Source organism: Lottia gigantea (assembly GCF_000327385.1).
Source record: "Lottia gigantea unplaced genomic scaffold LOTGIsca_78, whole genome shotgun sequence".
NCBI classification, from domain to species: domain Eukaryota; kingdom Metazoa; phylum Mollusca; class Gastropoda; family Lottiidae; genus Lottia; species Lottia gigantea.
Genome location: NW_008710601.1, coordinates 859,350 through 924,260, shown reverse-complemented (window position 1 = coordinate 924,260; position 64,911 = coordinate 859,350). Strand labels below are relative to the sequence as shown.

Below are 64,911 nucleotides of genomic sequence, written 5' to 3'. Positions count from 1 at the left end.
GTGTTAATAGCTTGACATTGTGAAGATGCCTCTAGCCAAGAGACACTTTTAAGTACAATACCAACTGTATGCAACATAAAAGTTTGTTATTAAGGATTCAGATCTAAAAACATGTTTATTCAATTGAAATATATTTCAACTTATGCTACATCAGTTAGAAATTGCACTCTATAATGAAGTAGATTAAGTCAATATGTGCACAAAAAGTAAAAGGTGATCGACTTCACTTTTGCATCAAGTGTATTTAAGGTCATTAGGTTACCAGGGCAACTCTTAAATTAATAAGATACTTTGCTGGTTTACATCAAACATCTTGTATTGCCACATCAAACTCTTCTTTTCTTTTTACCTCTTAAAATGTTTTCCTGGTTTATGTCCATTAAAAAAAGTGGTATCTGGATTAGTCTAATGTTATTATCTATTCATTTATGGTAGCAAAAGGTTAATTGTTAGAAAACAACAACTGGCATAAAAAGACATAACCAACACTAAACATGTGTTAATATTTCATAGGGGTTAACATGGGGTCAAAAACAAATTCACAAAAAATTCATTATCCCTGTGAACTTTTGACAGCAAACTTGTCTAGATTGTTATTTTAGAGTATTTATGTTATTAAAAGAATGAATTTGTTAATCTGCTTGTTGCAAAAATCTAACAGGCTTAGTCTGATTACCTGGTAATGCTTTAAAGTGGTTTAAAACCTTCGTGGTTTTTTAAGTTCTTTGTCATATATAAAGGGTTAAGTTGTGATAACTATCTACAAATTGAAAATGTACAACATTTTCAGAAGTCATAATTTTATCATGTCTTAAAACATTGGTATAGCCTAACAGTCAAGTGATGGTTGGGCTCTTGTCCTGTGATAACCTAATTCTTTCTCTTTTTGTCTGATAATTAGATTCTTGTCTTGTGATAATTAGATTCTTGGCATGTGATGATTAGATTCTTGTCTTGTGATCATCTGTATCTTGTCCCGTGATAATCTGATTCTTTCTCTTCTTGTCTTGTGATTATCTGTATCTTGTCCCGTGATAATCTGATTCTTTCTCTTCTTGTCTTGTGATAATCACATTCCTGTCGTGTGATAATCATAATCACATTCTTGTCGTGTGATAATCATAATCACATTCTTGTCATGTGATAATCATAATCACATTCTTATCATGTGATAATCATAATCACATGCCTGTCATGTGATAATCATAATCACATTCTTGTCGTGTGATAATCATAATCACATTCTTGTCGTGTGATACTTGTCATGTGATAATCATAATCACATTCCTGTCGTGTGATAATCATAATCACATTCTTGTCGTGTGATACTTGTCATGTGTTAATCGTAATCACATTCTTGTCGTGTAATAATCATAATCACATTCTTATCATGTGATAATCATAATCACATTCCTGTCGTGTGATAATCATAATCACATTCCTGTCGTGTGATACTTGTCATGTGTTAATCATAATCACATTCTTGTCGTGTAATAATCATAATCACATTCTTGTCATGTGATAAATTGATTCGTACAATAATTTGCAGATTGTGATTTGATGGTTTGCTGATTGTCGATAATCTTAACTTTTGGTCTATATACACAACCTGACATTATAATCTTGAATTTTAGAGAGAAAATTTTCCCAACTCAGTATAATATTCTAAAGTTTATGCATGCATGAGCCTATGATAGATGTTCAGCTTTTCTCTTTGTTGTATAATCTTATCACCTGTCAATAGTCTAGGAAGAATGGATTAACATGAAGGATAAAGGAAAGCATCTTGAGACTTACAAAAGCAGCATTGAAATCTGAAGTGAAATACATACCAATTCACTTTGTTCAGAGAATAATAGCTATTCTCTTGGCACACTGCTGGTCAGGAGGTCGTGACCTTAAAGCTCGTGTAAAGCCAGGGTAATGAATAGAAGAGGATCATGGGATTAAGTTTATGATATTATTATTGCCTGGTCAGTTGGACATGGGATCATTTGGCATTTACCCGAACATAAAAAAATGCATTTAGTATTGAGCTGCCAGAAATAATGTCTGTATCTAGTTCAAGCCATTACAATTTACATGGCATTTTCTACTTCCATTTTTTCAAGCCATAATTGATTTATAAATTATTCAGCCTTTTACCAACCATTTGTCATTCTCTTTCTTTTTTCATTCTCATATTATTTTTTTTTTCTGAATTTGAATGGCAGTCTGCCAAATATTTGTTGTTGTATTATGTAATGACTACATTGATATGTCATTTTTTTATGAATGTAGTTAAAATTACACTTATAATCCATGATTCAAATTATATAAATTATGTGGTATTATATTTCTACAGAAGCACCGGCCATGGTCAAGATACAGTATATGAAATTAACTTTTGTTGAAAAGCAATAGAAGGCAATGTCTGTCTTCATTTGCCCAATCTGGTGCAAAAAAAAGTAATATTTAAATCTCAATTTCATTTGATTTTCATTGCCAAAAGAAAAGAAATGAAAAGAGCAAAATCAACAGATATATTCTATGAAAACATTGCTTTCTGACCACATTGTACGGAAGCGTATTAGGGCCATTCATTTTTTTTTTGAATATTCAAGTTAGTATGTTGAATTTTCAAGTTAGTATGTTGAATTTTCAAGTTAGTATGTTAGTATGTTGAATTTTCAAGTGAGTAACTTGAATTTCAAGTTAGTATGTGTTAGTATCTTTAATTTTCAAGTTAGTATCTTGAATTTTCAATTTTTACTAACTTGAAAATTCAACATACTAACTTGAAAATTCAATAAAAAAAGAAAAAAAAAATGAATGGCCCTAATACGCTTCCATAACATGGAGCTCACATTCAAATTGTTTCTTCTCTCATTTCACAAATCAAAAAAATCCAATTACATACTATTGGAATTTCTTTGTCTTTTCTTGTCTTGGAGTCCATAAAACTATGAGGTTTGGAAGTTTTACATGTGAGATACCAACATCCTCCCTCCTGTAAAATCATTAATCTAAATGATTGTTTCATTGGTTGGCATTTTCATCAACTCAAAGATGATATCACTCTCAGTTCCATTCTGAAGTTGATATTTCATACCCAAAAATTGGTAAAATGCTATCCTCTAACCATAGTTGCTTTCAAAATTTATGAGCGCTATTCTTATTCGCAAGCATACACAGTGGGTGATTGTTATTATAATTTTTTTGATTACTTAATTAACAATCAAAATAAGATAGTTAGTATGCAGAGACTATTTTCAAACTTTACAATACAATAGAAGAATCAAGGAACAAAAAATGTCGGAATACTAACATTGTTGCTAATCAACTTTGATCACAAAATTCTCTACAAAATGACATATTTGGTAGACATTTGAGTTAAATGGGAAATAGAAAAGAATTACAGTGACATTGATGAAGGTTTTCTGTGATAGTTAGAAAGTTGAATAAAAATCAATAAATTGCGTTAAAAACAGTAAAGTTTTTTGATGAATTAAGTTGGCTGTAAAAGTATTCAGGGCATGACGTCTGCTCTGACAGTATTGGATGGAACTGATACTAATATCAGTACTATTTTAAACCAAAATCAATACCGGTAACATACTAACTATCGACTTTTTCTGACTTCAACCAGTAAAGCTGGAGTTAATATTTTACTATAGGTCTAATTTGAAAGACTGGTAGTTGTGGAGTATTTTTTTTTTAATCCGATCACTTTTTTTTTTATGTGATTGAATGAAGTCATTTTCTGAGTTAAGTTTCTATTTGAATTATGATTTTCACTTTATTCAGCCTACAAGGGTGTCCCAAAACCCAACACAAAGACTGTTGCTGCTGAATGTGCAACCTTTGATGAAATTGATATCCTTCTGATAATGAAGTTAAGCACAATACATAATCTAATGATTCAAAATAATTCACCTATGTACTAAGGATCCCATCTGCAATACAAAACCCCAAATAACAAAAAAGAGTTTGACAATGCCTTATTGGTAAAGTAAACTTAAGCCAAACTGAAATCCAAAATAAGAGTTTGACAATGCCTTATTGTTGGTAAAGCCAAACTGAAATCCAAAATAAGAGTTTGGCAATGCCTTACTATGCCAAAATTCAAATCTTTTATTGTAAATGAGGACATTTGTCATACTTTTGATCAATTTCAAGTGTCTGTCTTTGTTGCATTTTCTTTTTTACACAGTTATACTGACTGGACTATAATTAAAAATTGATTATACAAGAATCAAATTTCAGAAAACAAAAAATGGTGAGTTAATGTATGAGTGTCTCTATCTCTTTCTTTGAAGAGCTCGACTAATTAATTAGCCTTATTTTTATCATGTTATTTAAGACATCATTACTAAAGTCTTTGACATTTATTAGCACAATCAATTAGTGAAACAAAAAAACTAAATTGAGATCTGAGCACTTAGATCTGTCTGGCTGCTTATTCTATAATGATAGTACATCAGGCTAAAAAAACCAGAGAAAAATGTCATTGCCCAAGTCTCTAATAGAATATGTATGGAAATATCTGCTGAAAAAAGTCTCATAAATATCATACACAGCCCCAAGGTGTCTGGATTATCTAATATTATTTATAAATCGCCCGCGGTGCTCTACTTATACGCTTATTTTTTCTAACTCATGTCTTCTGCTACCAGTTTGAACTAATTGCGTTGGCCAATAGAAGATAATTAACACAGCTGTTTTTCCTATAGCAAAAGTCTGGCACTGCGCCAGAATCTATAGCCGTAGGTCAATATGACATGGTCAAGGAGAAATGTCAGTGGTACATTTAATACAATAGTAGTTGATTCTATTTCCTCTTATCATGTATAGTTTGAATGGAGCTAACTTTCCTCAATTAACAACAGAAAAAAAGTCTGATGAAAAGTGTTGTATTATTCACACTTGAATTGTAAAGTTGAAAGGTCATATGATTTTAAGTGTATATCTGCTGCTAGGCAGGCGGCATGTATCGGTGACCGGTGGTTGACACTCGACTCTACCTACTACTTACTTACATACACTATCAATACATTTATCAATAACATCAGATCTACTTGTTTCGTAGAATTCACTAACCATTGTCCAAGGACATTATGCAGGTGGTCAGTCTGTCATGCATTGAGCTAACCTTGGTTTTTATCCCCTTGTCAATGATACAGGTTGGAGGGGATGATAAGCAAAAGCATCTAGTGGTTTAAAAGTTACTATACACCCTTGTGGCACAGGATTAAAAGATCCCATGATAGCTGGGAAAATTTTCAGAGCTGTATATTGAGGTCTGTCCTGGTACAGTTTTTCTCATTGAATTTCATTTTTCAAGCTCATTAGCGCAATCAAGTAGGAAATTCAGAGATAAAACTCCATTTAGTGTCATCCTTCTGTCCCTAATTTGAAATCAAATGCAGTTTATATCCTTAGTTTCTGCATCTTATTTGAATTCTAATTATGTGCTTGATTCTGTAATAAAAGGAATTTTGCCATATCAACTGTGCTAACAAGAATGTAACTTTGTAATATCCAACTGTTAAAGATGGGTTTCCTTTTTTTTTTAGTGTCAAATTAAGCGAACTATTTGATTAATTGGTGTTTGTAATGAATTATCATGTATTCTTTATCTTTCATTATGTTCTTATTGCATATAATTAAGAGTTTTAACCAAATTGGTGTTTTTCCAAATCATTAGAACACCTCTACTTTCATATAAGTATTAGTATATTCATTTTCATAAATAAAAATAAGGGAACCCATCTTTAAGCATCATTAACATGCACATTCTGTTGCAGAAGGGACACCTGTAACTGTTATTGTCCTATCCAAACAACAAGATGTTTTTTTAAAGCCTACCTCTCCTATCTAATCAAGAGAAAAACTAATAATGGGAACTTTGTAGAAAGACATTTAGCTCTGCACAGCACAAATGTAGAATTACAAGTAAAATTTAGTTTTGGCAGTACAATTGCACCATTTAGTTTCATAAGGAATAAAAATACAAATCTCTGTGACTCACAAAACTGTAAGTAGACCAGAAGTGACTGAGACAAGGAAACTCTTTGACCTGGTTTAGGTTGCCATGTTGTTTCTATTGTGGTGGACTTTAGTCATGCTGGTGCAACCACAAAAAGATTAAGGTTACACACTTATTACTTGTTAAAAAAACTCACAGCTATTACTACTTTACGCACATATGCAATGTGTTGTCTTTTCAAACTGTTAAACTAATCTCACACCATATATTTTGAATACTTAAAATCTAAAGGTGCAGGCACACGAATGGCCTTTGTCAGAGATTTTTGTCGTTGACTCGAATCTTGAGTAAAATCTCGCTTGTGTCCATGCTTCCAGGACAAGATTATCGTGTCACCGACAGGATTTATGATATCAAACAAGTTTGATACTTGTCTCTGATAGTTTTACCGTCAGTAAGATAGACCCTCATCATCCAATCAGATTCATTTTCCTTTCAATTGCATGTTCTGCATGTGATTATCAACAAGATGGAAATGAACGACTGGAGATTTTTGTCTTGTGCCAGTTGTTAAAACTCTTGACAAGACTCTAAACAGCGACAAAAGTCTCTGACCAAGACCACTCATGTGCCTGCACCTTTTCTCTGATGAAGAGTTTGACATGCGAAATGTAAATTAATACTTGGAAACTATAATACAATTACAAAGAGAAATTCCCCCTCCTTCCTCAATTTTTAAAATTTCTATTTGCTGCTCTTGTAGCATCTATTTGGATTATTCCCATTGTTTATGTAGGGCTGTGATTCCTGTAATTCCAAAAAATGACCGGAATGGTTTTGTAAAAGTGATAATTTTAGAATGGTAAGAACAACCTTGGAGTAATGACTTCAGGGAACAACAGACGCCAGTGATATAAGTCTGTTATACATATATAAAAGCTAAAAATCCTCTTTTGATTTCTTTAGAATAGATTATGATAAATGATGAACTTGTAAAGAAAATTCCAATGAATCGGTTCCAATGACGGGTTCTGTTATTGTCATCGCTGAGGTTTTTCATAAAATTTAAGCTTTTTGTCATAATGAAATTTAAGTTTTTAAGTGATGCTGTGACATGAACATTCGAAAAGTAGTGTTATGTATGCAATAACTTCCTACATTAAGAATAAATTTCATATCTCTTTAAGTAGTTGCTCATGATTGCTAAAATAATATTGTCATGAATTTGTGTCGAATATGAATTTTAAGGCAAATTTAAAGGGGTATTCTGCTTTTTTGTAAAAAGTTTTCATTATTGTAAATTATATCTGAAAATATTTGTAAAATATGCTATTTATATCTATGTATCTTCTATATCCAACTGAATTTGTTGAAAGGGTTAATTACATACTGAGTACTAATTGTTAATTAGAAATTTGACTTAATTTTGGTGTTTGGCTTTATAATGGCTTAATTTAAGTTGAAACTTCTCGAATACATGGGGAACATATGTTTCTACAATTAGGCATTTACATATTATTTTTAAATATTTTTGGCTTTTAAAAATTACCGTCTGGATTTTTTTTAGTTAAAACTTTCAGATATGTTAAAGGGCACATTTCTCTAGATTTTGGGGTATAGTTTTCACAAAAATTGTTGACCTACAAAACAAGTGGAATGTCCCTTTAAGAAAGATTTCAAAAGTTGACAGGTACAAATCCATATTTCATATAGAAACAAAATGTACTTAAAACCTAGCTATATGAATGTGAACTTTTGATACCAGAGCAGTTATGAAATAAGCAATAAGTATGATTGTAAGTTATCCTCAATTTGAACTCAAGTAACTATAATACTAAATCGTTACTGTGTGACTTATTAGGAATTAATATGGTTGATTAGTTACAAGTAATAGTTAAGGTCGGTCTAGTTCAATCTAATTATATTACAGTGGCCAGTGGACTGATGGGGTAACAAGGTTATGTATTGAGGTCTTATGATGAAGTAACCCCCACAGTAATGTTGGCCTGGGGTTATATACACCTCCCTTCTGGTTTGGGCCAGAAAGCTGGGGTTATTTAAGGGTAAAGCTTGCCGAGGTTACTTAAGGTGAATGAGAGTTCATACCTAGGTCATCTGGCTATTAATAGCTGCACTGAGCCAACATGCAGTAGAAAGCTGTGGTGACCATTCGATGACCCTAACAAAGCTAGGTCATTGCTATAGTATATGTCAAAAAAAATCAGAATAGTATCTGCCGTGCTTAACATGGTGATAGGCACGTTTAAACTTAGTTTATGGTATATTGGACTTTTTCACATCATTTATAGGTCTTTGAAGCTAGTATACTAATACAGTGAAAGTTATTATGTGATAACATGATAGTTACTAGAGGATGTGGTGTTATTATACAGTCAATGTCTATCATGTAGTGGATTATTTTAATCTTTCATTATAAATTCTATTGGACTCTTATTGGATTATTGTTAAATTTGATTAAAGGTAGGCTGACCCTTTTGAATTCTTATTGAATGTTTATTTTTTATTATAGACTCATTTTATTCTAAATTTTATACTGAATGATATGTAACTTTTTGGTGAATGATATTCAACACAATAAGATATGCAACTCTGTGTAGTAAGATATTCAACACAAAAAGATATGCAACTTTGTGGTGAATGATATTCAACACAATAAGATATGTAACTCTGTGTAGTAAGATATTCAACACAATAAGATATGCAACTTTGTGGTGAATGATATTCAACACAATAATATATGCAACTCTGTGCTGAATGATATTCAACACAGTAAGATATGCAACTTTGTGGTGAATGATATTCAACACAATAATATATGCAACTCTGTGCTGAATGATATTCAACACAGTAAGATATGCAACTTTGTGGTGAATGATATTCAACACAATAATATATGCAACTCTGTGCTGAATGATATCCAACACAGTAAGATATGCAACTTTGTGGTGAATGATATTCAACACAATAAGATATGTAACTCTGTGTAGTAAGATATTCAACACAGTAAGATATGCAACTTTGTGGTGAATGATATTCAACACAATTAGATAATTATGTAACTTTGTTGTGAATGATATCCAACACAGTAAAATATGCAAGTTTGTGGGGGTAATACAATAAGATACACAATAAGATATGGTGTAGTAAGGTATTCAACACAATAAGATATCCTACTTTGTGCTATACAATATCCAATACAATAAAATATGCAACTTTGTGCTATATGATATTAAACACAATATTATATATAGTTTTGTGTTGTTCGCTATCCAACAGAATAAGATATGCAAGTTTGTGCTGTTAGATATCCAACACAATAAGATAATATGCAACTTTGCTCAATAAGATATCAAACTTTTGACAATAAGATATCCTACTTTCTGTAGTAAGATACCCAACTTTGCAGAACAAGATATCCAATGAAATATCTTAATACATTTCATATGCACTAAGATATTTGATGTGCTTGAAAGAACAAGAAATAGTTTATTATAAAAATGTGAATGAATATTTAATTAGAATGTTCTAAATTAAAATTGAATAATATTATCAGTGTACAAATTGTAATAATCTAATATAACTTTTATTGTTTGGTTGGTCTTGTTGATTTTTCACTTTTATATGAAAGAAATGGTTTAGATTTTCTGATTATCACAGAGGCATTTTCATTGTCATCTAATTAATTGCTTTATTATGAAATAGTGAAAATTTAGCACTGTCTGTGTTTTTCATGAGGTTCTATAGCACAGTTGGTTAGAGCATTGGTTGGTTACTTCAAGCGAATGGCAGCTGTGGGTTCCGATCTCAATTGGTGTGTGAAAGTCTGATGACCTTGAATAAGTCATCTTCACTCATAATTCCAGTCGACCCATCTATAAATGGGTACAGATATTCCAACAAAGATCAATGACAAGAGGTTTGGGCAAGGACCAGCTTGTAGAAAGGATCCTTAACTGTGAACCGAAGTTATTGTCATCCTTGTAAAATATAGTTGTTTGTTCTTTGTTTTCAGAAGAAAAAAAAACATGACCTAATGATTTGCCAGTAATTTTTTTAGGATTAATTATCAAAACTAATTCACGAGAGATTTTCTTGTGTTTGTATTTGTACTGAAACACAATTGCATCTATCTGCATTTTTGGTTTTTGTTCTGTAAAAATAAGATTCAGAGATTGGAAATCTGAATGTTGCAAAATGAATTTATAAGTGTCTTACACACAAAGGCTATAAAAGACATGTGTGGGTGTATTGGTTCAAAGAGACTCTAATCAACCAAATGGAACAAAATCTGTAACATTAATGGAATTGAGAGTGAGAGATAACTAACAAAATTATGCAAAATTTATGCTAATCAATTACATTAAATATGCTGTTACAAAGTCAGATAATTTGAATCGATTTAGGTCATCTTTCTAAATGAATAGCCAAATGTGTCAGAAACACAATTTTTTTTAGCATTTTTCTTTAGATATTGAATGTTATCACTTAATGTATTTTTATCAAAGAACAAAAAAGCCTTCAAACTTCCTGGTTGAGGTTTCCAGTCTTATCTGTACTATAAATCAACCTGTTTCTAAAAGGTTACAGTGAAATGTTCAATAAGAATACAGTCAAGTCTGCTACAATAGTTGCAGCATGCGGCTCGGCTCTACAATTAGTTATCAGCTAATGCTATATTTTGAAGAGAAAAAAAATCAGTTGATTTAAAGTGAAGGTTCTCTAAAATATTGAAAGCTGCAACGTAATCCTTTCTCCCTTTGAACACAAATTTATGGGGGTATTCTTTGATTAATGGATATGACGTGATTTTTTTTACACCAACAGTGTCATTGTTTTCTTTAAAAAATATACTTACTTTTGCTGACGAAGCTTATAGAATTACTTTTCAAAATAAAAGGTTTACATACAGTTTGTATGCAATTAATCATAAAAAAGTTAAAAGTTATGCTTGTTACTTTATTAACCATGAACCATAAAATTCTCCTAATCTGGTTAATCTTTTCTGGCAATGAAAATTATACATGGGTGGGTGGTTGGGTTAAACAATATTTATAATAAAGCAGCTTTTTTTTATTATTATAGCACAGGATAAGTCGCTACCACCTGAAAACTTACTAAACATTACTAAGCTTAGCTGCTTCGATCCAATGCTCATGCTTTCTATGAGTTATATTCTCATTTAACCTTAAAGGGACAGTTGTGCCATTTTGGGGGGTTGATTTGACTGTTGAATATTTGTAAATAGTATTCAGAAGTACTTGAAATGTTAGAAAATAGCATAATTCCTTTGAAAAAACTTCAAACTAGGAATTTTACTCACTATATTATGTCTTGTCTATATATCACAAAGTATCTTAAATTGACGAGTCGTCATTTTAACATTCAATAATTCTGGACACACATGGATTTGAAGGATCAAATTTTGATGGTGAGCTGTGAACACTATTACTGATTGGCCAAGCTAAAAAATTCCCATTTCTGAGACTAAGATATCATTGGTCAAAAAAATGGCGCATCTGTCCCTTTAATACAAACAGTTTAAGTTGTAATGGTACTAACAGAACACCAAGCTTTTCTCTTAAACCATACAAATGTCTTGGTTATATCTTGAAATTTGATGATAATTAAGATTGGTGTATTGAATAGCTAACTGAAATCCAAACCCCGAGGCAATGTAAATCTTGAATCACTTGTAAATAAGTATGAATGAAAGAAAACATGGTAGTAAGTGAAAGTACTATTAACTTAATAAGTAACTATACTTCAGTTAAACACCTTACTTATAACAGGTTTCGTTGTTTTATATATTATACTAGTTGTACAATAGGGTAGTGGCTTGCTGGTGCGGGTGTTTCTGCAGTACCTTTTTACTTTTAAATTACTTGGATGTGATCTTTCATGAACTAGCTGCACCTTTTTACTGACAACAGATGCCTTTTCCTAGAGAACAAGATCATCTCCATAGGCTTTAAGTTTTTTCGTTCAAGGTCTGTTGAAGTAGGTAATATGACAATGGTCGCTTGCTAAATGGCAGCATCTTTCATTTTGCTGCCAGGTTTTTCAATACAGCATCTCAATAGAAAATTCACATGGATTGTGGGATATATTAACTATATCTATCCAAAGCCAAAAGGAAGATATGCTATTTGAATTGCCAGTTTTCCATGACATTTTTATGCTTGGTTACATTATAACTTACATGAACTCTTCAGTTTTGAAGGTGCAGAAGTACTATTTCAAACTGTTCAGCCTTAAATAACCTAAAAAAACTGATTATGAAATCTGGTGTATTTTAGGTTTATATATATCAGTGGGACAACATATATTATGTCTATTTCCTGAATGGAAAATTTCTCGCAAAACATTTGTACAGACAGATTGACCTTGGATACTATTGGACAGTAGGATAAGTAGGTCAGGATTGAAATTTGTTGAATATACTTTATCATTCTATTGTGACCTAATATTTATTTAGTTAAAATCAGTGTTTAAAAAGTGAATAAAAAATTAAATTTTCAGTTGATATTTTTATAGATCATTTCTTTAGAATATTCTGGTTGTATAAAAAAGGATTGTATAAAGAAATGGTTTCTTACTACAATGACTATAGAATTCTCCAACTTCAATTTTGCTGTGAAAAAAAAAGAAATTAAAGGAACATCCTTAGTAGTGGCGGTTGTCGCAGGAGAAGCAGACCATGCTTACTCTTTTCTAAACACTGTTTCTCTTTAGATGAGTCCACTACTATACAACTTTTACTCGTTCTTTGGATGAGATTTTGTTCAACAGAATCAACTTGCTTGTACAAATTTTTATTCAAAACTTTTAGGATTCTATCTACCAGCATTGGTCTTAGTCATCTGTTTTGAAGTATCCATACCTAGGTAGCTACAATGGAATAAAGAAGAAAGATGACTTAATCTAAGTTTCACACCCATTCATGTAAAATATAATCAGATAAAATTAAGGAAAAAACTAACTGAGTGTAAAGCTGTGCCCCAATAAGGTTTTCCTAATTTCACAGTGTTAGTAGATAAGGTATAGAAATATATCGAACTAAAACCCCTTAAATATTACAAAAATTATCTTTTCTCATAAAAGTACTATAAATGAAATGAATGGAGTTTTACGTCCTACTTTTCTGTATCATGTGGGTTTGAACAATGGCATTAGCCTGCTCTTTTCCGATTTCCAACTGTCAAGGGATCTTTAACATGCCTCCGTTTATTGTCGCATCTGAAGAACTAGACACTTTTTCTATGTCAGCCCCTCTTACCTGCATCATTGACAGGGGGAAACCGGGTTGAAAAATCCAAAGGTATTATCTTGACCTATGCCAGGATTGAAGCCTGTAATTTCAGGTTAGCGAGCAAGTGTCTAATTCACTGAGCCACCAAGGCTCCCTACATTACTATAGTCATCACTACAAGATATATGACTGACCTTAAAGAGTACATAAAACATGAAAGATTATGTCTTGTTATCTTTTTCAAATCTCACATTCATCTTTAAACTGGGTTAAATGTGATTGAAAAGATGACCCATTAAGACATTTGACCAGTGAAATGACCAATTGACTCATTTGGTGTAATAATAACCTGAATCTCTAGTGTTTACATTAGTACTGTTTTCACATCAAACCATTTGTTTATAAAAGGATGTTAACCATTTGACCATTGAGGTGAACAGCCGGTCAGCTTCAAGGTGAACCTAGAATGCCTGAACTAATGGAGAACCTCAAGGTCACCCAGTTTTCACCAGGTCTTGAGAAAAAATAGAAAATATAGATTAGATACCACATGTTTGAATTCCCATAAAGCCATAAAAACCTTAATGTGCCATTAACATTCTTATGTAGCCCATTGATTTTCAACCTGTTTTTGTTTGTGTCTCCAAATTGTATATGCTTAAAATTTTGGTCCCAGAAATCAAAATTGAAACTAAGATTAGATACCAGACAAGATCAAGGGTAGTATGGTAGTATTCTCCAAAAAAATTCTCTGGGTACACAGAGACAATGATAGCCATGGCCATGTATAGTGCAGTCATATGAGATGTTGTATAAGTTCGATATTTTGTTATTGCCTGTGATATAGGGTTCAATTTATGTGGTATGGGATTAAATTTTGGGAGTCAAAATGACCCATCATGCAGTCCAATATTACCTTTGATGAACTTAAATGAAAATTTATTACGACGAATCAAATCATATTTTTCTTGAGAATTTTCTGCCTAATCTAGAAACATGGAAACTTTAGTTGTAGCTATAATTTTAAGAAATTAGCATCAACCTAAAATCTGCAACTGGAATCTCTGGATTTGCTGCGGATTTTCAAGTAAATGTGAATCAAAATTTAACACTTGAATGATTAGATAAAACTGAAATAAGGTGAGATAATATGCTGTGACACATCAAATGTTTCAAAAATAAAGGTATTAAAGTGTGCAACCTCTTCATTATCCCTTTTATGCAATATGTTAAAGGAACAGGTAGACCATTCTTTTTGACTAATCATACTTTAGTCTCAGGAACAGGAATTTTTTAGCAAAGCCAATCAGTAAAAGTTTTCACAGCTCATCGTCAAAATTTGAGCCTACAAATCCATGTGTGTCCAGGATTATCTGCGTTTGAGTGTTAAAATGATGACTTGTTATTTTAAGATACTCTGTGATATATAGAAAAGACATATATAGAAATAATCACTAAAATTCATGGTTTGAGATATTTTTGAAGGAATTATGCGATTTTCTAACATTTCAAGTACTTCTGAAGACTATTTACATAAATGCGAGACTCAAATCAACCTCTTGAAATGTCGCAACTCTTTAATGAATCTAAGAATCTTTAATGAATCTTTAATTATCAAGGGTTATATGTCAGTTTAATGGATCATGAATCAGTTTTAGAGGATCTGGGCGAAAAACATTAAACAATTAAAATTTGAACGAAAGAAACGTAGTCATCTAAAAATTTGCTTTTACCTGATATTTTACCAATTCGTACTTATACCTTGACTGCAATAGTCACCTTTCCTGTAGCACAGAATGCAGGATTCGATTGGTTGTACACCAGAGAATACAGCCAATCAGAGGCCTTGACAGAATGACTATAAACTTTTTGGTTTTGTTTTCACAGACTTTCAGGCAAAACCTCAGATTGGTTGTATTCGTTCGCCTCAAATCCAATCAAACTGCTTCATTTACAAAATTCTACGATACAGGAATAGTGGCCAATGTAGTCAAGGTATAAGTAAAAAGTTTGTAAATAGGTTGACACTATAAGATGGTGTGGAAATTGACTAATACAATACATGAAACTTTCATACATATTTACCTGGAATTGTGCGAGGTGAGTTCTGAAAAAGAACTGTGGGATCAGAAAGCTCTACCAGCTTAATCTTAAAAGTAAATATTTAGACAGCTGTATCCCTTTAACAGCTTATTTGAAAAAAAAAGTAACATTTCTCATTATTGAATTGATTTATTGGTCTATTGACATTTATATATATATATATATACAGTGAATCCTGCTCATGAGACCACCTCTACTAAACAACCACCTTCAATATGCAACCCTTTCAACTTTTCAATATAACAAGCAACTGTTAAGAGGCCACCTCCATTACCTGACCAGAGACCATGTATTTACACTCCCATGAAAGCAAAATCAGGCAATTAGGCGACAATAACAGTTATTATCTCCCTTGTATAAACATCATATGGTTTCACATGCAGGCGAGATTAAAAGGGATTATAGCTTCTTGGCAATTTTTGCTAATCTCCAAAAGATTAATACAATTATTAATTAATTACATCAATCTATTTTACATTAAATCTAAATCTAAAAGGTGACTGTCAAAACAAAATATTTTTTTATGTTTATTCTGGCCCAATTCTCTTCTAAGAGACCACCTCCATTATTCCCTTGAGTGGTCTCTTAATACAGGTTCTACTGTATATATATATATATATAATGTAATATATGTACATGCTTATGTATGAATAGGATCATCTCAAAATGTACATATAAAGCATGTATATTTTATATCTTAATACAAATAACCATGAGTAGTGTAACATTTTGTACCAATGATCCAAGGTAAAATTGTGTTATCTTTTACTCTTTTCTTGTGATACAACTTGAGAACCTAAACCACCTTTTCATTCAATTACCATAGCTAAATTGTCTATGAGGGGAAAGTTAATTCATTAAGAATTTCTAAAATACATGACATTCAACTGACAGCTTAAGTTAGGTTCTAAAGTAAGTAAGATGTTAAGTGAAATTTTCATGGTTATAATACTTGATACAAACATCTCTCATGCTAGGATGTCTTTATATGTTATAATCCTTAACAGAAGCCTTGTCCATGCTTGTCAATCAGTAACCCTATTATTATGCTGTTTTATATTCAAAGATGTCTTTGTAATTTTTAATTCTTGACAAAACAGGCATATGTTCCCAAGATATCTTTTATAAACAGCCGTATGTTTTATATTTCCAGAGATATCTTTATAAGCAGTCTTATGTTACCAAAGATATCTTTATAAACAGTCTTATGTTACCAAACATATCTTTATAAACAGCCATATGCTCCCAAGATATCTTTATAAAGAGCTCTTTGATATTTTTTTATGCAAAGATATCTTTATAAACAGCCATATGTTATATATTACCAAAGATATCTTGATAAACAGTCTTATGTTACCAAAGATATCTTTATAAACAGCCATATGCTCCCAAGATATCTTATAAAGAGCTCTTTGATATTTTTTTATGCAAAGATATCTTTCTAAACAGCCATATGTTATATATTTCCAAAGATATCTTTATAAGCAGTCTTATGTTACCAAAGATATCTTTATAAACAGCCATATGCTCCCAAGATATCTTATAAAGAGCTCTTTGATATTTTTTTATGCAAAGATATCTTTCTAAACAGCCATATGTTATATATTTCCAAAGATATCTTTATAAGCAGTCTTATGTTACCAAAGATATCTTTATAAACAGCCATATGCTCCCAAGATATCTTATAAAGAGCTCTTTGATATTTTTTTATGCAAAGATATCTTTCTAAACAGCCATATGTTATATATTTCCAAAGATATCTTTATAAGCAGTCTTATGTTACCAAAGATATCTTTATAATCAGCCATATGCTCTCAAGGTATCTTTATAAACAACCATATGTTACTTTGTATCCAAAGATTCCTTTATTACATTATATCGCAGTCAATCAAATAATAATGTACTGATGCATACTGATATGCATTGCTAATATAATTATATAAGTTTGGTGGCTTTATCATGACAGGCTTTCAATCTTTCTACAGCCATACAACACAAAATAACTTGATTAATTTTATCAATAATGGCACGGTGACATAATAATGAAGCACAGTGACCTGCATATCAGATATACCATAGTTTATATAACTATATATTCATATAACTCAATATAATATGTGATATACATATGACAATATACACATGTCAGTGAAGGGCTGTTGATTTCAAAGAATTTACCAGCCATGTCGATGAAGTGTTAGTAAAATTTTTGTCATGTTTGTTGGTCATTTTTATATGCCCACACATAAGATGGGCGTATATTGTAATCACCCCGTCGGTCCGTCGGTTCACATTTGGCTCGTGCTCACTCTACAGGCTACAGTTCTTTATGGATTCTTTTGATTTTTTCCCTATTGATTTTCGTGATGATCGGATAATTTTTCACCGAAATATCGTGTCTGACTTGACGTTTTACTCTATTAGCTATATTGTGCAACTCATGCTCACTCTATAGGCTACAATTCTTTACAGATTCTTTTGATTTTTATTTTGTATGTCTATGTCGTTATGAAGATGATCCCTATTGATTTTCATGATAATCTATCGTGTCTGACTTGACGTTTCACTCTATTAGCTATATTGTGCAACCCTGTAGTCACTAAAGACTGTTTAATTATTTCTGACAGCTGCCAGTGGGCGTATGTTACCTTGCCTGGCAAGCTATCTTTGGAAAAAAAAATTCCATATTACCTAAATGTAATATAGGCCTACCACTAAATGATATTCAGCATTGCAACTTTAAAATTACAAAATAAACAATATGAACTATAAGGACTCTCTGAAAGGTATACCTAGTTGACAATCCAAGTTGCAGTGTTGTTGGGTGTTTTGGCACCTGAATTTTTTCTAATCTTTGTTCCAGTTCTATATAACTAATACTTTACTGATAGTTCCTAACCCTTATCATTTAATGACAATCTTTGCATCAGTTTTGGGTACAAATTCAAAACAACAGTACATCTAAGTACATTTGATGTGACAACCTTTAACTACTTAAGAGAATGACATTAATGGGGTGAAAATTAAACTTTGGTCACTACTATCATAAAATAATTTGATTGGAGACAAACCAGATGTTGGATTTTCAATCTGAAAAAGCTATGAAATAGAGTTATATCAATAAATTAAGATTATAATTAGATGGCTAAATTCCTTTAAATGATGCACTTATTTTATTTGATGACAATTTCATAAGTCTGGTGATCTATAGTCTGAAACATCTGTTTCTATTCCATCCTCTGATAGATATTTTGACAGCTGTCGGCTGGAATAGTGTCAGAAAAACTAGGTCCTGTTTTATGAGGATTTTCACACCTCCGAAGATGCATTTTTTCTAACATTGTGTTAAATTACCTTAAAGATGACTGTAATTTAGTGTCAGGTATCACTGTCACTTTTATTTTGTTAGTATCACGTGACTTTTGAACTGTTAGCTGTGCACACAGATTTAAATGGCGTACTATAGAACACTTTTGTTAATGGAACTTTGATGGAACTGCAAACATAAATGGTGTAGTCAGATTATGATGGTATGACTTAACTACAAAAAATATCCATCTTTCTGAATATATTTGGGTCAGATTTTAGTAAGGTTTGAAACGACACCATCTTCAGAGGTGCAGAAAAATCCTAGTTTTTCTGACTCTACACCAGCCAACAACTTTCAAAATAGCTTTCAGAGGCTGGAATAAAGGCAGAAGTTTCGGTGCAGGTGATCTACTGATCAAAGATTAAAATATTAGGAAGTTGTCAATGTGTCTTGGGGCCAGCTGTTAACATTATTATGGTGTTCATGATAATTTATTGGTAATAGTCTTACATATTATACATGACAGATCATAGTGCTTTTAAATTGATACACAATTGCATAACATTTTTGCACTAAATAGTTAAAGAGTACATGAAACTACATGTAGGATAGATCTTTTGAAATTACTTTTTAAGTAGAATTGCATTAACCACAGACGTCTGATTGAAAATTGGAATGGTGCAAATCGATGCTATCAGTGTCTCTCATACATATAAATTTTGTTAGAAAATCATGCGGACATAAATGGCCCTTGCGGATCCGTCATGCGTCAAATATGATTGCATATGTGCGTTTAACGTATGTGTTATCTTTCTTTTAAAGCACAGACCTCTAGACAGATGGCTGCTTTGATGCATAAAAAAGAGAGGGAATCCCCAAAAAAATACGTCACATTTGGGAGATCTCCGCGCGGAAAGACGTCCGGATGCATCAAAAATTGCTGCTCCCGGCAATTTTTTTTTTGACGCATGTCGAAGAACATTTGACAGATACTCCTTCCGCATACTTGGAATCATACCCTCTTAAACCAACCATTTCAATTTTTAACGGATGACACATGACGGAGCCCCATGACGCGTATATGGAATCTTAGCTTTACACTCAAAATTGTTATATGTATGCGTTATAATTAAACAATAATATGTATTTATGTAGGGAAATGTCTAGAATATTCTCTAATAAAATCATCCAGGTTTATTGTCTATCATCTTCACATTAATGTCAAGCTATTATGAACTGTGTCTAATACCTTGACTGCAATAGTCACCTTTCTTGTATCACCACAGTTTCAGCGAATTCAATCAGACTGTAAACAATTTGAGGGCTATGATTGACTTATTTGCTAGCGTGCAATCCAATCAGATCACTGTAGTTACAAACTTCTGGTTACAAGAACGAGCGCTTTTGCAGTCAATGTTTGTAATAGCTTGATAATGTGAAGACAATTTTCTGTCAATATTGATATTAAGTTATTATCAGTGTTCTGAATGAAGAATATGAAAATAAAAAAAAATATATGGTTGTTCTGTAGAGTTTTCTCAATTTTATCATCTATTTTTGTAATTTAATGAAAGTTTGAATTTAATTTTTTGATATATTAGTTAACATGTTTCCAAAAAATTCAAATCAGTTTATTAAAGGGACTGATGCAACATTTTAGGGGTTGATTTGTGTCCTGAATATATATAAAAAGTCTGCAGAAGTACTAGAAACGTACGAAAATCGCATAATTCCTTTAAAAATATCTCAAACTAGGATTTTCTTTTCCTATTTCAATAGATGTCTTTTCTATATATGACAATGTCTCAAGAAAAGACGATTCGTCTTTTTAACTTTCAAACAAGGATAATTCTGGACACGCTTGGATTTGAAGGCTCAAATTTCACAGTGAGCTGTGATCACTATTACCGATTGGCTTAAATAAAAAAATCTGTACGATTGGTAAAACAAAAATGGCGCAGCTGTCCCTTTAAAATGTATTATCCATGTAATTTTCATTTCATTCTAACATGTCATGGTGAACTTTAAGTATGTTGTTTTTTTCTTTCAATTGCATTTCTTTCTGTAATCATTTAGATTAAAATTTGCTTGCAAAATATATTGACTCATCATAGCAGTGAATTCCATTCTACACATTAATTTATAATTTAGTCGATCTGAAGAGCATTTCTACCTTTTAAGTGCAATTCACTCTGTAATCATTAAATTTGCTGGATTCAAAAGGGGTTAACTCTTTGTAAAGTTCAATTCACCCTTACCACTTACAAATTCATAATTTGCTCGATTTGAAAAGTATTCAAGTGCTTTTCACTCTGTAATAAAAAAAAAATATGAAAATTGGCTTGATTGACTATCTGTAAAGTGAAATTAACCAAAAAATTCATTAATAATTTGCTTGTTTTAGAGAAAGTATTTATCATTCTCGAGTGCATTTTACCATGTAAAGTGTGTGGTATCTTATTAAAGTGAAATTCACCTTAATTTATAATATGTTTGATTTTTCTGTAGTGCATTTCACTCTGTATTCAAACAATTTAAAACTTTGCTTGATTCAAAACCTGTTGACACTTCATAAAGTAAAATTCACTCTAAACATGTCTTATTAATTTACAATTTGCTTGATTTGAAAGTATTAACTCTTTCTCAAGAACTTTTCTTTCTTATATTTAATATTAAAAAATTTGCATGATTCATTAAGTGATGACTCTTAGAAAAGTGCTTTTCACCTTACCACTCATATAGATTAAATATCAACTTGATGTGAAAAATCCTCACAAGATTGTAAAGTGCATTTCCCTTTACTAATGAGTAAATTTTTACTTGACTGAAACATTATTTTGTAAAGTGCATTTCACTCTGCTATTAATTAAAATGAAAAAAAATTGAATGGAAAATTTGTTTAAAGTGCATATGACTCCCTTGTAAAGTGCCTTTCACTCTGCTATCCTGGAAATGAGATATGGCATGATTTAACAATGTTTACCTCTTTAAGTTATAATTGGCTATATTTTATTATTAAAACCATTTGTCAATACTTATATATTTGTCATGGTTGTACCTAAAAATATCTTAATATTGATACAATTTTCGTTCAATATTTTTTATCTGATTACAATAAATTATGCATTGACGAACACAGGTTGCATTGCACTTTATAGATGTAACGTTTTTATAGCATAACACATAATACCACTTTGTTTTGATTAATTCTTATTTTTTTGATCTATTCATATTTTTTTGATCAATTCACATTTTTTTGATCAATTCATATTTTTTTGATCAATTCTTATTTTTTTATCAATTCTTATTTTTTTTTTTTTAATCAATTCTTATTTTTTTTTAAATCAATTCTTATTTTTTGTTATCAATTCTTATTTTTTGTTATCAATTCTTATATGCTCGCTGTTCAATTGTCCTTTGAGAACTAAAGCCATTCATGTTCTAAAACCTTATAGTTTTCATGTTCTTATAAAAAGATATAGTTGCGTTTATATTGCACAAACTCAATTTCAACAATCTGTATCCCTTTCAGAATCAAACACTTGACATGTAGTTCTCTTGCACTTAAATGAAAATGCAATATGTACAAGTTTAAGCTGTCGTTATTATTTACATTCTAAAGGCTGATACATTTTCTATTTTTGTAAGGGGAAAAGTGATATATAGATTGCTAAAATTAAGGAGTAAATAAGTATGAATGTATCCTTTTGATGTTAAATAATTTGATAAACCTCTGATGATATATCTCATCAAATCCCTTTTAAATAGAATCTTTGAGACTTTATAGATAAAATACCAGGGATATTTGCTATTATACTAGAAAGTCAATATTCCAATGTCTAGCCCAGGGGTTTACTTCCAAAAAAGACTGTAGCCAAATAGAAAGACTCAAGCTTGTCTCTAGCCAAATAGAAAGACTCAAGCTAGACTCTAGCCAAATAGAAAGACTCAAGCTAGACCCTAGCCAAATAGAAAGACTCAAGATAGATTCTAGCCAAATAGAAAGACTCAAGATAGACTCTAGACAAATAGAAAGACTCAAGATAGACTCTAGCCAAATAGAAAGACTCAAGTTAGACTCTAGCCAAATAGAAAGACTCAAGCTAGATTCTAGCCAAATAGAAAGACTTAAGATAGACTCTAGACATATAAAAAGACTCAAGATAGACTCTAGCCAAATAGAAAGACTTAAGATAGACTCTAGACATATAGAAAGACTCAAGCTAGATTCTAGCCAAATAGAAAGACTTAAGATAGACTCTAGACATATAGAAAGACTCAAGCTAGATTCTAGCCAAATAGAAAGACTTAAGATAGACTCTAGACATATAGAAAGACTCAAGATAGATTCTAGCCAAATAGAAAGACTCAAGATAGACTCTAGACAAATAGAAAGACTCAAGCTAGATTCTAGCCAAATAGAAAGACTCAATATAGCCAAATAGAAAGACTCAAGATAGACTCTAGACAAATAGATAGACTCAAGTTAGACTCTAGACAAATAGAAAGACTTAAGATAGACTCTAGACATATAGAAAGACTCAAGATAGACTCTAGCCAAATAGGAAGACTCAAGTTAGACTCTAGCCAAAAAGAAAGACTCAAGATAGACTCAAGATAGACTCTAGACAAATAGAAAGACTCAAGTTAGACTCAAGTCAAATAGAAAGACTCAAGATAGCCAAATAGAAAGACTCAATTTAGACTCAAGTCAAATAGAAAGACTCAAGCTAGATTCTATCAAATAGAAAGACTCAAGTTAGACTATAGCCAAATAGAAAGACTCAAGATAGACTCTAGACAAATAGATAGACTCAAGTTAGACTCTAGACAAATAGAAAGACTTAAGATAGACTCTAGACATATAGAAAGACTCAAGATAGACTCTAGCCAAATAGAAAGACTCAAGCTAGATTCTAACCAAATAGAAAAACACAAGCTAGTCTCTAGCCAAATAGAAAGATTCAAGCTAGATTCTATCATAAAAACCATCTGCCATTTAATATCCTATACCCGAGAAGAATATAGATTTTAAAGAAATTTTCAAAACTTTGTATGTGTATCGGGAAGAATGATAGCATCAATTTGCACCATTCCAATTTTCAATCAGACGTCTGTGGTTCCTGCAATTCCACTAAAACATGTTCCCGATAAGCATAAATAATTTAGAAAACATCTATACAATCCCTTTAAGGTTATGGAGACCTGCTCTGTGATATACCATATTGTTTACTCTCATATGTACTTACATTTTTACATACATTGATGAAGGTCAGTTTGACCTAAGCTTGTAATGTAGCTATTGATTTTTTGTTGGAAAGTAGTCAAGGTCTTAAAACACAGTTCCCACTCTTTAGAAATCTTCCTTTTTATTATTCCAGTCAACTCTGATGTAAATGGGTAGGGATAATCCAGGAAAGATTAATGCTTTGAGAGAAGGTGAAAAAACAGTTGGTAGACATGATCCTCAAGAACATAACTTGTTATCCTTGCATTGTCTTTTCAAGTTCATTGCGTAATGGTGGCAAATGTTGATTATGAATTTTCAATCCAACCAGACCCTCTCTTTCTCGACTTGGAGCTACGGCCTTGCTTTTTGTTATTTCACTGACTGCAAAGTATTACTTCGATTTTTACATGTATATATTGTCAATAAAAATAATAACAATAACAATAACAAGATTTTTATGTGTCAACAGCTGTTCAGTTAACACAACAAACTATGTTGCTGTAGCAACACTATATAAAGTTATATATAAAAAATTCAGATAAAAATGGGTGTTGTATCAAGTAGCTTTTTACATAACTTGAAATGAAATAAAACTTTATGAGCATGTTTGGGTGACTGTTGATTCCTGCTCCATAGATATCATCTCTATAAACTTTTCAATCCAGTTTAGCTCTCAAAAGTTATGTTGAGTTGGTCGGTGCTGGTGCTTCTGATATTTAAATCATGTGACGTCATAAATATTGATGATGTTGGAAAAGATTTACCTGTTAAAGTCAAGATCGTTTGCTCTTATGAAAGTTCCCCAACTGCATTAGCCCAATTTTTCAGAACAATTAACAAGAAAACTTATATCAATAATTCCATTGCTGCTCAGCCTATGTATGACTGCAACGTGTATTAAAAAAAATTTTTAAAATAGATTTTAAGCTAGAAATGCAACATGAATAGGATTTTTTTTATTGGTTTCACAAAAATTATGGAAATTTCAATGCGTCTATAAAAAATCATAGACATTATATATAGAGGAATTAAAAACGTAGACCTTGTAATAAAGGAATGAAAAAGTCATCATTTACATAAAACCACAGAATCAATATTATAATGTTAGGGGAATCCATCTTGAATTAACAGTTTAGATGTATGTTAACTAGGTGAACTCCATTAGATATTTTATTCAATGATTTTAATGAAATAAACAAGCTAGATTACTATGGTTTCATACTTAGGTCACTGTCACCTAGGGAGAAGAGTCAAATGAGGAAACTTAAGATGAAAATTAAGGCTGAGCTCTATTTATTTTCCTTGAATTTTGCATTCTAATTACTTCAATAACATTTGTATAAACAGAAATTAAATAATGATGTATATTATAGGTAAAAAATATTTAATATTTGCTATATATACTTTCTATTCATCTGTTAAGTCAAACTGAATTTGTTTTGATCAAAGTTTTGTAAAACGGAGTGTGAAAATTATTAAGTAAGTATTTTAAACTAGCAATTGTATTAGTATGTATTTGTGTATTAGAATTAAAGGGATTGTAAAGAGGTTTTTGTTAGTGTATGTGGGCACCAATAGCATCAATTGGCACCATTTCAATTTTTAATCAGATATCTGCGGTTTCTGCAATTCCACTAAAGCTAAGTGTTTGATGACACCACTAATCACAAGGGCCTTTTGTGATGAAGCATATTTTGTGATTGGTGATGTCATCAAACACTAAGTTTTAATGGAATTGCAGGAAAAAAATAGAAAATCTTTAATATGACTGATTTGTAATGCCTTGTTTCCACTAGGCAAATTGCCAACTTTGCAAACGGAAAAAAAACTCTTTTCAATATATCGAGGGCCAAATGAAACAGAAGAGCCAGCTTTATCTTGTTCAGCAATAGGGGGCGTACTGGTAACTAATAGTTTAACTAACTATTTAAAGGTAATCTTAAACATCGCGAAAAAATTCAAAAAAAGTACGACTTTATAATCAAGGCTATGGTCTTTCGGGAACGAGTTCAACTTAGTGTAAACTCAGTGCTGTTGACAATAAAGCTTGCTCTAAGCTATTTATGAGCTAGATTTAAAATTCTCAGTGGAAACACGATTTATATGGAGGAAACTATTTAAAATTGATTTATTCAAAATAGAAATAGCAAAGATGAGACAAAAAAAAGGAATTTGTAACTTAGGTAAAAATTAAAATTGTGCAAATAGATGCTATCAGTGTCCCCTGATGCACATCAAAAGTTATAAAAACCTCTTTACAATTCCTTTAAGGATATATCAGGTTTATACAACTATACTCATATTAAAATATGAGTTTAGGATACCCTAACTTATTTTATGACCTACTATACAACAGTATGGATCTATTTTAATAAAATTACATAAGTTCACTTTAACCTGTTGTTGATTGACATATAGATATCTTCACTTGTAAGGGATGTTGTTCAAATATTGGTTCATGAAATTGACTGCAATCCTTACATGTCTCAAGAAATCTTTGTAGATCTTAATGAATTGGTAATGATAATTGGAATTGATTATCGTTATGTTATGCATTGCTAATTTTTACATCTTGTACCAGTTCTTTGTAAATAATTTATCACCTGGTAAAGCTCAATTTCAGCAATTTGAAATTAAGTCTAAGGGCTGATTCTTTAAAATTTAACAACATACACAGGAGAAATTTAGCTCCTAGTCACTTCTATGCAACATATTTGTGAAACTGGAAATTGGATTTTTTCTGTCCATTATAACTTGAAATCAATGTTAACCATTTTGAACCCTGAATGTAAATGAAATAAAACCTCATATGCCTTGAACTTCAAGTAATTTAAGGATATTGATGTCGTGTGTAATGTCCAATGACATATGTAGGGGAGGCAGCATGATGCAGGACAGAAAAAAGTAATTCTATTTTCATTGCCAAAAAAGCATATTGCATAATCCGCCTTCCTAGAAAATTTTCCAGGGGTAGCCCCCCCTGACTTCCCAACACAACTAGTGTCAAAAAGGTGTGCCAAGGTGCTTGGAAGGCACCCCTCCCCTCTCAATGAAATCCTGGCTATGCCACGGTCACCCGTTAATGGCCAGTTTACCAACCCTTCAGGTATACATTGATTATATATGTGCCAGGTTAACTTGCTGCTAGGGTTGAAAGGGTTAATCTGACTTAATCTCTCTAATGCTTACCGACTAAAATTTGACACTGTTACATATTTCTCTGTTACTTAAATAGTTCGGATGAATTGGCATTGAATCAGAGATTTATATAGAAAATTATTATTTGTCATTATGACATTAAGTGAAATAGGAGTGATCTTTATATAAAGTGATTTTTTTCAGTGAGTGTAACTTAAGTGTAAAATGGAAGAAGTGTGATCACATATATAGATACTAGCAATTATCTTATTTCATATTATTTGTTTTTATCGTTTGATCTCCAAATCAGTGTGTGTTTGTCCAAATCAGTGGGTGTTGTAGAGGATATTGCAACAGAATTTCCTGTACATCCCCTTTCAGAGAGTCCACATCATGCTAATAGTGTCTATAAAGCATATTATCGGGATTGCAATGTTCAGAATTGACTTGTGGGGGCTGGCAACCTACTTGTTTTTAAAGCATCAAATAGTGTGTTGGATCAATCACTTTCTTGTAATTACATTTAATAGTTTTCCATGCTGTGTTTTGTTACACTCAGAAAGATTTATATGCTGTCTGTTATCATTTCAGGTGAAGTTATTAAAACATACTGCAGTGAAGAAGAAAGGATGGGTCTGTAGCTGTACCTAAAACATATATGATACAACCATGGGAACACCTTAACTCATTACAAGATGCCCCCACCTAAGAAGCCAAAAAATGGTCCGACTACAGTGGAACAGTTCCTCTCTCATGAGGAACTTAAGAATATGACATGCAAGAAAGAGAAACTACAGACCCAATCTTCAAATGGTTCAAATAATAACTCATCTGAGGTGGAGGGTAAGGATTCTCCTCTGCCAGAAACTAGCAACTCAGGTTCACAACAAGCAGCAACTGGCAATGGAGACAGTAATAATGATAAAAGCAGCCATAAAATATTGAGAAAAATCATAACAACTAATGCAGAGGGCTCTGTTTCGTCTGTACAGAAGTCTATGTCTTCATCTAGTGATGACCTGACACGTGAAAGAGAATTGATCAGTGTCAAAATTGAGCAGCCGGATTCAGATTATGAAAATAAATATGACAATGCAGCTACTACTGTCTCTGTGCCTTCGACAGGGAACAACTCAACTACACCAATTCGAAACGGGAAGATGAAAACCATGGCAGCAGTCCAGTACCTCAAGCCACAGGAAAAAACATCTCTTGGACATTTCAAGAATCATTTCGACACCAAACAAACGGGTCATTCAGAAATCAGCCGAACAATCCTCGCAACTGACCACCTCCACATCTTTGATCAGTCTGTTGTGCGACTACCTCTAACTGATACCTCAGTATCTCAGCCAAGTACCTCATCCTTATATTCAGGAATGGCAGTACCCAATCTACCTCTCTACCCAACAACAGTACAGCCACCAGTCAACAATGAACCCTTTGATTTGTCTGTCAAGAAAAACAGTATCATGGAAATGATGCAGAACACTAAACTTACCCTCAGTAGATCGGAGCAGTACGGAGAAGTTATATCACGGGTTGGAATTCTACCTCAGGGACCGGTCAAGATGCCACCGGCCACAATATCTCTATCTCAAGCTCTTTACCTCACAGGCAGCTCGGCTAAAACAGCCAGCAGCAGCATATCTCCTGTTTCAGGGGTTCAACTCGGGGATGTCAGGAGCTCAGATGCTTTAAACCCTCATCTTGTTGTCAACCTTTTAACCAATCGACGACTTTCGCCAGAAGACTACCCACCATCAACTGTTATTACACCAAGATCCAGTTCAAGAGATAGTCAGTATCCTGGTCGAGATACATTACCGATATCAGATATACCATATGGGTGAGTGTATACATCCTAGCCTCCATAGCTAGAGAGTTGGGTGTTTTTTAGAGTAGTGAATAGTTACACGTACACATACCAGCAGCAACACAACATGTCCTGAATCTTGTACAATCCATACAAAAAATACCTTGCATTGATTGTGATGCAAAGCTTCATCCATTTGCAACTTAAACACATCATCCCTCACATAAACCATTTTGCAATTTGATAAATCGTAAGATGATGCCAAGATTCCTACAAAACCCTGGTTCAAATAGACCAATATGCACATAAATCATTTCCCTTAAGAACATATGCTGCGAATGTCACACATCATCCATAATTCATGATTTACCACACATCATTATTCAAAAGATCTTGAACCTTACATAAATCATGATGCAATGATCCTAAATCGCACAAAAAGTAATGACAAAGTTATTCATAAGAAACGATACAAATGGTCCACACCATCAACCTTGAGGGATTTTGTGCATTTTATAAACAATTCTGCAAATATCCTATCGCATAAATCATGACAAAAACTTACCTGGTACAAAGATTTTACACCTCCCAAGAAATCATGATACAAACAACCTTTAGCATACATAAATCTTGGTACAAAGGTTTTACACCTTCCAGAAATCATGGTACAGACAACCTTTAGTATACATAAATCATGGTACAAAGGTTTTATACCTCCCAGAAATCATGATCAAACAACCTTTAGCATACATAAATCATGGTACAAAGGTTTTATACCTCCCAGAAATCATGGTACAAACAACCTTTAGCATACATAAATCATGGTACAAAGGTTTTATACCTCCCAGAAATCATGATACAAACAACCTTTAGCATACATAAATCATGGTACAAAGGTTTTATACCTCCCAGAAATCATGATACAAACAACCTTTAGCATACATGAATAATGGTACAAAGGTTTTACATCTCCCAAAAATTATGATATAAAGAACTTAAACCAGAAGTAAAACATGGTACAAAATGTTCTACATCTGCCAAAGTAGAGATACCAAACCATTAAGATCATTAAGCAAATGTTCTACATCTCCTAAAAATCACGATTCAAAGGTCCTAAACTTTACATGAAGAACCTACTCCTTACATAAAGCATAGAACAATTGTTTTACAACTCCCTAAAGTCATGATACAAAGAACCTTACATAAATCATGGTACAAATGTTCTACATCACCCAAAAATCATGACACAAAGAAGCTGACCTAGACATAAATCAGGGCTCTACACCATCAAAAAATCATGGTACAAGAGTAGACCTTCTTGCCATAGGAGCTGACATAATGGTTAGCTATGATACATGTACATGGCCTAATTGGCAAACATAATCATAGTAATGACAAGAAGACATCGCGCAGTGTGATTCACAATGTCATGCGATAACAAACCTCGTCCTATACCTTGACTGACTTTATTGTATCTTGGAATGCAGCGATTTGATTGGATTGTACGGCAGCGAATACAGCCAATCATAATCCTTGACAGACTGTACAAATTATGGCTTATTGTTACAGACTTGCTGGTTAGGAATCTGATTGGTTGTATTCGCTAGGGTACAATCCAAACAAATTGCTGTATTTACAAACTTCTGTAATACAAGAATAGTGGCTAATGCAGTCAAGTTATAAGACAAAGTTTGTATTTACTTGACTTTAAGCAAATGCGTGAAGCTCAGAGTAACATGTTTGGCTTTGTGCTTTAATATTTGTAATAATTAGAAGTATGAATATTAATGAAAATATGTGAATGGATATTTTTTTTTTAGTTAGAAATCTCACTCATCCGTGGTGAAAATGAGAATTTATTAAATTTTAACAACCTACAAATTTTATTCATTATCTTCTCCATTCAAATATTTACATTGTACGCAGATTTGTTATTTACATACATGTAGTTACATACAGTTCATAGAAGCTTATACATATAACATTCAAATAGTACATTAAGTTTATAGGTTATCTTTTTACATGTGAGACTAGGTCTTGTACCCAAGTAGCTTTAAGTACATGTACCCGACAAAGAAATAGAAATGTACCCGATGAAAACCTTAAAACCTTCATAATTTCAAACATACATTCTACAGGGGTTTTCACTTTTTACTAAAATATAACAGCTTAACCATTCAGCACAAGGTGAAGATCAATTCATGAAGACTACTGCCAATCAAAATGGTATGAAAATATAAATGTTTTGGTTTGCAGTCTCTGTGTGGGCATAACAGTAATCATTGATATATGCAACAAATTTTGAAACATTGAAAGCAGAGATATTAATGAGGCCATGATTTACAAAACAAGCCAGAAAATTGTTCAGAAATGTAAGATACAGCTTAAATTGCTATTAAGTTAAGTGAATTTCAATATGTTCAAGGAATTTGTCCTCCATGTTCATCAAAATCAGGAAATTTTCATCATTGAGTGAACCTTTGTAGAAGATAACGCAAATGGCCATACATTTGATTTCAAAGAGTAATATTTGTTTGTTTTTTTTGTACAGTTTAGATAAAAGGATCATTATCAGTTAAAATGCATCCTAATTCTTTTAATGATGTAACATAGTAAGATAGAGATCTATATCAGTGTTTCATCTCCAGGTAAAAATGTCATCAGAAATCAAATATTAGGTCACTTAAAGTACATGTAAGTACATAACAAGTAAATGGGAAAAAGTACCATTATATGCGTCTGGAATAAGAAAAAAATGAATGTTACAAATTAAAAATATTGATAGTACTATGTGAAACCAAAAATCAAATCTTTTTGATCTGCAGACACATATTCAGTCAAGGTTTATACAAGCATACAATCTACTAGCTTTTTTCAACCAAAGAATGTTCTTTAAAATTCAATTGAAATTATTGATCAAAAAACAAAATGTTTTTGATAAGTTTAAAATTTTATGAGCATAAGCACATAAACAAATTTATAGGTAATCACATGACATGTAGGCCATAGACATCATGCAATTCATGCTTACTTTAACTTTATCCTATTTTTTATAATATTTATCATGAATAACTTTACAGAGAAATTTATTTTGATACCTCGAATTTACAATTAGCCACATTTTAACATTTCAATACATTCAATGAAATATTTGAAGCAGTAAGACCTCAAATAGCAGACGCTATATAAATGAATTGGAGACAAGTCTGTCAAGCTAGTGCAATACATTCTGTTCCACAACCTCAAAATTCTACATTAGTCCTTCTGCCAGATTGAAGATTGGTAAAGGTAAGTTTAACGTGTCACATTCATGGTGTCAGGTAAGTACCTCTGGTTGAAATTATCCACCAAATACTTTTTCAATCTATCATTGGTTACAGAAGTATTTTGTGGAGTATGGAGTCTTTCATCTTGGACATTTCATGTTGAAACTACCTCAATTCAACAACAAAGCTTCATCACTCTTATCAGGATGCAGAAATGTAGGACAAAATATTTATTGTACTTTCATGTCTTTATGTCCTTTAAAAGAAAAAAAATCATTTCCATATCAAAACAAGCAGCCAGTAACTTATTCCCAAGTCTGTGATTAAAAATATCGATCAGCCATCAAATAAATTGATTAAGTCATTTCAGACTTTAATGAAAAAAGATTGGTATATGCAAGATAAGTTTGTTTTGAAATGTTAGGAGTACTGATATCCTGTCTATATAGAAGACAGGAAGTGACCGTCTGGAATGGTCTATTAACATTGGAATAATTAAATTACCATGATTAGTCGCTTTTAATCTTCAACCAGATCCACATACAATTTAATTTCTGGCCTAAATTCAATAAATGTTTAGATCTACTGAAACCATTCCTTTCGGGTATTATGTAAATTGGTGAAGTCATTGGAAAGACTAGGTGAAGGGTAGGCCTACCTGACTATTTTGGCCTGTTTATGTAGGAGCAGGCAATAGGTCAATAGGTGTTGATGTGACTATTTTGCTGGCTAAAAAACTGAACAGACTAGGCCAACATGTACGTATGCTACATTACAATTCTTTAAATCAATAGACCCTACCACTCGTTTTTTTTAAATGGACTTCAGTATTGAAATAAAGGCTGATGGTATCTTGGACTTACTCATGCTCTTGTCATGACAAGAATTGCATTTCAATTAAAAACATTTACATCATGATTCCTTAGTTGCTATTTAAAAAGCACACCACCTTATTCAAAGCCAGAAAAAACGATCCCTTTCTATATGGCTATGTCCTTTCATGTCATGTCCATTTTGTCATTGTTTGGGCTTTGACAAAGTTTAATATACATTTACCTGTTGTGTGGATAATTTAACAATGAATGTACTGCTTTTGGTATCAATAGGTTGGGCTGAAAATACATCAATAAAAATATAAGACCAAGTATTTGCCAAGAAAAATCGTAATTTATGTTTTGTCAGATAGAATGGGGTTTTAGTCAAAGGGAGATAACAAGTGTTGGAGGTTTTCATTGGAATAAATTGAAGGAAGAAAAGGACGTCCTTGTCAGGGGCAAGTAACTCCTGTATTTATGTTTTCTTGTGAAAAAAAATAACAGTTTTTCCATGGAAAACGACCCAGAAGAGAAACCAAATACTCATTTGGTGAAATATTATCGTGTAGTAAATGTCAGTGATACAACTATTGAAGTGGAATCGATTCAGTGAGTAAATTTATTATGTTTAAAAGTCCAAACATTCTACCGACATGGCTGTGTCATTTTGACCCTGACCCTGAACATGGCGTTCTTGCCTGTCTGTACGTAATGTCAAGCACAAAGAGCCGACACAGAAAAATTATCTTTGCACTGGGTAGAATTAGATTTGAAAAACAAGTTTGTAAATGGTTGATATGAAACTGAGATGTTTCATGCCATTACAAACCCACAAATTAAAATATAACATTTGTATGTTCAATTATACAACTTTTTCAAAATTAGCCTAAAAACTTTGAATAGGGGAATGCTGCATAGCATTAATAGGTCTACTGTGAAAACAGAAAGGCTGAAAAAAATACAACTGAAGATAACATTTGATGAAAACTGTCTCTGTCAAAATTGTCTTGTTACATATAAAAACAAAAAACTTATCTGGATCAGATTGATTTTAAACCTTTTCAAATTAATTGCCTGTGAACAAGGCACGTTTCCCCTCTTTGGCTGTGTGTTATGCATATTATGGTATGTCTTAACATATTTTTTTTATTAAATCTAAAAGCCTAAAGGTTATCCTGCATGGCTGCAATCTGTTTAAAGTAAATGTTTAAAGCAGGATCTCTGTAAATCTGAGTTTGAAAAGAAAGGCTTGTCCGACTAGTTGATTTGTTGTTTAGGAGAATGTGAGGAATCAGATCAAAGAAGACAAATAGAATTATTATGTCTCAAAAGATATTTACTGTTGTCTGAATGTTGATAGATTAACTTACTAAAAAGAGTTATTTCCCTTCAATTGTTAAAAAGAAATCAGTTGGTTGAACTTTTAATTAAAATTTTTATTTTGTGGTTTTTGATTATTTTTGGGATTCTCAAGACAATAAATATTTTAGTTGACTTGTAGGATGAGTTGGAATTGTAAAGAATGAAGAGTAAACATAGATGTATTGTAGGTCATTCTTTTTGGAATTTCTGGTTATTCTCTCCCTTTAACTGGATCTGGTAGTTTTTTGGAACAGGTGTATGCAGGATAACAGATAATTGGTACATTGTGATAGGGAAAAGTTCTGTCTTTTCAAATTGCCAGTCAGTTTGATTGCAGTCCCATGTGTCCGTTGAAAGAACAGAATGTCACAGAGGATCAGTGACTTTATATCCTTAACCTGAAGTTCAAGGTTTCAATACAGGCATATAACCAGATATATGTAATACCTTAGAATATTTCAGCCCGGTTTCATCCTTTGAAATTAAACAAAAGCTGGTGTGATACAGGCTATGCACGCTAAATATCCCTTGAAAGTTGGAAATATACAGGAGTAGGATGATGCCACTATCTTGACAAAATTCCCTCATTGCACACTGTCTGGCATTGTCTTCAAAAGTTGAATCAGGTGCAGAAAAGTAAGATTAAAAACTCCATTTCATTTCATTTGCAAAAAAAAAATATTTATTAGTCCTAAAATAGGCATGACCTTTCACTATAAAAAAAAATTGGGTCATGTAAATTTTATTCTCTCCAACCAGTCTTAGTTGATGAGGGAATTGTGTCTATGAGTAAGTAAGTCAGTTTGATATAAAAAGTGAATAGACTTGTTTTTTATTGAGATATGGTTAGGAATTGATTGTAGGCAAATGAAGCTGAAGCTGTCAATGAGACTCCCAACTGATAAGCAAATTATTGATGCAATGATAAAACTGACAATGCATAAAGAGAATGATAATGTAAGAGCTATTGATAATATGCATTGGTCTAGTCTGGAATAGAATTCAATTTATTATCTTATTTATGCAGATATTGATTGAGATAAAGTCGAGCCTTTATTACCTTTATGTGAAATATCAGATATATTCAAAATATTAAAATTTCCAGACTTTACATTAGATGAAAGTTAGCCTTTCATATCAGGTTCGTCAAGCTCAAGTTGAAGAATTTTTTTCCCTGCGATGTTTTTCCACGTCACTCAAGAGAATTTGTTATAAATATTGAATCAAGAAGCGTCTAGACTAACATGTAAAAAAATCCAAACACTTCATGGAAAATTGAATTAGCGTATTATATATTATCACTGATCGACTGATTCGTCTAGAGAAAAACGAACTACATCAATGCTTAATTTGTGTTGTGTGGAATATAGATTGTCAATTTTGTCTCAAAATTATATTATATTGATCTGAGTCAGACCAAATAAATTATTTTCAATTGAACAATTGATGTTGTTATAGAAGTTTTCTATATATAAAGGGATTTACCATTGCCAATAAAATACATGTAACATTACATAAAGCTGAACTAGACTCAACTTTCCAGTCAAAGAAAAACTTTGAAAGAAGAGCTTATAGCTGAATGCTGGGCTTAAATGTGATATAACATTGTTAGAAACAATACTAGCTTTGATTTTCCAGTATATAAACAAAAACCAATTATTTACATGTTATAATCTTTGATAAAAACCAAAACTGGAACTTGGGTAAACTCAAACAAATTGGGTTGTTGGTTTTTCATTTCTACCTGAAATTTGCAATCATGTTAAATGGCCTGATTTGGAACCACTTTGTGTCAGAGAGACATTGCTTTTGATAGCAGCTTCCAATTTAGTAGTCAATGAAATACACCTAAGAAACATCATTAATTGGTTGACAAACCCAATTATAAAGTAACATTAGGTGTCCTCGTTCCTATCTTTGTAGTAACCTAAAGAGGTCAAGAGGAACTGCCCATTATCATATGACCTTAAATTTCAAATTTCAATTTCATATCTTTTTTGTTTACTGATATTTTTAATCTACATTTTCAACTATGAAGTTTTCTACCAAAAGCCTGTCCAAAAGTAGTAACCTTTAAAGAGATTGTACAGAGGCTTTCTAGATTTTGTATGTGTATCAAGGACAATGATAGCATCAATTTTTGCCATTCCAATTTTTTATCAGACGTCTGTGGTGCTCGCAATTCTTCTCCTTTGAAAACATAATGAAATGTATCAGTATTTTATTACAATTTACATGTTGAATTATTGATACACTGGAATCAATAGACATTATAACATGTAACTTCATGCCAAATTGGAGCCATGTCTTGAATTCATCAGACAAATAAATCATGATGCTTGAAATTATTTTGAAAATGCTATTGTATTGATATTGTGGTTTGTGTGAAGATAAGGGACCAATTCAGACTGTCTGGGAATATATTGCTCGTTGTTTACGCTTTGATACGACTTTTTAGTACATCAAGACTTCTGCTTTGTATCAAAGTCACACGTTCTTCTCTGGATCTGACGTGGCACAAATGGTAACAGCCTTCATAAGTTGGAAATCAAAAAAGAGTTGGCTTATGTTAGTGTCCTGGCAAAATTTACCTTGTTGCATCCTTTTTTGGGGTTTGATACGCAGGCAAAGTTTCAAACTTAAAACACAAGCCCTACAAAATTTTAATGTTAAAGGTCCTACATAAGACAAAAAAAATATTGCATGTCTTGCAAACTCTCTTGCACACTGCATGTTTCCAGGACTTCATTACCTCAATCAAATACACAAAAGTAGGATGTAATACTCCATTTCATTTTATTTTAGTGTGGAATTAGTGTATCCCTTTTAAACTAACAAGCGATCAGGAAAAATTATTAGAAAAAGGAGAGTTGTTTGTGTGATTCTTAGCAGTCTGTCTGATACCAGGATGAAAATTAAACTTGAATAACATATTTCCTGAAGACCACAAGTTTTCTAATTGTAGATAAGTATCACATTAGGAGTGGTGGTCTCGAGCTTTTAGACTTTTAAAGAGGCTACTTAGATAGTCTGCTAAGAATGAAAACCATATATTATTATACACTATGGTCTCTCGGTATTGTCATGCATCTTTCCGCTGCAGACATATTGAACTTAAGGCTGTGACAATCTGATAAATCATTAAGAGAGTAACGTAGTCGAAATCAATAATCTCGGCTAGACAGAATTAAACTGGCTGTTGAACTACATAAGACTAATGATCACCTTTATTTTTCAGTCTGGTTGACATTTTAAATATAAGAGAATAAAACAAAACGTGTAAATGTCTTTTTGAATATTGTTCGTTAACGATTGTCATCTATGAATATATTTGATTGGTATGTTTCAATGTTAATGCCTATCTTAATTATCTGTTGTCTTTAAACATCAAGCTGGTCTGTTTCTTTTGTACCTTCTTTTTAGAAGATTTTTTTTATATATATTATTGAGGATTTACTATAGTAACAGAGGAAGGTATGAAATGAGTTAATGTATTGCATATTTTTCCCAAGGGTGCAAATCTTCACCAAATTTTGTGTTAAATTATGTTTAGATTTGAGAGCTTTACAATAATGCCAAACAGAGTTATTTCCCTTGTTGTTAATTTCACACAGTTTTCTTAACACTAATATGCATATAAATAAAAAATTAAGGCCATAATATATGATATTAACTTTAAAAACAGGTTTTTTATAATTAAAGATTTAATGATAGTTATCATCATTGTCAATGAAAATTGAAAAGACTGTAGGTACCAAGTTTTCAGCGCGGTTTCATTGGCCTGTTTTTCAATGGGAATCTTTTTGATTTCAACATTTAAAACAGAGTTATCACCCATTAACATTTTTTTTTTCAAAACTTTCATAAGGAACCAAAAGAGAAGTTCATTAAAATATCTCTGACTCTCAAAATAATAAAGATGACCTCAAATTTGGGTGAACCACCTTACAAAGTGGGCATATCTGGCCTTGGCCCATTTTATTTAATTTTTTTTGTTTTTTTATTATAATATTAAAGGCCTTTGGTTTTGAATACTAGAACTGCACTGCAGTCAGAATCACAATAATTGCTTCAAATATACTTCGAACTAGCAATTTCTATTTTTTTTATTTCTATATTTTGTCTTTTCTATGTATAGCGGAGTCTCAAGAAAAGACAAGCGGTCATTTCAGCTTTCAAACACAGATAATTCAGTAGCCTGGCCTAGTTTTGCATAGCTTAGCTAAAAAATTACTTTTTCTGAGACTAAGATGTAATTGGACAAACAGTCTCTTTAATACAAACTGTTGTTATTGTTACTATTTTTCTTTTAACTCACATCTATATGCGTTCAATGTATATGTTTATTAGAATAAAATCAATTATTTTAATTATAGAGCTATATAATAATACAATAAATTTATGAAAAAAACCCATTGAACTAGTTCCTGGAAGGCATTCAGTTCTGTCTGAGTAGCAGGGAAATATGTATTGTTTTCTCTGTGGATTGCAGTGTCTGGCATATAATTAATTGAATTCTATTTTCTCCATTGTGGAAAATAAATAGCATTAAAATCTGTCTGGGACTTTCGGTTAATTCATTAATATTAATATACAGATATAAGTCATGCTTATAGAATGTTAATTTTCCTGCTCATAAAGTCAAGCCAGGCTTGCTAAATGTTCAAGCTTTCTTGCAAATAATGTGCAGCTGGACTTGCTAAAAAGTACAGTCTTTCTTGCAAATAAAGTACAGTCTTTCTTGCAAATAATCTGCAGCCAGACTTGCTGATAAAGTACCGTCTTTCTTGCTAATTAAGTCAAGCCAGGCTTGCTGAATGTTCAAGCTTTCTTGCTCATAAAGTACAACTTATTTTGCTTAAGAAAACCCTTCTGACGAAAAAGCACAAAATTTCTTGCAAATAATGTGTAGCCAGTTTTGGAAATAAGTACAATCTTTCTTGATAATTAAGTATACAGCCAGGCTTGCTGAAGTTTTCTTGTTGATAAAGTATAGTGGTTCTTGTTAAAACAGTACAATCTTGCCAATATACTATGACGAACTTGCAAAAAAAGATCCATTGTCTTGCCTTGACTTGCTATCTTTGCTTAGAAAGTATAACTGGCTCTATCAGTTAATTACGGATGGGATTGCTAATAAAGTACTGTTCATTATTTGTATAAGGGTTTATTCAATAGATTACCAGTACAAAATTAATTGTGAACATTTATGTTACAAAAATACTTTAGATGAGTTTTCTTATTTTTTAGTGTCAAATTAGGCAAACTAATTGATTAAGTGGTGTTTCTAATGTATGTACAGTCTGGATAAACAAAAAAGGACTTTTTGACCTCTCTTCATTGGTCACTCATTGGAATTTTGCTGGTAATTTTCTTCTAATTTAGCTAATTATAAGTTAATTATGGACATGTGAGACAAACTGGTATTTTTTCAAGTTATTAGAACACCTATACTTTATATTCATATTAGTATTAGAATTTTCGCTTTGATAAAGTAATAAGGGAACCCATCTTTAAAGCAAAAAAAATAGTGCTTGGCTATTAGTACTTAGTACATGTAAATTTGCCCATGGTTGGTGGTTCTTTGGTTATTTTGACAGTGAAATATTTGAAGGTAAGTTTTGAAGTAGCTATGAATTAAATTCTAATATAGACTCGAAATTCAAATTGATTTTATTACATAATATTAATATGTCTGTAAAATTTCCAGGTTTTTGAAATGTCAATAAAAAATCAACATCAACATCTACATGTACGTTATCAATTATTTAGTTTGAAACTTTCTGTTTCTCTCAAACCTGTGTTTCTGATAGTTATTTTGGAGGCCATTGTTTGTCTTTATATTATATTACCATATATATATGAAATGATTAAACTGTAAAACTGCCTATTTTTAAGGGATTATAAAGAGGTTTTTTAAAAGAATTATGTGATGGGGGGACACTGATATCATCAATTTGCACCATTCCAATTTTCAATCAGACATCCTAAATTGTGGTTTCCTGCAATTCTACTAAAACTAAGTGTTTGATGACGTCACAACAGCAAAATATGCTATATCCTCTAAAGCCCTGGTGATTAGTGACATCATTCATTCAACACTTAGTTTTAGTGGAATTGCAGGAACCACAGTCATCTGATAGAAAATTGGAATGGTGCAAATTGATGCTAAAACATACAAAATTTAGAAAACCTCATTACAATCCCTTTAATACAATTATTAAACAATTTAAATACAGATTTGCTTACTACAACTCTCTCAGTGTCCATGGTAAATCTCATACTTGGTTTTACTACCACTGTTCAAAAGCATCTGCTATTGGCTGAAAAGAACCAGGATGTTAGAGACCAGCACCTAATGTTAAGGATGAAAAATGATATGTAGAATTGTGTGGTTAAATTTTTGACAAGTCTATTTGTTTTAACAGGATCTAAAATCTAATTTAAACAGTTTGCGAGTTAGATATCATGGAGGTTGATAAAGTAGAAATGTGCACCCACACATTAAAAGCATTAGATTTGTTCTGCCATTGCACATTTTTAATGCTCTTTAAAAGATCCGGTTATATATAAAACTAAATATAGTAACAAAGGCTTAAGCTTACAAACTTGTATAAATAAATAAGGAAAACCTTGTCAATTTATTATATATTGAAAATTGTTAGAGCACATCAATGGGTTATCTGACGGAAATGTATATTCTAGTTTTTTTCCTTTGCAATTTAGGGCTATTGTATTTCATTGGAAATATCAATTTAAGAGTAACTTTGGGAACTGTTCTGGTACAGGCTGAATATGAAACATTGGTCTGAAAGAAGTATTGCATGGGTAGATTTTGTCAATGTTCATGTAAATGTCTGCAAGTGTCTGCATCAAAAATAGAGGTGAATTGAATTGTAAGGTAGTCAATTAACCTTTCAACATGCCATTCGGGGACAAATTGTGCGGTCACATTGGACAGATTTTTCACATATATGCAAGACCAAAACATCAAAATCAATATTTGACAAAGGGGGTAGGGGGGTGAAGCAAGTGTCTGCATCAAAAACATTGAGGCAAGCTTATACAAAAATATGTTCAAATATATTGATGGACACACAGAAAGACATAAATAAACATGTTGAATATTTAATTCTATCTAATGTCTATATTTAAGTGAGACGCCTTATTGAATTAAGATCATTTTCATGCTAAAAAATGTCTGATAGGATTCTGTAATAAAAACAATCATCTGTAAATGATACAACTAGGATGTACACTGATTCAGAAGTCTAACTGTGATATCATAATGACTGTACCACTGGTCTTTCTTAGAAAAAGTGTGACTCAACCCACCTAGCCTACGATATCATTAAGGATGGTCCATTTTTAACAAATAAATCTTACATTTCAAATCTTCAAGGTTTTAAAAAACATGTTTGTGGGATTTAAACATAAATAAAAAAGATGTCAGATTTTCTGGATAATGCAAGATTTATGGGAGTTATATATATACTCATATTTTAACTTGTTATAAATGCTAGATATATCAAGTGCATTATATGAAAATGTTCTTATCTTTGCCATGTAATAAAGGTTAATAGGTGTTAAAACGTCTGTCAATTGCCCTTCCTCGTGTAATGTTTTGACAGAAATTGCAATCCATACCCTCACAGTTTCTCTCTAATGTACATTGTATGTATTGTATCTGTTTTAAATTAGCTTAAAAGGTCAGATTTTGATTTTGATTTTAGTCTTGAATATATGTAATAGACTTTAGATTTACTAGAAATGTACAAAAATCGCATAATTCCTTCAAAAATATTTTAAAGTATGAATTTTACTCACTGTTTCTTCAGAAGTCTTTTTTTTTTTATATCATGACGACTTGTCATTTTAAAAAATGCGGATGGTTCTAGAAACACATGGATTTGAAGGCTCTAATTTCGATGGTAAGCTGTGAACACTATTACTGATTTGCTTAGCTAAAAAACGTTTCTGAGACTAAAGTATGATTGGTCAAAACGAATGTCCTTTTAAGGAGAACTGTCTTTAATCTTATGACCAAAGTGTTTTTTATCAGTTTGTTGATCAAACCCTTATCTCAATGGGTCCAGGGTATCAAGAACGGGGACAAGGGCAGCGTAACAGTCACCATGATTGTTGAGAAGTATGACCAAAAATAGTTATCTCATCATACTATCTGGTAGGGCCTACCCACATGACCGGTAATCAAAGGTCATTTACTAACCTTTTCTACGGCTTCAGTAGGATTCAGTGGTCTTCTCCTATTGTATGTGATTAAGGACATTCTGGTACAGCTTCTGTTTGCTGCCCAATGTAGGAAAAACAGAAAAATAACTTGACAGTGGATGGAATGCTTCTTTTGAAGCTTTGCAATTCAATGCTCTGGCAAAATTTGAGTTGCACCTTACTCCCCTTGAGTCGTGAGTTTGTGAGCCTCATTGAACTTAGTCAATGGTGAAGCTGAGTCTATAACACAAGCAGCTTGGTGTTGTGGAACCTTACCAAAGACTCTCAAGGAACATCAACTAGGGTTAAAGTCAGGTTTTTTTTATTGCTCATTTCTTGCTCACAGTCATTTTGAATGAGATTGCATATTTTTTGAAGACCAGTGTATGCAGTTACGTCTTCTATTCAAAATTTGGTTGAATATAACAAATCAGCAGAGATAGAGCAATCAATTGAAGCGTGCGTGAATTGTACTTCAAAGACTCTGAAGAGCATGCTGGTGGAAGACATTGAAAGGCCATTTTGGTCTTCACACAAACAGTTCTTAAATTACCAGACTGTTCTTCAGTATTAAAAAGTAGATAGCATCAAATATGACAAGCTTCATGTCCTAGTCTCACTTCTCATGTTTTATTCAACTTCAATTCTAAATTGGTGATATACAAGAAGACATTGAAAACCATCAGACATGGCTATAGGCAGATTAACCTCTAGTTGAAATGTCTGAATATTTTAATCAATTTTCCATAGATGAGTGATGATTTGTATTTAGAGAGTGTCTAGACTAACTTGACAGAAAAACAATTGTGCATCAAACAAATAAAGACTTTGCAATTGTTTTCAACTCGAGTGAAAACGGCAGACATGTTCTTGTTTTTTTATCGTTCACATTCTCAAAAACAATTTCTTTCCAGTCCAAATATTTCAGACCTTTGAAAAAAAAAAAAAGTACGAATTGTCTGGAAGATGGAATCAAACAATATTTGTTGATAGAAGAAGTCTTGGCTATTGAATTTTCAGAGTTCAAAACATGATATGATAAACGTTCGATAAAGAATGCTTTTTAAAAACATTTTCTGTCTGCATGGCAGTATTCCAGGAACCATTGTTTTCAGAATTTCTCTCAATCAGGGTAATTTTACCTAAAACTCCATTGACTAAAGTTGTTTTAGTCACAAAGAGGCCATTTTGATTTAACCCCAGTTTATTGAGGAGATCAAATGGTCTCAGAGAGAGATATAGACTGAAGTTTTGAGAAGTTTTGGGGCCTTGATTCTTAACATGATGGCATATGCTTAGTTACAGTTACATCACACAAATAGTGGTTGCGGGTTCAAATCATGGTCAGCATGTAAAAGTTTGTTGACCTTGAAAAAGTCAGCCTCACTCATAATTCCAGTTGACCCAGCTGTAAATGGGTATGGATAATCCTGGAAAAATCTATGCCATGAGATTTGGCCAAGAACCAGCTGGTTGAAAAGATTCATTTACTGAATGATATTTTATGCTGTTGACACAAGTTCTGGATAATCCTTTACAGGACAGTTACTTTTAGGAATGATAAATTTCAAACATTGGTCTGTATTCATATGAACAAAGTAATGAAGTATCCTTTCAAATAGTAAAAAAATATATATACTAGCTGATCCAATTAAACATATGATGTATTAATGATAAAGTAATGTCTAGACAGGCTTGACAGTAAATATTGTTGACAACATGCATAAATGTCAAGATAATGATCTAGGTGAATTTGAATCATGGTATGAGCTATATATAGACTTCTGGATTATGTCGCCTTTAATCATCATTCCAGTTGAATCAGCTATCAGGGGGTTTGATCTCAGCAGAAGTCTAGATAGTTTGTTAATGTAATGTTCATTGCCAAATATCAAGTTTTAATGTGTTCAATGGTTTCCACATAGAATATGGTCTGCTGTTGTACAAATGCTAGAATAGTGACTTTGTAGGTCTGTTCTCCTAATGGTTCTCAGAACAGAAGATGAATTTCTTAACTTCATCAACAAGAGTTCCACAGATAAGGGAAGTAAGAACAGTCAATTGAAAAAACGTTCTCCGGCCAGCTGTTGTGTCTTTTCAACAAAAATCATACTAATGACTAACTAATTTTTACATAGTTAATAAGCTTATCTAGTGCTCTGTGACCTAGGCCAGTGCTTTCATTGTAATTCGTCTCAATACACCCTAACACCACTTGAATGTAAAAAGGGGCTGTTGAGATGGTTTCACTGAGATTCAGTGGATGATTTTGCATACTGATACCTCTTTGTTCTCTTGGTCAGGACTTAGATCTTCAATTAGTTGTCCTAATCTGAAACGCAAAACAATTCCTTTTGCAAAGTCAACATAACAATATCAGTTAGAAATATTAAAACAGAAACAGTTGTTGTTACTCAGAGTTTCACGCTATGCGATCTTCAGACAACTGTCCTTAAAACAAAACCTAAAAAAACATGATGTTGTTACTCAGAATTTCATGCTATGCGATCTTCAGACAGCTGTCCTTAAAACAAAACTATATACCATGTTGTTATTCAAAGTTTCACGCTTTGCGATCTTCAGACAACTGTCCTTAAAACAAAACCTAAGAAAACATGATGTTGTTACTCAGAATTTCATGCTATGCGATCTTCAGACAACTGTCCTTAAAACAAAACCTATATACCATGTTGTTGTTATTCAAAGTTTCACGCTTTGCGATCTTCAGACAACTGTCCTTAAAACAAAACCTAAGAAAACATGATGTTGTTACTCAGAATTTCACGCTTTGCGATCTTCAGACAGCTGTCCTTAAAACAAAACCTAAGAAAACATGATGTTGTTACTCAGAATTTCATGCTGTGCGATCTTCAGACAACTGACCTATATAATTCAGCCTGTTTCCCGACTGAAGTTGAACAAGTAGAACTTATTCTCATGTCTACACCTAAAGACGAGTTTGAAATGTTTGTTTAAAGAAGCATTCTTAGGGGCATTAATGATGGCACATCAATATTAGTTAGTATAATATATGTCTGTTCTGAAACATTTGAATTTGTAGGAGAAATGGAATAATAACTGTTTCTGTACTGATATTTATAATTGACTGACTGATCGAAACCTAGCTTTAATTAGCTTATTATAATCTTTAAACATATTCTGTCCACAACATCAATATGAGTGTGTGTGGAATTCCCAATTGGTGCCTCCAAATACCATGTTCATTAATTGTCATCATTTTATCGTCTGAAAGGATGCTTTAGGGATGTGATTTACTGTTCTTAGGAATCCGCCAAGAGTTTCTCATTCTCGTCACAAAGTCGGGACAATTCTTTTTAATTGCGTACATTATAAATACCAGACTTTATATAATATTCCGTCTGATGATGTTCTTTTCAGCGCTTCCGCTTTCATTCCACCAGATTTTTCTTCTGCGACAGGTTAAATTGCTTCATTTCAGATTTCTGTCTGTGGGTTAAATTAGCACTTGATAGTATGTTTGGAGATATATCAGTCTGTATTTGTGTGAAAGTGATTATTTATAAGCATGAAATAGATTTGGTTAAAGTTGATCAAGCATTGCTTGTAAACCAATGTCTAGACTAATTAATGGAAATAGCTACAGGTACAGACATAGCTTAGGGTCATTCATTTGACCTATCTTTATCCACTGGTCAAAATTTAATAATCTGACTAAATTACATTTTACTGTGAGTTCTCCACCTTTTTAAATTTGATTAGAAATCAAATTTAACCCTGTCATCTCCAACATACGTCATCTATATCATAAAGAATCTATTGTTTATTGAGATGATGATGATATGAGATGATTTAGGGTTACCATCTTTGAACTGTGGATATAACTAGATGACAAATGTCATGTTAAAAGTCAACCACACAATTTATCAAGTCGAAAATAAAGACCAGAATGGAATAAACATGTTTATTTATGTCTAAACTGACCACTGGCTAAATGACCAATGTAATGGTCATCTTGCCTATGGACATGGCCGGAATCTGTTGTTTTCAAACAAATACAGAGATAAAGAATCTGCGCATTTAGAATCATAACTCTTAGTCATTGCATTGTATTTGTTGTCAGTGACGAAAGTAACCTTTTGCTCACATAAGCATATAACTATTAATCTAAAAAACACTTATGAATAAGCTTATTTAAAAGTGTTGTTTTTCTCTGAAAATGATCTTTTCTATAACTCTTAATGTTTAACAATATGCAACCATGGTTACATAAATTCTTTGTGTAGACATGCAGGCCATTTGAATCTCTGTGAGCTGTCTTTTAAGAAAATATGACATTCCTTTCTGACCAATTCCAAGGAGAGAGAATCATCTGTTAGGGCCTGTAGATAGTGTCAGAGTTTCACAAAATAGTTACCTGCATGCAGAACCAGATGCAAAAGTTATATGAATAAGTCATAAGACCACGTTTGACCGCTTCCTTCATCTATCATCTGCTTTGGATGGCCACCTCACTCACCAAAGATGATTGTTTTTCAGTACATACCTGAGATTTTATGTAACATCACTAACATCAGGGCTACTGTGGACTCTGAGATGAGTACATACACTTATAGTAAGGCTCCCAAAGCAAATTCTACAGCTTATACAGTGAATTTTTCCAAAGCTAACTGCATAAAACTTCAACCACCTTAGCTTTTCATAGAATATTACTTAAAACTTCAATCTTAAAGTCAAGTTTACCTCACTCTGCTACCATCAGCAGCCATCTTGAATGTCCACGTGACGGTCTTAACGGAGGAAAAACTCAACGATACCCAAATACGGTACCAGTAGAACATATTTCGGTGTTAACGTACTCTCTGTCTTCCACGAAATCGACCAGTCAAATGCTCTTAGTGGTTCCCTAGTGACCAATTTTGCTGGTTGCAGTGCAAACTGTCATTGCTAATGTCATGCATCAAAATAACCATATCTTGCTGATGATCATGTAATATTTTCGTACGTCTATTTTCTCTCTAATCATCAGTAGAAATGATGTGAAAATAAAAAGAAATTGTCTGTAAAAAACGGAAATGGAATTGAATTTTCTGTCTTCAGGGAATTTTCTCAGACAATGAGGGTCATTGGTTAATCTTTGAATTAAACTCAAAGACATTTAAATTCTACATACAGACAAATAGAGGTGTTTTTCTGAGCTGTAAATTTTGATCTTTCGTGTTTTGATCAGAATAAATTTTAATATTTAGTCAGGGATGTTGTAGACAAATTTCTCACTGCCAGACATGATTGAAAGATATATTAACAACCCTTGTCATTAATGAGTAAGGTTATTGTTTTATTTGGCTGAGGTTGGAAGCCTGAGTGGTTTAGTTGTTATAATGCTTGCTTGTCACCCGAGGCGCGAGATAGTGCCCAGTATCAGGGGTACAGCTTGGAAAATATGATCTTGTTTCAAATAATACCATGAACCAGTATCCTGTGAGTGAGCTACAGGCTGACACCTTTGTCCTGGCAAATGTTTTCATATTGCCCTCTGCATTGCTGTCTGTCTTCATAAATCCTGATAATTTCATCAATGCAAAACATACTACAGATGTCAGCTGGTGTAGAGGCAGAAAAAAAGGCCCTGTTAAATGGGGACATTCCACATCTCCGCAGGTGCGGGGTTTATAAACCTATTTAGATACTTCAAATCTGCAAAACCCAGATATATTTGGAAAGATGAATATTTTTGTAGTTTAATCATACTACCATTTTCTCCCTACACCATTTATTTCACTTCTCTGAAACCGATCTGGAATCGACCATTTAAAACTGTGTGCGCAGCCAAAAGTTCAATTGATACTAACAAAATGAAACGTTATGGTGATGCCCAACACTAATTTACAATCATCGTAAAGGTAATTTGATATTATGTTTAAAAAAACGCATCATTGGAGCTGTGGAAAATCCCCATTTAAGAGAATCTTTTTTTTCTGACTCTACTGCAGCTGACAACTGACAAAATATTTATCAGAGGCAGATGTTTCGAACTAATAAAGACCAAAAGACCAACAGTAGGCCAGAGTGATCAGCTATTAACATAAGCTCGAAGTTTCACAATTTGGGTTGCCAAATCCAATAGAAGCATAAAATAATTTTATTAGATCCAACTGTGCATGCTCAACTAACAGATTTTTCGGTATTGAAACCGGCTGTGTAAATGTACTGTTAATAATATCATTTAGGACATCAAAGAAATACCATCATGTTTTCTCAAATTATTGCCGTAGTTATTGAAAAATGATGCATGATAGTTTTGAAATTTGCCTCTCTATCCTTTGAAGATATTGGGAAACATGAGCATTTGAAATTTGATATTATTTAGTCTACAAGTCAGTTATTTTTCCAGTCACACTGAGTATGCTGCACAATATGCCAAAATACCAACCATGTTTATTTTGTTAATGCATCTGTACCTGCATGTAATAATTGGCTACAAGAATATACGTACCTGACGTTAAAAATATAGGTCAGACAGAAGACAAATTATTGAGTCAACTTTCATGGAATTTATTTTACGATTTTTTTGAACATGTCATTTCAGTGTCTCGTTAAGATTGTTTATATTTTGAGTAGACTTTTCCTTTAGGAAAATTAGGATTCTGCTTCATTTCAACTAAAGTACCTTCCTTGCTTTTTCCTTTTTGATGCATAAGCTGCTCATATCTTAAGACTAGTGTGATGGTAACCACATTAAAATGACGAAAAAGGTGCGGAAAATGGGAATAGCCAAGAAATCGATGTCACCAAGAAGTTTCAGCAACACCAACTGGTCTCAGCTGTCTGTGTTTTCTATATTAATATATTCTGCAGGTCATCTTGCTTGTTTTTGTTAACTTGAAACATCCTTGTTTGTTTTTTCAACAAAACTGTCTGCACCTTTTGAGTGTTTGCTGCAAAGTTTTTTATTTTAATGTGTCTACAAGCTGTCTTGTTTTTCTGCAACCATACCGTCAAGCTAAAATAAAGTCCATCTTATACCTTGACATCATCAGGCACTTTACTTAAAGTACAGACGTTTGTAAATGCAGCAATTTGATTATGTTGTACCAAATTTGTACTAACCACTTGAAATATCAGTGCGGAAGTTAGTTTCTGCCCTACAAAAAGATGGTCCAATCAAAAACCAATCAAATCAAGCCTATCAAGGGAAACTAGATAACTAATTACCTTCTGTAGCATTCAGTGACATTTCGGCTTATCTGGAACCAAATATTCTTTACATGATATTTCTTGTACTTAGCATCCTCGGAAAAAAAAAGCTGACTTTTTAATTTACTCTTATATCATGGAATCAATTTTCTGTACTTTACAAGAAGACAGTTTTGAGTTACGTCTGTGAAGCTTAATTAATGTTATCTCGAAAGAATGATAACCTTTTTTTACACCTTGGAAAACATTACATATCGAACTCCCCGTCGTCGTTTTCTATATTTCTTGAATAAAGCAATTAACCTCGACTGAACCTTTACCATATTAGTTTTTGTAATCGGTTCAAAGCAGACGGAATATTTGATCCCCATGTAAAAAAATCTGTCTGGCTTTGACAGTCTTAATTTAAATTTTGATTGAAATAAATGGTTGGCGTTTATGATAGATCCAGAATTGACACAGTTCAATGCATGTCTGCTGATGAAAATTGAAAGGCTGGTATCAGTTATTTATGATATTTTGTGAAACGCAAAGTTTATTGAAATGAAATGGATTGAAATGAAGTATGTCTAAAGTTTGATGTATATTTGTATTGATTTTAATGGCAGTTATTCATCATTTTTATTTAATTCATACAGTGTCTAGAACCAATATTTGAATACTTAAATGTATTAGAAAAATTCTCCCCGCTTATTTTGACAAATTTGATAGATATACTTATATTAATATTTCAATAATTTCATTAAAAAATAGGATATTCGTGTTGATGAATTAATGATCTATTAAAGGGATAGCGCAGACAGATATCTTTATTTTATATAAGTTACACCAAAACTCAGATTTAAAAATAACCGCTTAACTATTTATATTAACAGACGCATTTTTAAAGGGACAGAAGCGCCCTTTTTTTGACCAATCATACCTTAGTCTCAGAAACAGGAATTTTTTACAGAGCCAATCTGTAATAGTGTTCACAGCTCACCCTCGAAATTTGAGCCTTCAAATCTATGTGTCAAGATTTATCCGCGTTTGAATGTTAAAATGACGACTCATCATTTTAAAATTCTCTGGAAAATTCTAGGAAAAATACTTTCACTTTCAAAGTATCAAGATGGTTAAGAAATATTGAAGTGATACTAATTGTGTATTGTACTTCCTTGTCTCGTTTTTTAAAACTAATTATACTTTAGTCTCAGAAACAGGATTTTTTTAGCTAACCTAATCAGTAATAGTGTTCACAGCTTCTGTTGAAATTTCAGCCTTCAAATCCATGTCTGTCCAGAATTATCCACGTTTGAAAGTTAAAAAAGATGATCTTCTTTTCTTGGAGCGCTGCCATCTATAGAAACGACCTTTATAGAAATAGGAAAAGAAAATCCTAGTTTGAGATATTTTTAAAGGAATTATGCAATTTTGGTACATTTCTAGTACTTCTGAAGAATATTTACATATATATTCAAGACTTAAATCAACCCTACAAAATGGTGCCCACCTGTCCCTTTAAAAAGCATTTCCCTTTCTAATTACCAAGTGCACAAGAAAATCTGCGCCATTTGGTTTAAATTTGGTAACATTTGGTCTAAGTAGGGAAAGATTAATTTCTCTCAATATAAAGAAGAATGATAAGGAGATAAGCTGAAATTTTCCATTATTTTCTCTCTTTCAACCCCTACACTAGCCTTTTCATTCCTTTGTGTGTCCTAACACATAAACTAACTTCTCCCTGACCTAGAAAAAAGCATGTTCGCCCATATCAGTGTATGACCTGTGTACTATTACGTCATAACGCCATGATTGACTGACTGTTTAGATCTTAACACTTTCTACTCTACAGTCCGACCAATAATAAGTAATGTATAGAGACTGTAAGAATGACATAATAGTGATATAGTGAATAGTGTATATATGTAATGGACTATAGAATAATATTGTTTATAGAGTTGAAAAGAAATATGGAGTAATGTACTACAACAAGCAGTGGGAGAAGCATGTCGTGTTGTGTGTGTATTTTATGTCTGAGTTTAAAGAATACATTGAGTGAGCCAGTATGATATAGATAGACAAGTCTAACAGACGAAAAACGGAGCAGACCTGGTGGTGAATTCTACGTCATTAAACAATTAAAATACACCATAATCTTTCCTTTCTATCTCCTTCGTCTCATAAAATCTCTTACTGTCACACTGTTTACTGTACAACAGTGATGGAAAATGGACAGAGGTCAAGTCTATTATTACTAATGCAACCTAACTGACCAGTGTGGTCATCTGATACTATTTATAGTACTGTTCCAGTTAACTGGTCAAGCAAGAAATTTGGCAATAGGTTACCCCATGTCCAGTTGATTTGTGTTGGTCTAGTTGTTAAATGTAACTGTAATGCTTTGTGTGAAGAGGAATTAGGCCAGTGGCCCACTGTGGATTACTCTTTTTCTGTTCAAATTCCAACTTTTCTGATGGGATGGCAGCAAATGGACTACATGATGAGGATTTTGAACATGCTCTTTCTATCCTGAAACTGTTAACAGAGAGGAATGGACATAGCAGGTAGGTACAAGTACTAGCTTTAAATTCAATATTGACTGATTACATCAGAGTGGTCATTGTTTGGTCACTGGTAGCCATTATACTGGACTGGTGGCAAGGTGTTATACTCTGTCTTGTTGACACCAGTGTAATTCATTAACACTTATCTAATTGTTTCCATTGTCTCTATTGAGTACCAATTAGAGGATTATCTTAATTAACCCTTAATCTCTTTAATTAATGATTAGTTAAGGGTCTGGAGGTACTAGGCAGGAAAATGACGGAGCAATGCTAGAACATTGTAGCCCAAATTATTACCCAAAACAATCGTGCCCCTAACTTTTGCTGGAACTCTATGTTGGCTTTTTATTACATGGTTTATCAGTTAGATTTTTTGAAAAAGCTTTCTGAAAAGTTAATCAAAATGGATCATAATAAAATATTTCAAAGGCAAATTGGTACCAAAAATAGGTCATGGAGGAATCCCATTTAACCAATGATGTTAATATAGGTCTGTTTTTTGATTAGAAATTGCAGTTTAAAATCATTCTTAACTAAACCTTATTACAGGCAGTATTTGTTGAGATGGATAACACTATGACATGTGCAATGAAAATGTTAAAAGAAAAATTTGTAAACATTGCCTGCATATTTGTGTCTCAAACATTATGTGTTGATATTTATAAATGCACCTAAATTCCTGTTGAACCAGTTGATTCCATAAAAAAAAAAACTTCGCATTAGTCATTTTTATCCAGGTTTCAAAATGGAAGCGTTCCCTGTGAAATATTAATTGTACCATGTGTTTTTGATACACCATATAACACATGTACAAACATATGTGCAAACACATGTACAATTTGCAGGAATTCAAAAGAGCCTTTGTATCTGTATCAGGGATACCAAATGTTTGTATAGGTACCATTGTGACTTTCTGACCATTATCTGTGGTGCCATTATACCAGACAATTTGACCTTGACCAGATCCCCTTTCATTAACTCCCTGAAACAATCGCTTTTTATTTTTGAATTATTTGTTTATTTTGTATATCTCTCCAGCAGTAGGTAACTTCTTATCAAATTGATGTATTCCAATGCTGAAATCCATAGTCTCTATTTGTGACCTAGGCCAGTGCTTTTATAGGAGAGTATCTCTTATAAAACCTTATACCAGATTATGACATCACTATTGTAAATATACAAAAAGAAATAATATATGTAATAGTGATATCATAATATGTTTCAATTTCTCTGGACTTCAAAAATCAGAGGCTAGCTTGGAAAACATACAGGTGAAAATAACAGCTATGAATGCCAAAGAAATAAACATGGGTTAGAAAATTATCTCTTGCAAAACAACAAAATCTATCTAGGGCCAACATTAAGAAGAATATTACTTATAATTGCATACTTATTGATTCCATGAAAACCATATTTTCATAGCACAAAGTTTAGGATGAAAAGCTAATGTTAAGTATTACACAATGCAGGAAATCATGCAAAATACAGGAGTTACATGTGTATTAAGATATACATGTATTGTGTAATAAGATATAATGTGTAATAAGATATACATGTATTGTGTAATAAGATATACATGTATTTTCATTACGGACATAACTTTATTTATTAGGAGTTATTTTAAAAATAAAACGTATCTTAAAGGGATAGATGCACCATTTTTTTGACCTATCATGCCTTGGGTGTTTTTCAGCTAGTCAATCAGTAATAGTGATCATACCTCACTGTCAATTTTGAGCCTTCAAATCCGTGTGTGTCCAGAATTATCAATGTTTGAAAGTTAAAAAGAGTCATCTTTTCTTGAGACACTGCCATATATAGAAAAGATATCTATAGAAATAGGAAAAGAAATTCCTAGTTTGAGATATTTTTGAAGGAATTATGCAATTTTCGTGCATTTCTAGTACTTCTGAAGAATATTTACATATATTCAAGACTCAAATCAACTCCCAATGGTGCAGCTGTCCCTTTAAATATACTGAATTTTGTAAAAGAATTCTATCCTTATGTCATTGTTTTTAAATCGTATTAAAAGTTGCCAGTGCTGTACATAAAATAATTATAACACTCCATTCACCAAGTTCTAAACAAAACTAGTTTTGAATTATTAAAGAAGGATGGTTTATCATTGGTCCAATATTGAGGTGTCAATTGCTGCAATGATAGTATATATTATTCATTCTTACAAACATTAGTCCTTGCTTAAAATAACATTGTCTCAGAGCAGCTTGTCAAATATTACAACATCAAATTTTAATGTCTGAAACCAAATTCTTGTTTATAGGGTAATAAAAAATGAGACTTGGTCCTAGTTGTAGTTTTAGAATCAACAGCCAACAAAAGCAATTCTACACTTTAAGGGTTTCGTCCCTGTCAGTGTGGCTAGTTGAAAGGGCTGACATGGATAAAGGGTGAATTTGTTTTGATGGGACAATAAACCACAGGCAGTGTGTGCTTCAGAATGTCTGCATTAAAGATCCTTTGACAGTTGGAAATAAAAAAGCAGTAGGCTAATGCTGCCATCTTGATAAAATTTCTTTTATTGCGCACTGCTTGGCATCACCCACCTGCGTTTATAGCCGAATCAGGCAGAAAATAAGACGTAGAACTATTCATTTCATTAATATACAGATTCAACAGAAGTTGCATTTGAAGGCTTTTTCTTGCACTTGCATTCAGGCAGATGATTCACATACTTATTGGCCTCATGCATACTGAAATCAGAATGGTACAGATGTATAAGTGTCTCAGATACACATCCAAAGGTGTGCCTTTTGATTTTCTTGAGATACTAACTATGTCTAGGATAGGTTGCAGAATATCTGAATACATTAGGTGCATTTACTCGCACAATTTGATGATCAGTTAATTAATTAAAATAACCTTAGATTGACCTTTCATCCTATTGTTTTTGTAGTCAAACATGTCATAAGTCAAATCTGTGTCTGCTCTTTTGGTCAATGACCTTTCTTAAACTTCTTAATTGAAGAGTAGTTGGCAGGGATATGTACCAGACAGATGTGAATAGTGCAACATCAAGTGAAAAATGATCTCAGAGTTGTCAGAATTGTGTAAAAGTGTGTTAGGTAACACCTGTTACTGTGGCTATAATTATTACTGCCAACTGAATTGGTAAAATCAAAGAAAATCACACTGTATCAAATTAAGCCTAAAATGAAGTGTAATTGAATAATTATTAGTTTAATGATCACAGTTTCACAGTATTTCAATAGTCTTATTTTCTTTTAAAAGCTTACATGAGTGCAAAAAATTCTATTCTACTCATAATTGCAATTATTTGAAAGTGCAAAATTGAAATGGTTGTGTCATTTTCTAGGGTTGGTTTAGATGTGGAATATATGTAAATAGTCTTCAGAAGTACTAGAAATATACGTAGATGGCATAATACTCCAAACTAGAAATTTAACATTCTATTTCTATATATAATTCTTTTCTATATAAGGTATAGTCTAACTTCCAAAGACAGATAATTCTGGACACACATGGATTTAAAGGCAAAGGTGAGCTGTGAACACTATTTCTGATTGGCTTAGCTAAAAGGAATGATTGGCCGAACGAATGGTACACAGGTGCTCTTAAGCATATTGGATTAAGTCAACATCATGTAGTGTTCAATTAGTAAATTTTGCAAGAAGAAGTGTCATTAGTCTGTCGAAAGTCAGGTCCTAGGCATTTAAAATGGAAAGACGATGATCATGGGAAACTGGAAAACTCAAGCTATACTGAGATTAAATCCACGTCTTTTAGGTTATTGATATGGTACAAAACTTGATAGGCTGCCATTGCTCTAATTATGTTCCTCGAGCAGAAAAAATTCCCTCAAACAGTTTTGATGTGAAGTTTTTACTGAAGATCTCAAGCTGTATTGTTATTAAAGAGGAAAGGACCTTGAAGTTCCTTGTGCCTTAATTGTATCCCACAAAATCATCAGTTAGTTCTAAATCTGTTTTCGGCACTATCTAAGGTTGGAAAGTATGATATCTCTATTGTAGCAATTTTTTATTCTAATCTCTTTTAAGGGAGGAAAAAAAGTTGGGTGTAAAATTTAATCCCTTAAAAGCTTTGAAAATAAACCAGACAAAGCATGGCCCGGTGATATTTGAAGAAAATTGCCTTTTAAAGAACATTCTGATCTTTCATTAAGCATATCCTTCTTCGTCTAGTGATAATAATTAACAATTATATACAGTCTAGACAATAGATAGAACGTCAAAGTACCGATATATATATATATATATATATATATAAGTATGTCTATTGGTATATATAGATATGACCAGACATGACCACTAGCTAGAATTGCTGTGGTGACAAGATTAAAGGAAGAGTTTTTATATTATAGAAGCTTCAAGCCCTATTCCATGATAATTTGTGAATCAAAAGATCATAAAATAATATGTTACTGTTATTAAGAGCACAGACTGTAGCTCTGTCGGTTAGAGCATTAGAATCTTACATCATATTCTTGCTTTTGCATAAGAATGGTTGTTTAAAGTGTAGGTTTTTGTGTCAATTTGCCTCATTGCAAGTTAGTTTGGTTGTGTAGGCCTTAAGAAAACTAACTAACAATGGATAAATCTATTGATGCTGAATCACTTTTGATGATAAAAGTTTCCTATTCAGGTACAGGTATGAGGTTCTATAGCACAGTTGGATAGAGCATTGGTTCTTAACATGATGTCATTTTTATGGTTACGTCGAACAAATGGTGGTTGTGGGTTCAATTCTCAATTGGCATGTGATAGTCTGATGATCTTGAATAAGTCTCCTTCACTTGTAATTCCAGTTGACCCAGCTGAAAATGGGTACGAATAATCCAGGAAAGATCAATGACAAGAGGTTTGTCCAAGGACCAGTTGGTAGAAAGAATCCTTAACTGTGAACCTAAGTTGTTATCCTTGTAAAATATAGTTGTTTCTTTCTGTTTTTGGCCTGCACTTGATGAGTTCTTGTCAAATTGGTAACAATATTAGATTTTATACTCATTTGGATTTTTCAACTTATTTTTTGAACTAAGCTTCTTGCAGTTAGGAATTAAACTGAGGTCCCGTGTGCAATAGACTGTGCCTTTGAAAAACCCCTCAAAAGTGGGTCAAAAAGTCAATAGTAAAACTGCAGATTTCATATCAATTTTGTTTTTGTGATTATGCTTGTATTGTATTAATTTTATTTGATGTATGGTTATAATGGCATAAATAACTAATTAAAATGCAACTCTACATGTTTCACTAATTTTTTGGTATGCTTCAACATTTACCATCAGATAACAGTTATCAACATGTGAGATAGAAGACACCTCAAGGATGCAGAATCATTTTTTAAGGTTTTGAAGCTGGTAAATCAATTGAAGATATAATTGTTTTGGTTGGTCTGCTTGCAGCAGATGCTGATATTGTAAACTAGGTAGTTGTTGGTAGTTCATGTGGATGATTCTGCACTGATGGTTTGGTAGTTGAAAAAAAGGGGGAATACTTAAAGTCACAAAAAGCTGCTGTAAATAATGAAACTTACTGCAGATAATGAGCGTAACAAATGTTATGCATAGACAAATATTCCAGCGTATATTATGCATAGACAGCATGTTATGGTTTAAAACAGACATTATGTGTAGACATCATATATTAGCCTGGTTGCATATACAAGATTTATAACAGTAAACAAAGACATGATTTTAAGCATAGACAAGATATTTGAGCTCATAACAGATATTATGCATAGACAATAGTTTTGAGCTGAAAACAGACAATAAGCAATCAATAATATATTTGAGGTTTTAACAGTATATGAATTGACATTATCAGTATACAAATTGACATTATCAGTATACAAATTGACATTATCAGTATACAAATTGACATTATCAGTATTGGAATTGAAACATTGAACAGACAATATGCATAGGCATGTATTATATGAGCTAATAGCAGATATTATCTATGCATGTCTATATATGAGCTAATGGCAAATATTATCTGTAGATATAATGGTAATGCATTAACAATGATGATCAGAAGTAGACAACATATAAGAGCTTACAAACATTATGTGTAGACAACATATGAGCTTATTACAGACATGTGTAGACAACACATGAGCTTATTACAGACATGTGTAGACAACATAATATGAGCTTATTACAGACAGACATTACGTGTCAAAAACATATGAGCTTATTACAGACGTGTAGAAATACATTAGCTTATTACAGACATGTGTAGACAACTTAATTTGAGCTTAATACAGACAGAAATTACATGTCAAAAACATAGGAGCTTATTACAGACATTATCCAGCATGAACATTGTACAGATATGAGTAAACATATATGAACATTGTACAGACATGTGTAGACATATATGAACATTGTACAGACATGTGTAGACATATATGAGCATTGTACAGACATGTGTAGACATATATGAGCATTGTAAAGACATGTGTAGACATATATGAGCATTGTAAAGACATGTGTAGACATATATGAGCATTGTAAAGACATGAGTAGACATATATGAGCATTGTAAAGACATGAGTAGACATATATGAGCATTGTACAGACATGAGTAGACATATATGAGCTTTGTACAGACATGAGTAGACATATATGAGCATTGTACAGACATGTGTAGACATATATGAGCATTGTACAGACATGACATAGACAACATAATATGAGTTTATTACAGATATCATGTGTCAACATAGGAACTTATTACATTAGCTTCATTAGCATATGAGCTTATAACAGACATTTTATGTAGACAACATATATTATATGAACTTTTTACAGACATGTGAAGATGAGCTGATTACATATATAATGTGTGTTATTTTTTTTATATTTGAAAAAAGTTTCACACTATGCTGCATTTAATTAGTTTTAAAGTCGTTAAAAGTTATAATAGAATTGATCAATTTAATTTAGACTAATTATTTGTTTTTGCTACAAGAGTAATTTGCCAATTTGATAAGTAATATAGTAATAATTTTACTATGTATTATATTCAGTATCATGACTGGCCTATAACAATAAACAGTTTTTGTCTTGATAATCAAATACAAAGCAATATGTTGCTCAGTTTATTCAATAAATTTTCTTGTGCATCATATGCATATTTACTTGCAATCTAGATTGGTGGCTCCCCCTTGTAGACATGCTTTATCTGACCTAGGTTAACATAACCTTACCTTCACCTTACCATAGCATAATATCACCACAGGATGTAGAATGGCTAACACTCACTGTCTGGTTTGAAATTCTCTCTTTTTAATTGGCTTTCTGGATACCTAATCATGAATTAATATGACTATGTGACTGGTCAGGACTATATGAGTTCCTATTTTCATGGAAGGGGTGAAGTAGACCCCATGGGAAGGTAAGATTTGACGTAAATACACACAGATATACCGACATGCTTTTTACTGCATGTCTGGTGCAGCTATCTGCATTTACAGTGTACATTAGGTTTATTCACATTTAAGTGTCCTATATAAAGAAGTCGTTTAATAGAATACCTTGGTAGTTTCAAGTTTAAATCTTTTCGTAACATTTTCTTCAATGTCGCTTCTATATAGAGATTATATTCAAACTTTATTAAGCTTATTAAAATCCCTTCTTCTACACATGTTCAATTGTAGAAAGAATATTTTTTTGGATAAATTTTCTTTGTTTCACAAAAATGGCGCGGCGAGCGAAAGATCACCTTGTCAGCTAAATTGGTAGATAAGTCATATCTCATGATAGATTTTCAAGTGTTTTTTTCAATTTATATTTTTTTTTTAAATAAACTCGCCGCACAAATTATCAAGTTATATCAGGTCTCGGTTTGTTAGTGCATACTGTGCAAAATATGAGTCAAATATGGCCTTGTACATGTATCCTAGAATAAACAGTTTTTTATTATGACAGTTTTTTATTTATATATACTAATATATGCAATTCATCTGATGGGCTGAATAGAATTTTGATTTTGGGTAGTCATCTGTAAATATTATGTAATTGGTTGAACAGGATGTAGAATGCATCCATTGATGATTATGAAATGACTCAAATTTGAACAAATAATCAATATGTAGATAAATCTTAGCTGTGAATTTGGATTTCTCAATCACACGGGGGACGCCCTTAATGAAATGTTTTTTTTTTTCCTCTAAATTGATTGACTACGTATATATCTTGTCAAAAATGACACGTGGCAGAAATAAGGGCAATAGTTTTATGAAGAGTTTTAAGAAGTTTGGTTTGCGAAGATATAGTTGGTGGTGTGAGAGTTTCATTAATTTTTTAATATTTTATCATCGACTTTGCTAAAACCATAATGTGAACTATTTTTTTTTCTCTGACGTCATCCAAATCTGTTAGTGACACATTTTAGATGTTCACGCCTAGAAGTTAAAAAAAATGAATAAAGTTTTACATCCTACTTTTCTGCACCATGTAGTCTTTTGAAGACGGGTAATGCCATGCAGGTGCAATGAGGGAAATTTTGCATTGGACAGTGGCATCATTCTGGTCTTTTTTTATTTCCAGCTGTCGAGGGATCTTTAAGGTGCCTAGTCTGTTGCACACTGGGCCTCTGTTTATTGTCCTAATACGACTTAGACGCTTTTTCCATGTCAGCCCCTCTTACCTGCATCACTGACAGGGGGAAACCGAGTTGAAAAATCCAAAGGTATTATCTCGACCTATGCCGAGAGTGAACCCTAGACCTTCAGATTAGCGAGTTAACTCACTAGAAACTTTTAAGGGAGATAACTAGTTTTTTAAAGTTATGTTCCATCCCTGTATGTGTATCATCATCAGGTTAAAAGTCATTACTGACTCAACTCTCAGATCACTGGCTGTTCTTACCTATGAAAGTAACCTAATCGCCTAGCAGATGACAATCCAACTCCCTACCAACTTAGGGGCTCTGTAAAAATGGCATAATTCCTTTCAAAATACTTTAAACTATGAATTTTATTCACTTTTTTCTATACACTTGAGCCGTTTTTATCCGATTGCCGTTAATCTGGATACCCAGATATACGCCCGGTTTCCAGTTCGGCACGGCTGTGATTGGGAACCAATTATCAAATTCTATAGTAATTAGTATTCATCATCTGGCCTGGTGTCACTGTGAGTTCTTCTAACGGGCTTCCGAATTAGCAGTATTTTTGATGTCGCGTGATTGGTGTTTAATAAATCCTCATTATGAGATTAAGCAATTAATATAATCATCATGTGTAAGTTATTTTTCGTTGACTCATACCTGAATACCAATTATCGTTCAGTTATACTTCAATGTCAGTTTTCGTTCAGTCACACCTAATTCCATTATTGATACGGAACGCATCAAACGTTGAGCCCTACGAAGTTACGGCAAGGAAATATGTTTATAAATAATTATTATTCATGATGCCTTGTTGATCAGTGTGTAATGAATTGTTATTTGAGAATATGCGGTTAATGATCATGTGTAAGCTGTCTTTTGTTCAGTAATAGGCTTAATTGAATTCAATTTTTCATTCAGTCATACCCGAATACCATCATCCATTATCGCTACGAAGATATCTATCTTTGTAAATTAGCGAATCCTAATTCTAAGGAATGCTATTGTTATTATCATGCTATGATAGTTAAATGAAATGAAAAAATGTTTCAACCATCCGGATTTTCGTTAAACCGCACGATTTTATGGGGAACGGGAATGTTCAGATAAATGAGGCTCCACTCTTTCCTATACATCACAGAGTATCTTAAAATGACAGTCATCATTATAACTTTCGAACGCAGATAATTCTGGTAAGAATGGCTTAACTGTACATGGCACTAGCCTGGCACACAAGAAGCTGGAGCAAACATACTACAAATTTTCACAATATAGAGGGGAGTGCCTTGATGGCTGAGCTTCCCAGAACCTTTAAATCTGACATCCAATCAAAATGATAGAAATGCATCAAATTAAATTATATGAGTAACAAAAGAGTTGCCAAAAATTAATTTCACAGCAATATATTTTTCGTGTTTGTACCACCTTGTATGAAAACATTGAGTGGACTGTACTGGATTCAGGGTATATTAGGATATGTTTGTTACGAAAGATTCATGGTTGTTCCAGGTAGAAATGAAATTAATTGAATGGAGTTTTACAGCCTAATTAGCTGCACCTAATTGGGCTAATGAAGACAGACAGTGTGCAATGAGAGAAATTTTCCCATATAGTGGCATTAACCTTCTCTATTTTGATTTCCAACTTACGAGGGATCTTTAACACTTTTTCTACCCTGGAATGAACCCTGGAATTCATGTTTGCAAGCAAGTTTCACTGAGCCACCACGGCTCCTATTCCAAGTACAGAAACATTGCCAGAAATACAGTTGGAAATCAATTAATAGATATTAAAATTAAACACAAATGTTTCATATAAGTTATTCATAATTTATATTAACTTTGAAATAGATTGAATTATATATTTCTTGTGAAATGAATTTACTTATGTTAGTTTTCTGACACTAATAGTTTGATCAGTATTTTCTCCAAGAGAGAGATTCATTAAATTGGTTGTAGATTCTTGTATCTCTAAGAAATATGTATAGATTCTCTAAGAAATATGTATAGATTCTCTAAGAAATATGTATAGATTCTCTGAGAAATCTACCGGTATACAGATTCTCTGAGAAATAAATAGTTTGTAAAGATGTTCTGAGAGAGATCTATAGATTCTAGGAGAAATCTAAAAATTCTTTGAGAAAAAAATACAGTGTACTCTGTGATATCCGACATTTGAGTATTTCGACATTCTGATCCCAATTGATTTCCTTCTTAGGCTAGTGTAAAAAACTCTGAGTACTCCGACACTCTGTGTATTACGAATTACGACACTAATCAGTGGTCCTGACACTCAGAAAATTCTGTATAATCCGACATCTACTCATCTTAATCACTTATCATCAATTAGACAATCACTATTTTATTGATAATCTGGATCAAATCACATGAAAACAAAAGATTGTTGAACTAAATTCTGCTGATTAATCACCGCCAATGACCTCGCTTCAAGATCAAGGTCATTGGCAAATGGTATGGGTACTCGTATCATTCATTACACTGTATAGAACAGAAATATGCAACTTGTGGCACTTGTTAAAAAATGTCAAAACTTTGAGTACTCCAACACTCTCGCTTATCCGACATTATTTTGCGGTCCTAGTGTATGGTGGATTACACAGAGTATACTGTAGTTTGTAAAGATGTTCTGAGAGAGATCATTAGATTCTCAGAGAAATCTATAAATTCTTTGAGAAATCTATAAATTCTTTGAGAAATAAATAATTTGTAAAGATGTTCTTTTTCTTAGATTCTCTGAGAAATCTATAGTAATTGAGAAATCTGGATATATAGTTTCTCAGCGAATTATGTTATTATACAGATTCTCAGTGAATTCTATTATTATACAGATTCTCAGTGAATTCTATTATTATACAGATTCTCTGAGAAATCTAGGAATTCACGAGAAATAAATAGTTTGGATCAAGTTAAATACAAAAAAAAGATTTTTATAGATTCTTGTAGAGACAATTAAACGAACGGTATTTTAACTTATTTTAAATTAGAAATTAAAAATTGATGAATTTATTTTTAAATGTAATTGATAGATTTGATTTAGAACTTTCAGTGATTTATAGATTTTTTGTAAAATAATGATTAAAGAAAAGTTAAAAAAAGGATTCTTTGACATTTATAGATAGTTCAAGAAATTATAGATTCAAATATCAAAATAAAGAAATAAAATTCATTATTTCTTTTGATAGAAAACTTTATAGATTTTTACTATTAAATGATTTATAAAATTTCATCAAAATAATGAGAGACAGATTTTGACTTTACAGATATTATATAATTAAATACTTTATAGATTTTGAAAATTGTGAGGAATATGAATTGATTGATTTGATTAGGAAATTTCGTGATTTTAACTCATTTAATTATTCACAGATTTTAACTTTATAGATATTATAAAATTAAATACTTTATAGATTTTGAAAATTGTGAGAAATATGAATTGATTGATTTGATTAGGAAATTTCGTGATTTTAACTCATTTAATTATTCACAGATTTTAACTTTATAGATATTATAAAATTAAATACTTTATAGATTTTGAAAATTGTGAGGAATATGTATTGATTGATTTGATTAGGAAATTTCGTGTTTTTAACTCATTTAATTATTCACAGATTTTAACTTTATAGATATTATAAAATTAAATACTTTATAGATTTTGAAAATTGTGAGGAATATGAATTGATTGATTTGATTAGGAAATTTCGTGATTTTAACTCATTTAATTATTCACAGATTTTAACTTTATAGATATTATAAAATTAAATACTTTATAGATTTTGAAAATTGTGAGGAATATGAATTGATTGATTTGATTAGGAAATTTCGTGATTTTAACTCATTTAATTATTCACAGATTTTAACTTTATAGATATTATAAAATTAAATACTTTATAGATTTTGAAAATTGTGAGGAATATGAATTGATTGATTTGATTAGGAAATTTCGTGATTTTAACTCATTTAATTATTCACAGATTTTAACTTTATAGATATTATATAATTAAATACTTTATAGATTTTGAAAATAATGAAACATATAAATTGATTGAT

The 64,911-nt window shown here is 32.2% G+C and overlaps 3 protein-coding genes across 3 annotated transcripts; 2 read left to right on the top strand and 1 right to left on the bottom strand.

The window, feature by feature from the left end:
* Positions 1–8,500: 8,500 nt before the first annotated feature.
* On the bottom strand, positions 8,501–9,025 carry LOTGIDRAFT_132160 (hypothetical protein; the record flags this gene model as incomplete). Its single annotated transcript, XM_009066597.1, has 1 exon — positions 8,501–9,025. A coding segment is annotated over one exon (525 nt), but the record flags the coding sequence as incomplete, so codon positions are not given.
* A 7,028-nt stretch (positions 9,026–16,053) lies between these two features.
* LOTGIDRAFT_168713 (hypothetical protein) lies at positions 16,054–23,096 on the top strand (the record flags this gene model as incomplete). Its single annotated transcript, XM_009066596.1, has 2 exons — positions 16,054–16,088; positions 22,472–23,096. 2 exons carry the CDS (start codon positions 16,054–16,056, stop codon positions 23,094–23,096), a joined length of 660 nt encoding a protein of 219 aa, XP_009064844.1.
* Positions 23,097–27,714: 4,618 nt separating this feature from the next.
* LOTGIDRAFT_168712 (hypothetical protein) lies at positions 27,715–28,872 on the top strand (the record flags this gene model as incomplete). Its single annotated transcript, XM_009066595.1, has 1 exon — positions 27,715–28,872. The coding sequence occupies one exon, from the start codon at positions 27,715–27,717 to the stop codon at positions 28,870–28,872; it is 1,158 nt and encodes a 385-aa protein (XP_009064843.1).
* Positions 28,873–64,911: the final 36,039 nt, after the last annotated feature.